This window comes from Sarcophilus harrisii, chromosome 1 (genome assembly GCF_902635505.1).
Source record: "Sarcophilus harrisii chromosome 1, mSarHar1.11, whole genome shotgun sequence".
NCBI classification, from domain to species: domain Eukaryota; kingdom Metazoa; phylum Chordata; class Mammalia; order Dasyuromorphia; family Dasyuridae; genus Sarcophilus; species Sarcophilus harrisii.
Window position 1 is genome coordinate 279,599,953 of NC_045426.1, and position 54,375 is coordinate 279,654,327.

At 35.0% G+C, this 54,375-nt stretch overlaps 2 protein-coding genes across 5 annotated transcripts; one reads left to right on the forward strand and one right to left on the reverse strand.

The window, feature by feature from the left end:
* Positions 1-22,294: 22,294 nt before the first annotated feature.
* Positions 22,295-42,684, reverse strand: LOC105749485 (zinc finger protein 501). 4 transcript variants are annotated; one of them, XM_023497368.2, is made up of 6 exons: positions 42,568-42,684; positions 32,344-32,845; positions 31,302-31,387; positions 26,602-26,728; positions 25,941-26,036; positions 22,295-24,531 (listed from the first exon to the last, which is right to left on the reverse strand). In XM_023497368.2, exon 6 carries the CDS (start codon positions 24,449-24,451, stop codon positions 22,919-22,921), a length of 1,533 nt encoding a protein of 510 aa, XP_023353136.2. In that variant the 5' UTR covers positions 24,452-24,531; positions 25,941-26,036; positions 26,602-26,728; positions 31,302-31,387; positions 32,344-32,845; positions 42,568-42,684; the 3' UTR covers positions 22,295-22,918. The 4 variants fall into 4 exon arrangements, with proteins under 4 accessions (XP_023353136.2, XP_031799014.1, XP_012398168.2 ...); XM_031943154.1 differs by lacking the exon at positions 42,568-42,684 and adding an exon at positions 38,274-38,399 and having other exon boundaries at positions 32,589-32,845; XM_012542714.3 differs by lacking the exon at positions 42,568-42,684 and adding an exon at positions 38,274-38,399.
* Positions 42,685-43,025: 341 nt separating this feature from the next.
* On the forward strand, positions 43,026-50,153 carry LOC116419026 (zinc finger protein 483-like). Its single transcript, XM_031943162.1, has 3 exons — positions 43,026-43,230; positions 46,893-47,397; positions 48,307-50,153. Exons 1-3 carry the CDS (start codon positions 43,168-43,170, stop codon positions 48,444-48,446), a joined length of 708 nt encoding a protein of 235 aa, XP_031799022.1. The 5' UTR covers positions 43,026-43,167; the 3' UTR covers positions 48,447-50,153.
* The last annotated feature ends 4,222 nt before the right edge of the window (positions 50,154-54,375 follow it).

A 54,375-nucleotide genomic window follows, 5' to 3' on the forward strand; every position in this document is an offset into this window, starting at 1 on the left:
TACCATGTCTGTGTTGTAAAAGGAGTTTGGTAGGACTCCTTCAATCCCTATTTTTTCAAATAGTTTATATAGTATTGGAGTTCATTGTTCTTTAAATGTTTGGTAGAATTCACATGTAAATCCATCTGGTCCTGGGGATTTTTTCTTAGGGAGTTGGTTAATAGCTTGTTCTATTTCTTTTTCTAAGATGGGACTGTTTAGGATATTTACTTCTTCCTCTGTTAAGCTGGGCAAGCTATATTTTTGAAGGTATTCTTCCATTTTATTTAAGTTGTCGAATTTATTGGCATAAAGTTGGGCAAAGTAATTCCTAATTATTGCTCTAATTTCCTCTTCGTTAGTGGTGAGTTCTCTCTTTTCATTTTTAAGACTAACAATTTGATTTTCCTTTTTCCTTTTTTTAATCATTTACTAAGGGTTTGTCTATTTTGTTGGTTCTTTTCATAGAACTAACTCTTAATTTTATTAATTAATTCAATAGTTTTTTTTACTTTCAATTTTATTGATCTCTCCTTTTATTTTTAGAATTTCAAGTTTAGTGTTTGACTGGGGTTTTTTAATTTCTTCCTTTTCTAGCATTTTTAGTTGCAAGCCCAATTCATTGACCTTCTCTTTCTCTATTTTATGCAAGTAGACCTAGAGATATGAAATTTCCCCTTATTACCACTTTGGCTGCATCCCACACATTTTGGTATGATGTCTCATTATTGTTGTTTTCTTGGGTGAAGTTATTAATTATGTCTATGATTTGCTGTTTCACCCAATCATTCTTTAGTATGAGATTATTTAGTTTCCAATTATTTTTTGGTCTAAACTTTCCCCTGGCTTTTTGTCGAATGTAATTTTTATCGCATTGTGGTCTGAAAAGGATGTATTTACTATTTCTGCCTTACTGCATTTGAGTTTGAGGTTTTTATGTCTTAATATATGGTCTATTTTTGTATAGGTTTCATGAACTGCTGAAAAGAAAGTGTATTCCTTTCGGTCTCCATTTTGTTTTCTCCAGAGATCTCATATCTAACTTTTCTAGTATTCTATTTACCTCTTTGACTTTTTTCTTATTTTGTGATTTGATTTATCTAATTCTGAGAGTGCAAGGTTGAGATCTCCCACTATTATAGTTTTGCTGTCTATTTCTTCTTGCAGCTCTCTTAATTTCTCTTTTAAGAATTTAGATGCTACACCACTTGGTGCATATTTGTTTAATATTGATATTGCTTCATTATCTATGCTACCCTTTAGCAAGATATAATGCCCTTCCTTATCTCTTTTAATTAGATCAATTTTTGCTTTTGCTTGATCTGAGATCAGGATGGCTACCCCTGCTTTTTTGACTTCACCCAAAGCATAGTAGATTTTGCTCCAACCTTTTACCTTTACTCTGCATGTATCTCCCTGCTTCAGGTGTGTTTCCTGTAAACAACATATTGTAGGATTCTGGCTTTTAATCCATTCTGCTAATCACTTCCTCTTTATGGGGGACTTTACCAGTTCACATTTATGGTTAAAATTATCAATTCTATATTCCTTGCCATCTTGTTAACCCCTATTTATGCTTTTCTCCCTTCTTTCCCCCTTTTCCCCCTTCCCAGTATTAAACTTGTGAGCACCACTTGCTTCTCACAGCCCTCCCTTTTTAGTATCCCTACCTCCCCCCCTCTCCCGCCTTAGAGTTCCTCCCTCTATTTTACTCCTTTCCCTCACAGTTTCTGTATTCCCTTCTGCTTAGCTTATTCCTTCCCTTTTCACCTTTCCCTTTTCACTTTTCAATGAGATGGGAGAAGTTTGTCTATTTTTCCCTCTCTAAAAATACTATTTATTATAGAAGATTGCTTCTGAGAAGGAATGGGGAAAGGAAGACATAAATGGAACTCAAAAAATGAAAAAAAAAGCAAATGTTAGCTAATACATGTGAAAGGATTTTTTGAGCTATGTCAAAAACATTGTGCTAAGTATTAGAGATACAAATAGAGAAGCAAAGCATGCCCTTTCAAAGAGGTCACATTCTAGTAGAAAAACATCATCATCATGTCATTTCTATAGTGCTTTTAAGATTTATAAAGTGCTTTATAAATACCTCATTTTATCCCCATAACTATCATAAAAGTTAATGCTATTATCATCTCCATTTTATAGTTAAAGAAAGTGAAGCAGAGATTAATTGACTTGCTCAGGGTAAAGAAACTGGTAAGTGTTTAAAGTCAAATTTGAAGTCACCAGGTCTAGCATCCTATCCACTGTACCACCTAGCTGCCACATGTGGAAGTTTCATATATGAATCAGGTAGAAAAACAACAACTATGTTCCTTCCTTAGAAAAGCAAAATAAATCGTTACCACCTTCCCCATCTCCATGTGGCCTTGATGTCACAATTTGTAAGACCTTCTGAGAAAGGAAGGCACTTAAAGTTTGGTTTGAACCATCTCTGCTATCTTTGAGATGCCAATATGAACTCAAGAAATTGTGATATTTCAATGGAGTTTAATGGAGGAGGAAGCTAGCAAGGAATAGGCAAGGAAAGAAAACAACAGAAGAGAAAAACAATAAAAAAAACAAACAGGAAAATTTTAGAGTAAACTGGTGCTACCTATGAGTTTAGCAATAACAAAGTTTTCATAATATGTCCCTCTTTTCCCCTTCCACCATTCCCATTTCATTGGTTCTGCCTAGGGTGAATTGTATGGATTGTATATAAAACCCAAACCTAAAAATGTTTATGCAAAACATTTTATTAATTGTCTGGAAGAGAAGAGAGAGTTGGAAAAGATATAGCCATCTCCCCTTCAGCATTTGTGAGTTTTGCTTTATATAGAACTCAAAGAAAAGTACAAGTTGAAGAGCCTGTATGCAGGTAGTTTCTAAAAGGGACAGTTTCCAGATAAGGCACATAAGTTACTTAAGATGTACATTAGCAGGTAAGTATAAACGTTAAATAAAATTTGGGAAAGTCAAAACTCACTCTCTTTGTGGTTGTTCAGTTGTTTCAGTCACATCCAACACTTCACAACCCCATTTAGGGTTTTCTTGACAAAGATAATGCAGTCATTTGTCATTTCTTTCTCTAACTCATTTGACAGGTGAAGAACTGAGGCAAACAGGGTAAAGTTAGATCTGAACTCCAGAAGATGAGTGTTCCTCACTCCAGACATTGTATTCATTCTATTTTAAACCCCAGACAAGACCTAAATGAAGTCCAAGCACTCTGGAAGCAAATTCTAACTCCTCTTAAAGGTATCTGGAGGATCAACGTAATTACATATAAGCTCTGAGTTAAACAACAGTTAGCTATATAAGGTTACATTAAAAAAAATAATAATTAATGAAGTTTTCTAAACAATATAAGAAAGCTTTCCCCCACATGTGGATGTTATAAAGGAGGGGAAATGATCACAGTGGGATAGATTGACTACAAAAATTGTATGAGGCAAACATGTAAAAGACAGAAAAGTAATCCCTCATCTTCCTCCTCCATATTTTTCTGCTACCAGTGCAGTGATGACAAGTCCAAACTATCCTTCTTCATTCTCTTCATCCTGGTTTCCAGTCTTTGTCTCTTTTTTGAAATGGGGATCTATAAGGATGGCAGTTCTTTACCCAGTGTTTTGTAATTCCTTGTGAGGATTGCAAAATGTTGTGGCTCTTTACTTACCCTCTCATTCTCAAAGGCTGAGAATGAAGTTTCCAGTAGATTTTAATGTTTTTAATTTCCTGTATTTCCTAAAGCTTGTAGGTGTCCAGGATTTCCCCTCTCTAACTCTGCCTTTCCTTGGCTTTTGCAGATCTGTCTGAGGTGATTCTAGTTAAACTTATTGGCTATAACATTGGGTCCATGGCTTGAATCCTGATCAAATATCCTTTTATGAAAAGTGAATTGAGGTGAACAATGTTGATTTTTCATGGAACTTAAGACATATTTAGGTTATAAGAGCCAGCATATCTTGGGACTTGGAGTAATATTAGGGAAGAGGCAATGGATAGAAGGGATCATAGACTTAGAGTTGGAAAAGATCTTAGAAGTTACTTGTTGCAATCTTCTTAATTTACATGAGGAAATTGAGGTTTGAGTGAAATGATTTGCCTAAGATCACAGGTAATAAAGAGACAAAGCTTGAATTTGAATTCTGACTATATCAAACACTCTTTCTGTTATAACACACAGTCTCTAGGAGGTGAGGAAATAGGTAGGGTGAAATGATAGTATGGAGGCCAATATAATTGTGACCATTTTGTAAATTAGAGTGTGCCATGATGTATTTTATCATTTTTCAAGTTGTTCTTGAGAAGTAGATATTGTATGTCTGATAGTATAGAGACCTATTTGGGTTTGGTCAGAGTTGTTTCTGGAAAAAGGAGCATGCTGTATAAGCTCCAGACTTCCCCACACTGAATTCTCTAATTACACTCTTCTTTTCTCCCAATGTGGCTTTCTGTTTGGAAGGACAGCAACAGGAAATTAGTGTTGTGAGGAATGTAGAAGACCCTTACCCAAAATGACTACTCAGAGATCACTCAGTAGAAAGCAGAAAAGTTATTTATTAATAAATTCTCATGAGAATGAGCAATTCCATTGTGAGGAGGGAAAGAGAGAAAGCTCTCAGTAGAAGGGCTAAAGATTTAGGAAAGAGATACAGTTTTTATAGGTTTGGTTACAAAGGATTACATCATAGGTTGGGGAGCATTAAGTAATAGGTACGCTCTCCCCTAATTGAATGTTAAACATTGGTACCAAAGGCAGATTAGAATGGAATGCTTTGTTTCCCTGATTCCGAGAGGAATCATCAGTGGGACCTTCAAACTTCAGATTTCTGAGCTGATGGCATTTAATAATCTAAATATTGATAACATTGAACAAGGATAAATGTCACAATTTCTGGTTAAGTAAATACATCTAAAGTTTTAAGTAAATATTGGCTTGCATACACCGTACTTATGTAGGTCACAGAGACATAGAAATAATAAAAAAATACAGAAAAAGAATTTAAACATTACTGTCAGTTCTTCACTATATCTCTCCATTCCACACAGTGTCATATCTCTTGCCTTGTGAATCATCCACAGTTAGGCCCTTCAACTTGAAGCTAGGGGTTCAGAGAACAAAATGCATGAATTATTTTCATTTGATAACTAAACGTGGCAAATTAAACAGATTTCAAAATTTGCCTTGGATCTAACTCATAAAGCCAAGATAGATTTTAATGCTTTTATTTTTAATCAGTCCAGTTTCAGTACAAGGAGAGCTGTATTTATTTTGTATTTAACAATTTTTGCATTTAATAATGAATTAAATTTAACATAATTTAATAATAATTTTGAATTTTGTATTTAATATGATATTATGGTGTTGATGAAGGAAAGGGAGATGAGAGTATCATATTGACATAGCAGAATAGGTTTAAAGGAGTATTTTTCTTTTCTTTTCCCTTGTATAATGGGAATAAGACCCTGGAAACAAAACCTCTGCAGAGAATGTAAACTAATTTAAATAAATGTAAACAACAAAAAAAGCTCCAACTCTCCCATGGGAGAATTTAAATGTGACCCTGGGACATCTTTGGCGTCATGTTTTCTTTGTCTTGTTTCTATATTCTGTTCTGTTTCTTTGTTCTGTTTTTTTTTTTTTTTGTTTGTTTTTTGTTTTTTGGTGGGGGGGAGGTTTGGACTGAATTGGGGTTGGTGTGTGAATCCATTTTATACTGTCTTGCTGCCTCTCACAATCAGTCTCTTGTGAGCAAGCTCCCCAAATTATCCAAATAGTAAATGGATTTCACTACTTACTACTTAGGTATCATGGCTCCCTCTTTCTTCTGTACCCCAATATTCTTTTGGAGGGTCTGCTGTCCTATAATTGACTTAATCAGTGCAGAACATATTTGCCCTTTCCTAATTGGCATAGTCTATAGAATAGTCTGTCCTTCCCCTACAAATCTGGTGTCCTTACAATTGGCAAAGTTAGCAGGATACCAAAGAAATGGGCTTGAGGGAAAGAGGTTTTTGCAGAACAAATTCCTGGGAGGGAGAAGTGGCACTCTACTGGGGGTAATTCCAATTTGGCCACCTACATCCAAGGGTGGTATGAGAGGCATAAGTGTGGAGACTCCTGGAAAATACACATTAGCTTATGCTTTGACAAGCTTCTGTGGAAAGGAAATCTTATATGCAATTGTTTGTATTGCTTCCTGAAAAATTTATAGCATAGGAAACATGAGAACATTCAGTGCTGTGGAAACTGAAATGTCAGTTTCCTTCTGTATCATAAGATAAAAAATAGAATAATCTCAAGGTAAAAGATTAGGCAGTAGGAATGTTTTGGGGAAGACAGAAGATGGCATAGAGAAAAAGGAGGAGAGTTTCCTTATAATTTCCCTAGTTTATGCCAGAGGATGTAGGAGAAGGATAATAATTTCTTAAGCTATATGTCTGTGGTTTTTGGTGCCCATGTATTTGTGTCTTTCAGAGCCTGTAGGAATGTTATTGTGTGCATAAAACTTGAGAGAAAAAGACTTTGCTGGCAAATCTTTATATATTGCTAACTAACCTTTTCCTGGGAAAAAGAATGTGAACCTCTATAATTTTCAGAAAGATTATCCCTTTCTCTTTACATTTTTGAATTGTGGCCAAGTTTGGGAATGTAGAAGGAAGGTTAGATATGGAGTAAGGGATTTTAGAGCATTTTCTACCCTTTTTCTCCAGAATGAGAGATTTGTTTTATAACTGGAGAAGGTCATATTACTGATTATAGAAAGATGGATTTGAGGGCTGTGACAATATAGTTTCAGAAAAAAAAATAGATCTGGCATTTAGAAACTGCCTGCCTATATTATCAACCCTTTCCTGGTTTATAATAAAGAGAAAAGGTTTGTGTGAATCAGCAAACAAATAAAAGGTAATTTGGTTTAATTGGAACATTTAGTTAGATACTTAGGGAGTCTTACAAACAAAAGTGAAATACTGATCAATTTAAAAATGACATTTTAAATTGGTGTGTGTGTGTGTGTGTCTTGAAATGAGAAACGTTGCTGTAAATTATGTGAAACTCCTACACCTTTCTATAATAGACTGTGTTCAATTTGAATTTTAAAAACTGTTTTGCTTCTTCCCTACAAAAAGAGAAACTTATTTAAGGAAGGAGGAGGAGTAAGTCCAAGCCTTCCTTAGAACTTGTAATGTTCTTGTTGGTTTTCTGGAGGTCTTGGAACAGCCTTCCTTTCAGCTAAGTAATCACCACAAGAATAGCCAAGTGTAGTCCAAGTCCAAATTCTTTATTATCTCCACAATCCAGTTTCATGCCTGGGGCCTGGATTAGCTTTCTTTAGGGCCTTCAGACGGGCCTTGGTCTCAGTGGGAGGAGCAGGAGGACAGGTCAGCCACCACAAGGCTGATGAAGATGGAATGAATCTCCTTGACTCTGAGAGCTTGAGCTCCTGCCTCCAGTCCTTTGTCTTCTCTGGATCTGAATGAATCTGGCTCTGAGTCTGAGTCCCAGCTTATATGCTCTACACTGAGTATAAACCAATCATTATATCACTAAGAAACCATTATTTGTTGTAAAATTAAATCAATCATACTGAACTTAGAGAACTATTAATCACCATGCTAAACTAGGTAACCATTGTCTTATTAATTCCACTGACTTAGCACCTTGTAAGAATCCTTGTTTCAAGTTCAGAGTTCTGGCTCATAACAGAACTCCCAGACAGATGAACTACAATAACTTCAGAATTATGGGGGAAAAGAAAAATTACTGTGTGGAAAAAGGTACAAGGAAAAGACCTTGCATACTCTCTTTGTTCTGTAAACTTGCTAGGTTTCTTGAAACCATTTTTTAAAAAGGCAGGGTTATACATCTTATCACTTGAGAAAAGATCTTGTTATAGGTTATGGAGTTATTGTTTAGACAATGGACTGGGTAATTGAGAATTTACAAGTTTATTTATAATACAGAAGTGATGTCTAATAATTGATCTTTATACCAGGGTGAGTTTAAATTCAAGAAGAAAAATAAACGATGTTAAGTGAAATCTTTTTTTTTGTTGTTGTTTGTTATAACACCATGAGAATAAAAACAACTCTATCTAGTCTAAACTGTGGTTAATGAAACTTTCTGTCTGAGATAAGATCTCTTGGGACTGTAATTGATAATATTTTGAGTTTTGAATTCAGGCATAATTGTTTGATGGGTTCATTAAGTCAGTAATCCATCATTCACAAGAAATACCACAAGATATTTAGAGAGAGTGGGATCTTGCAAGTGTGAAGATTTGTATGTGGAGGGTGGGAAGAGGAAGCTGAAAAGGTGACATTGGCTTAGCGGGTGATAGGATCACCTTAATGCATTTCTTCCATTGTGTTATTTCCTTTTGTAAAGGAATGTTTCCTACCTAATTATACTCAAGTCTGGCTATGAGATAGAATCGTTATTGCATGATTGGCTGTCAATTGTGACTCTTACCCAAAATAAAACAGGTAAAGTTGCTATATCTTGCTTTACATATGTCAAGTCATTCTGTGCCCTTAGGCTTAGGCCTGAAGGTGCAGTTTGATGCTGTTATGATCATGTACCTGATTTTTCCTTTTATAGCAAATTTCTATAATTAGGGAAGGTGAACAGTTGAAGTTCAGTATTGCACTATTAAGGCTGCAAGTGTGTAAGAGCAAGCATACTATTTTCAACCTGAATGTATAGTTCCTTCCATATTTCAAACAACTAAGTAAATTAGTGCTTGAGTTTATCAGCTTCCTGCTAATACTTATATAGTCATGTACAAAATTAAATGCCTGAAGTAGCTCATTTTTTCAGAATGACATGGGAACAATTGGACAAAGGTAAGAAAGCTTGTGAAACACAGATGTGAATCTATTAATTTGTGAGATTAAAGTTAGAAACCCCTTCTGTTTTGTTTAAGGAATAGAATTTCATTGCAATCAATCATCTGTGAACAGTAATCAACATTTGTGCAATATCTGTTTCATTGGAATATGGTTAATAATTGAACATGTTTTTCTATAGACAACCCTTTTGGTATACAATCCTTTTTATATACAATTGGGAATTACTTAATGTATTTACACATCTTATCCCAGGTTGTTGTTACCATTGGAGTAAAGTAAGTAAATCCATTTGTATAACTATGTGTAGAAAACATTTACTTGCAAAGAGTTCTGTTACTTCTTTTCATATATAGGATTAGAACTTTACCACAATTTGGGCACAAATGGTCCATGTATATTGTGACTGACCTGTGGTAGGGTCTTCCAAGTTCACATTGGTCTAATCAGCCACAATCAGATACACTTAGCCCCAACACAGTGAGGTTATTTTGGTCCTCTTCTGAGAATGATAGACAATAACCAAACAACCAACTAGATCATTAATAACGTCTAATCCTCCTAAGGAACTAGCATTAATTGAAATGAACAATTTTGAGAAAGCCGCAAGATCAGATGAAAAACCTAAATTCTCTAGTTTCAAGTGAATTGTGGGTTCCTAATTTAATGTTTTTCTTATGGCCTAACATCGCACTATACAATTTCAGCTAATTTTTACCACGTGAATTGGTTAGTGGAGAAGTAAAATTTGAGAGGCTGTATGCTTTGTAAAAGATTTTAGTAGGATCACCTAAGGATCCTCTACCAGCAAATATTACTACTAAAGAGAAATCTATGTTAGAGTGAAGGGGGAGGGGAACTGTTCCCTTTAAGATTATCACTCTAAGATTGTGTCTCCTTTGAAATTCTCATTCAGTTGAGGAATCCTGATCTGATCAGTCCCAGCCCCCACCTGGTCTGATCAGCTGGACTGTCCCAGTCCCACCTGGTCTGACCCTTGTCAACATGATCTGCTCGGGCTGTCCCAGCCCCCCACCAAGATACCCAATATGACAGCTTCCTTCAACTAAGGTCTTTGCAGATGGACTTAGGTAACTCACTCAGCTGCCAGGAAAGCATTCTCAGTGCAAAACTCCATTTTCCAACAGATCTGCCACTATAGAAGTCAGTCTCTTGATAAACTGATTTCTATCCAACAATAAACTTTCATTTTGCAACTAATAATTAGGAATGAGTGAATTCTTTCACTCCTAAAACCTATGGCTGATTTCAAGGGGATTCCTAACAACTCTCTTATTACCACTAACCTCTAGACCACCAGGAATTGAGACCACTCAAATAGCATCAAGAGCTGCTCTGAGAGATGTTTCCAGAGACCAGATGACTATATGGAACATTTGAGATCCAAGATGAAATGTGTTCAATAAACAGGCATTGGGAGTGGATTACTAAAACACAAAAGTATTTGATAGCTAATATTGATAGTCATTATATTACTTAGACTTTTTTGTTTCACTATATCTGTATAATGAATTCTCATAGTTATCTTGATATGAATTTCCTCTCTACAAAATTAGTTCATGGTTTTAGGTATTCTTACTATGTCTTGCACTGTGATTAGTCAATCTTGTTTTTTACAGTAACTAGCCAGAGAAGATTATGACAGCTGTCCCATTAACAAAAGAGGAACACTAAGAAAATCAAATGAGTCTAATTCCATTTTGTAACTGATTCTATTCTGTATCATCCTCAGTGTAATGTAAAATTGTCCAAGTTATGTTTCTTTTTCTCTGAACTTAGTTCAAAAATTCAGGTAGCCTGTAATAAATTAAGTTTACAAATCCAGTTATCCTATTAATCACCAGATGACATTAATTATTCCTCCCTGGGCATTTTCAACTTGTGCTTGAATTGCTGTTATGAATAGTTTCCCCAATATTACTCATTAGAAGGCTCCATTTTCCTCTCCATGTTAATGAAAGTGCTTGTATACCTTTCAGGGAACCATTCAGAAGACACTGTAGGAAAGATTTTATGAATAGATCTTAAGGGGTGGAGCCAGAGCCTGAGAATGTGCTCAATGACTACACAGAGAAAGCAAATTACCTTGAGTAAATGTAAATGGAAAAAAGATCTGGCTATCTCATGGGGGAACTTAAACATGATGCTGAGTCATTCCTGCCACAATGCTTTCTTTGTTCTGTTTCTATATAATATCTGGCCTAACCTGAGGTTGGTGTGGGGATCTATTTTACTTTGTCCTATTGCTACCCTTTTGGAAACTTCCCCAATTAATCCAAATAAAATATATTTTACTACAAAGTAGCATGGGTTGCTCTTTCTTCTATATCTCAGAGGGTCTGTATAATTAGCTATATATTGGCATAATCAGGGCAGAACAGACCTGCCTCATTACAACTAGCACAGCCAGAAGTCTGTCCCCCACAAATCTTGGATCCTAACGCCCCCATCTTATCTGCTGTTATAAAAACTGATGGTGATAACATGGCTCCATAGAGGAGCAACGAACTAACAGTTGGAGAAATTGTGAGATAAATGACTCATACAGAATTTGTTAGTGAATCTTCAGTAGACAAAGATAGACAAATCTTCTTGCCTATCTTTCTCTACCCATGAATGAATGAATGTACTTTTTGTGTGGTAAGCACTATGTTGAATGTTGGGGATATATATACATAAGCAAAGACAGTCCCTGCCCATAAGAGCTTCCATTCTATAGGTGCCCAAAGAGGAGTACTTTGGGCAATACATTGGCATATACGCTATTCAGGAACAATGGCAAAATCGATTTGTTCATGGTTCCAGACCTGAAGATGGAGGGGGAAAGAGTGCAGGTAGATGGGAATAACAGAAGCTAGTAAGGAGCACATCCATTTAGCTTGTAATCAAACTTCACATCAAAGAACTAAAAGACCACCACCCTGGCCAGAGGAAGGCAATTTAGAGAGCAAAATTCCTTGGGAATACTCATACCCATATAACTGGCTATAATTTTGTATGCCTATGTAATTTTAATTACCTTTTGCCTTCATTCCTAAAACCAAACAAGAAAGAACTCCCCTTTTCTCCAATTATTTTATAGAGAAATAGCCATCTCTGTCCAAATAGTACCATAGTGCTGAGATAATCAGATTCTGTATCATCTTTCAATTGATTCTATTTAGTTGATTTTGTTCTATAACTGTCCAACACATGGTTGTCTTTGAATTTAGTTTAGAAATTCAAGTGGCCTGTAATGAGTTATATTTAGAAATCCAGTTCTTCCAGTCACTGTTGTATTCTTCCCCAAGTCTGATTCACTATATTTAACCTTATAGGTAGGCTCAGAACAATGAATATTTATTAGTCACAGGTAGGAAAAAGAAGCTGTTGCTGGCTCTTCATTCCCAATTTCAGACTAATCATAACCATATTGATATCACCATTCATGATTTCAAACTCTTTTAACTAATAACTTGTTCCCCACCTATGAAGTTCTTTTCTTTGTTCTGTACTCTCTAAACTATAAGTTGTCTCCCTCATTTGGAGACTTAGCTTTGCAGACGAAGCTAAGATCTATTTATTGGAAAAGTTGTGCTTTACTGATAAGTTGATCATACTTGGAACTTTGTGTTTTAGTTCACCTTAATTTTAACTGTTACAACACATAGACAAGTACTTCCACTTTCTCCTTGCTAACTAATTTTGAATAAATTGGGAAACATTCCAATCCCATATTTTCATCCTTTTCAACTAATTAATGTATTTAAAGATCTCAGATCTGGAAGAGGGAAATAATACCATGCTCTCTATCCACCAATTTCCTGAACCCCTCCCAAAAAGGTAGGAGGAACTCTAACATATCAGAGATGAGGCTTCTCCTGAACAAAAAAAACAGTTGTAAAGCTATCTTTAAGCAGCTATAACATCATCCTAATCTGTATGTAGAGCTCTATAATTTATAGCATCCTGCTATTTTCCCCAAGGCTTTCACTGTTTGCATAGAACATCTTCAAATCTCTTTTTGATACATGTATTATGCCTGGGCTTCTTTCTTTTCCCTTTCCAATATGGATGATGGGTTGCCACATAATCATCCATTTGGAAAAGCTTTTGTTGCCAAATGTAGAAACTGAGATGCATGGGAAAAATAATCACGTTTCATTTCAAAACTCCAAAAACTCATACAAGAGGAGCTCAAATTTTTCCAGGGAGTAGACTAGACACTAGTTATGGTAAGACTTCTTTGTATCATAACTTGGAATGCTGAGTATAGCCCAATAGCTATCACAGGTCAAGGTGATCCAAATGTCCTTAAAATGGCAAGTCCTTTGTGAAGTCTTTGTATTGTCATGATTTTTTGTTATGTTTTTGGAAGCCACTTTGCATGAATTTTAACTGAATGTATTGGGAGAAAGCACTTAAAAGAGAAAAGAAGATCTGGAAATTAAAAATCTAAGATATATTAAGAAGAATTTGACTATGTAGTTCACAGCTATAAATATAAGAATGAAAATTCTTGGCAAAGATTATACATAGATTATTAGCTGGAAGGGACTTTAGAATATATGAAGTTCAACCTCATTTTATAAACAAGAAAACTGACACAGAGAGGCTAAAAAATTGTCTTAGAATTAGAGCCAATAAATCTGAGGCAACATTTGAACTCAGATCTTCCTATCTCCAAGTCCAGCAATCTATATACTAAATCACCATGCTACTAAAAAGGACCAGTAAAAACACATTTATGTGATTATCAAATACAAAAAGCTATATAAACTAAAAGGGAATGAAGAAAACTGCCTGTAGTTCTGAGAAACCTAACATCAAAGAAAGTAGCAAGTAATAAAAAAGGCAGAAATATTTAAGAGAGCCAGTGACAAAATCCATAGCCATACACATGCATGTGCACAATGCGTATGTGGACACGCACACAAATATATGGAGATAATTTTGCCTTAAAAAGTTCACAAAGACAGAGGGATGGGCTAGAATTTGGCTCTGAAAAGGCATGCCTTATGGGTCAAAAGAAACAAAAAAAGATAAAAAGCAAGTTTTTAAAGAAACCCAAAGATGCTGAGGGGAGAAAAATGGCAAAGAGCATTTGATTATAATTAATTAAGTCAAAAACATTTTTAAAGCATATCAGAGTGAACATGTCAGATTGTTCAGTGAAAAAATACCCAACTTCTCAAAATCAATATTGTTTTGGTGACATTTTATGACTATAAGTAATGGATCTTCAAAAACGTATTTATTTATTGGTGAGGCAACTGAAATTAAGTGATTTGTCCAGAGTCATACAGCTATGAAGTGGTGTCTGAGGCTGGATTTGAACTCAGGTCCTCCTGACTTCAAGGCCAGTGCTCTATCTACTGTACCATCTATCTGCCCCTAGTAATGGATTTTTAAAGAATTAAATATTAAAAATCACCCAAATAGCGAACACATGGTGAATACAAATAGGTACATTACAAAAGCAGAAGCAGTGTGAGGGTTATCATCAAAAGAATAGTTGATCTAAAAAAGATAGTCTGGGAGCACTTGAGTTGCACAGAGTATAGAGTACCAGCCCTGAAATCAGGAGGATCTGAGTTCAAATCTGGTCTCACACACGTACCACTTCCTAGCTGTGTGACCCTGGGCAAAATCATTTAACCCCAATTGCTTCAGCAAAAAAAAAAAAAAAGATAGTCTGGTTTTGTTTTTACAAAAGGCAATTGACATTTCTTGACTGGTGGAACCAAGATGGTGGAGTAAAGACAGGAAGCTGCTCGAGCTCTCCCAGTTTCCCTCACAAACTATATGCAACCAAGCCTCTGAACAGTCTGATGGAATGAAATCATTCTCCAGCTCAAGACAGACTGAAAAAACTTCAAGAAAGTCAGTATCACTGGGATGAAAAGGATATTTAGCCCAGCTCAGATAGACTCTGGAAAAGCCAGTGAGAGTATCTTAATCACATCAATCAGCAATTAAGACCCTCCTGCTTCAGTAGAGAAGCAAATCAGTGGGGCAGCTTCCAGTCCTAGCTCAAAAGGCAAACTCTGGGAAACTAGGCTGTTTCCTGAAAAGAACAGGAAAACTACCCCCTACAAACACAAGAGGCCTTTGTGCTCAAAGCCAAGGCTCAGAGCTGCACAGGAACTTGGGACAGCACCTCCTTTACCCCAGAAGCAGAGTTCTATCTTAAAAGTTAAAAAAAAAAGGAGGAAATGCCAAAAGAAAAGAAAATGAGCAAGAAAAAGAAAAGAACCTTGATAATAGAAAGCTACTTTGGTGATAGGGCAGAACAAAATCTGAACTCAGATGAGAACAGAATGACCACAGAAGAAATCTCAGAGTAAGATAAATTGGTCTCAAACCCAAAGAGGCTTCTTGGAAATGCTCACAAAAGACTTCAAAAGGCAAATAAGAGAGGTAGAAGAAAAAATGAGAAAAGAAATGAGAGGTCAACAGTTTGGAAAAGGAAGGGGAAAAAATTGTCTGAAGAAAACAACTACTTAAACAGTAGAATAAACCAAATAGAAAAAGGGATACAAATGATAACTGAAAAAAATCATACATTAAAAACTAGAACAGGAGAAATAGAAGCTTATGACTTTGTAAGACAACAAGAATCAGTCAAACAAACTAAAAAGAATGAAAAAATGGAAGAAAATGTGAAATACCCTCATTGGCAAAACAGTCGACTTGGAAAATAGGTATAGAAGAGACAATTTAAAAATGATTGGTCTACCAGAAGGCCATGACAAAAAAAGAGCCTGTGTAGCATTCCACAAGATATCATTAAGGAAAATTGCTCCAATATTCTAGAAACAGAGGGGGAGATACTTAATTGAAAGAATCCATTGGTCACTTCTGTAAAGAGATCCCACAAGAAAACCCCATGGAGGATGTGGGAAAACTGGGACATTGATTCATTGTTGGTGGAGTTGTGAACGAATCCAACCATTTTGGAGAGTAGTTTGGAACTATGCTCAAAAAGTTATCAAACTGTGCATACCCTTTGATCCAGCAGTGTTACTACTGGGATTATATCCCAAAGAGATTATAAAGAAGGGAAAGGGACCTGTATGTGCACGAATGTTTGTGGCAGCCCTTTTTGTAGTGGCTAGAAACTGGAAACTGAATGGATGTCCATCAGTTGGAGAATGGCTGAATAAATTGTGGTATATGAAAATTATGGAATATTACTGTTCTGTAAGAAATGACCAACAGGATGATTTCAGAAAGGCCTGAGAGACTTACACTAACTGATGCTGAGTGAAATGAGCAGGACCAGGAGATCATTATATACTTAACAACAATACTAGATGATGACCAGTTCTGATGGATCAGGCCATCCTCAGCAACAAGATCAACCAAATCATTTCTAATGGAGCAGTAATGAACTGAACCAGCTATACCCAGAAAAGAACTCTGGGGATGACTAAAACCATTACATTGAATTCCTAATCCCTATATTTATGCACACCTGCATTTTTGATTTCTTCACAAGCTAATTGTACAATAATTCAGAGTCTGATTCTTTTTGTACAGCAAAATAATGTTTTGGTCATGTATACTTATTATGTATCTAAGTTATATTTAATATATTTAACATCTACTGGTCATCCTGCCATTTAGGGAGGGGTGGGGGTAAGAGGTGAAAAATTGGAACAAGAGGTTTGGCAATTGTTAATGCTGTAAAGTTACCCATGTATATATCCTGTAAATAAAAGGCTATTAAATTAAAAAAAAAAAAAAAAAAAAAAAAAAAAAAATGACCAACAGGATGATTTCAGAAAGGCCTGGAGAGACTTACATGAACTCATGCTGAGTGAAATGAGCAGGACCAGGAGATCATTATATACTTCAACAACAATACTATATGATGACCAGTTCTGATGGATCAGGCCATCCTCAGCAAAGAGATCAACCAAATCATTTCTAATGGAGCAGTAATGAACTGAAATAGCTATGCCCAGAAAAAGAACTCTGGGAGATGACTAAAAACCATTACATTGAATTCCCAATCCCTATATTTATGCACACCTGCATTTTTGATTTCCTTCACAAGCTAATTGTACAATATTTCAGAGTTTGATTCTTTTTCTACAGCGAAATAACGTTTTGGTCAGGTATACTTATTGTGTATCTAATTTATATTTTAATATATTTAACATCTACTGGTCATCCTGCCATCTAGGGGAGGGGGTGGGGGGGTAAGAGGTGAAAAATTGGAACAAGAGGTTTGGCAATTGTTAATGCTGTAAAGTTACCCATGTATATATCCTGTAAATAAAAGGCTATTAAATAAAAAATAAATAAAAAAAAAAAAAAAAAAAAAAAAAAAGAAAACCCCATGGAACATTATTGTAAAACTCCAAAACTTCAAAACAAAATCTCAAGGAAAAAATATTGCAAGCTGCCAGACAAAAACAATTCAAATATCAAGGAGCAAATATCAAAGAAGTAATCTTGGTTAATCCTGACCCCAGGATTATTTCCACAATAAAGGATCAGAAGACCTGGAATATCATATTCCAGAAAGCAAAGGACCTGGAATTACAACTAAGAATTAACTATCCAGTGAAATTCAGCATCATCTTTCAGAGGAGGAGATGGAACTTCAATAAAGTAAGAGACTTTCAATCATTTCTATTGGGGAAAAAAAAAACCAAAACAGAATTAAACAGAAAATTTAATCTACAAATACAGGAATCAAAAGAACCATAGAAAACTAAATGGGGTGGGAGGGAGATATACTTAAAAGGCTAAACTATTTACATCCCTAGATGGAAAAACAATATCTGTAACTCTTGAGAACTGAATGTATCACTGAGATAGACAAAGGAGGTCATCACATGGACTGACAGTGTGGTTGTGAATGGACTATGATGTGATGACATCAAAGAAAAAGACATTAAGGGGTGGGAAAAGGTTTGTACTAGAAAGAGGAAAGGGGAGGTATAATGGGACAATTAGTTCACATCAGGAGACTCAAAAATCCTATTATAATCAAGATATTATTTATCAAGGAAAAAAAGGGAGGGGGATGAGAATTGTCTGAAAATTGATCTCATCAGTTTTGGCTATAAGAGAGAATAACTTAATCATTCAGTTGGGTATAGAAATTCATCTAATCCTATAAAGAAATAGGAGAAAGAAAAAAAGAAAAGGGAGGAACAGGATAGAAGAAAAAGCAGAAACACCAAGGGAAAAGATAACAGAAGGAGGGAAGGGTCGATAGAAGATAAGGTAGTAGGTGGAATGGGTTAAAAACAAGACTAAGGACAGAATGGAAAGAGAGAACAAAGTATATGCAGGGGAGAAAATAGGATGGAGAGAAATACAGAGCTGGTAATCATAACTGTGAATGGGAATGGGATGAACTCTCCCATTAAACAGAAGCAAATAGCAGAGTGGATTAAAGAACAGAATCCTACAATATGTTGTTTACAATAAAAAACAGACACACAGAGAGACATACAGAACAAAGGTAAAAGGCTGGAACAAAATTTATTATGCTTCAGTTGAAGTAAAAAAAAAAAAAGACAGGGATAGCAATTCTAGTCTCAATTAAAACAAAAGTAAAAATAGATCTTATTAAAATAGATAAGGAAGGAAAGTACATGTTGATAAAGGGTATAGTACATAAAGAAGTAATAACAATACTAAATGTGTATGCACAAAGGGTAGTGCAAGAAAATTCCTAGAGAAGATTTTAAGCCAGTTACAGGAAGAAATAGACAACAAGAACTATTCTAATGGGGGACTTCAATCTTCTTCTCTCAGAATCAGACAAATCTAACCACAAAATAAACAAGAAAGAAACTAGGAATGCTAATTTAATAGGATCTTAGAAAACCGAGATATGATAGACCTTTGGAGAAAACTGAATAGGGCCAGAAAGGAATACACCTTTTTTTTCTTTCTTTTTTTTTTAGGCAGTACATGGCACCTACACAAAAACTGAACATATATTAGAGCATAAAAACTTCATAATCTAATGAAAAAAGGCAGAAATAGTAAATGCTTCCTTTTTAGACCACAATGGAGTAAAAATTATATTCAATAAAGGGCTAGGAAAAGATAGACTAAAACCCAATTGGAAATTAAATAATCTAATTCTAAAGAATCAGTGGGTCAAATAACAAATCACAAAAACAATCCATAACTTCATCCAAGAAAATGACAATAATGAGACAATATATCAAAACCTATGGAATGAAGCCAAAGCACTTCTAAGGGGAAATTTTATATCTCTAAATAGCTATGTGAATAAAAGAGAAAGGGGAGATCAATGAATTAGGCATGCAACTGAAAAAAAAAAAACTAGAAAAAAACAAATTAAACCCTTCCAATTAAATACCAAATAAGAAATTTTGAAACTCAAAGGAGAGATTAATAAAACAGAGGCTAAAAATCTATTGAACTAATAAGCAAAACTAACAGTTGGTGTTATGAAAAAACTAACAAAATAGATAAACCTTTGGTTACTTTGATCAGAAAAAGGAAAGAAAAAAACCAAATCACAAGCATCAAAAATGAAAGGAGTAACTCACCACCAATGAAAAAGAAATGCAATAATTAGGAGCTATTTTACCCAACTCTATGGCAGTAAGTGACAATCTAACTGAAATGGATAAGTATTTAAAAAATATAAATTGCCCAGATTGACAGGAAAAGAACTAAAATACTAAAATAATCTCATTTTAGAAAAGGAAATTGAATAAGTCATTAACGAACTCCCTAAGAAAAAAATCTCCAGGGCCAGATGGATTTACAAGTGAATTCTACCAAACGTTTAAAGAACAATTAAGTCCAATACTATATAAACTATTTGAAAAAATAGGGAATGAAGGAGTCCTACCAAATTCCTTTTATGACACAGACATGGTACTGATACCTAAACCAGGTAGGACAAAAACAGAGAAAGAAAATTATAGACCAATCTCCCTAGTGAATATTGATGCAAAAATCTTAATAAAATCTTAGCAAAAAGATTACAGAAAATCATCTCCAGGATAATACACCATGAACAAGTAGGATTTATACCAGGAATGCAGGGCTGGTTCAATATTAGGAGAACTATTAGCATAATTGACTACATCAATAACCAAGTTAAAACCATATGATTATCTCAATAGATGCAGAAAAAGCATTTGATAAAATCCAATACCCATTCCTAATAAAAAACACTATAGAGTATAGGAATAAATGAACTCTTCCTTAAAATAGTCAGTAGCAGCTATTTAAAACCATTAGCAAACATCATATGTAATGGGGATAAATTTGAACCATTCCCAGTAAGATCAGAGGTGAAACAAGGTTGCCCACTATCACCATTACTAATCAATATTGTATTAGAAATGCTAGCTTTGGCAATAAGAGAAGAAAAAGAGATTAAAGGAAATAGAGTAGATAATGAGGAAAACAAATTATCACTCTTTGCAAATGATATGATGGTATACTTAAAGAATCCTAGAGAATCAACTAAAAACTATTAGAAGCAATCCACAACTTTAGCAAAGTTGCAGGATACAAAATAAATCCACCCTCTTCAACAATGAGATAAATCAAGTCAGTTTCAATAGAGCAGTAATGAACTGAACCAGCTACACCCAGCGAAAGAACTCTGGGAGATGACTATGAGTCACTACATAGAATTCCCAATCCCTTTATTTTTGTCTGCCTACATTTTTATTTTTGATTTCCTTCACAGGCTACTTGTACACTATTTCAAAGTCCAATAACTGTTTGGAAACATATACTTATATTGTATTTAACTTATACTTCAATATATTTAACTTGTATTGGTCAACCTGCCATTTGGGGGAAGGAGGGGAAAAGTTAGAACAAAAGGTCTTGAATTGTCAGTGTTGAAAAAATTACCCATGCATATATATTATAAATAAAAAGCTATAAAAAACCAAAATAAATCCACATAAATCATCAGCATTTTTATACATCACTAACAAAATCGAACAGCAAAAGATATAAAGGAAAATTCTATTTAAAATAACTACCAATAGTATAAAATATTTGGGAATCTATCTGACAAGGGAAAGTGAGGAACTATATAAGAAAAATACAAAACACTTTCCACACAAATAAAGTCAGATCTAAGCAGTTGAAAAAATATCAAGTCCTCATGGATAGGTCAAGCGAATATGTTTTGAAAAATAAAAGGCTTTAATAAAAAAAAAAAATTTAAGGAAACTGAATATGTCAATATATGCTATGTTCACCTCTTTTTTTGTTTTATCTCTCCCATGATTTTTCCCTTTTGCTCTTATTTTTCTCTCCTAACATGATTCATGAAGCAATGGGTTTAAAAAAAAACAAAAATACTTAACAACAACAACAACAAAAAAAAGACAGCCCACTAGTTTTACTATTATCCTTGAAATGTCAAGAGAGCTTAAGAAAGACCCCCAAAATGGTGAACTGTGGTAAATCAGTTGGAATGTGCGTATAAAAATCCCATAGGATGGGTAGGTCTGGACTAGTTATAATCAACATCACTCAAGTGAAATATTCACTGAGATAACAGGTCCTCTGGAGTAAGGAGTAAATCTAAAAAAATTAGGTAGAGTCTATAAAGGTTTATAATCTGTCATCAGAGCACAATGATATGAGGGAACTAAATATGTTAGTACTCTCTGACAAAAGCCAACAAAGTTATGCTTTACCTTCCTGTTCAATTCATCCTTCAAAGAGTAAAGAAAGCAACAATTTGTATTTTTGACACAATTTTGCCAAAAAGTAAAAAAGTAGTTGTAGAAATAGAAATGACAATAAACTTGCAAGTGACTATTCCATCCAGATGTAATGGAAATGAGAGCCAGACATAAGTCTGATGTTTATCTTTTTCTTTAGAAGAAAGGATTTGTGAAATTCAGAGAAGAATACATGGCACTTGATGTACAATTACATTGAAGAGAAAATCAATGCTCTTGAGAATGAGATTCTGATAAGGCTAAAGAGATTGAAATGTAAGAACAAGGAACACCTTAATGCAGCCTTTAATAAAGACACATATAGGACATTAAAGTCTCAAGTACTGGAGGTTGAATATAAAACTGTAGCATTATCTTTTAAGAACTACGTCAGGAATGATAATACAAAGAAGGAGCAAATACAAATAATACAAGATAATACAAAGAATTGGCAGCTGGACGCCAGCTGAGGCTAGAGTTGAGGAAAACAAAAGTATTATTTTTAGCTATGTTGGTAAAAGAAGAAAGGACAAGATGGTACCTCTATTTTAAGGACTGATTATAATATACATGGCTGAAGTACATGAGTTCTTACTTTGTATCTGTTCCCTCTTTCAAGAGGAATGATCTTTGGATTGGGAAGGATAGGGAAAGAAAACTGGTTAGATCAAAGTAAGCATCTTGTTATACTCAACAAGTTCAAGTTACCAGATACAGATGAATAACATGTTAGAATATGAAAAGAATTGATAGAGTGGACTGAGCCATATCAATGACATTTGAAAAAGTTTGAAAAATATGAGAGGAATCTTAGGATAGAGGAAGGGCAAACATTCTACTTTTTAGAAAAGTTAAAAAGAAGACCAAAAGAACAATATAAAAAAAATCAAAAAAAGAAATCTGAACCTTGAATAGGTGAAAGAGAACAATAAGATATCTGTTCACAGTAGAGAAGTGGAAAAGGCGGGGTTAATAGGGCAGAAGGTTGTACGTATTGTCAGAGGCAGTCACTGTACTGCATGTTTGTACTTAATTGTTTTTCTCAAGGGAATGTCGAATCTGAAGAATTTTTTCCCCTAGAAATGACAGTAATATAAAGTTAAAGGACATAAATAGATCATATTTTAAAAAGATAAAAGGCCAAACTAGTGAGTCTGACTTCTATCTTTTGCAGAAAGTGTTCTAGAATACTTTACTATGGCATGATTTGTGAACAGTTTCAAAAACAAGTGTTATTTAAAGTAAAAATATCTTTATCACAACAGGTCATGCCAGACTAAAATGGTCTTTTCTTTTCTTTCTTTTTTAACTGAACAACTGTACATCAGGGTGATGCTTTAGACAAGTTACTTAGATTTTAGCAAAATATTTTAATTTGAATGAACTCAACAAACATTAGTTACACATGTACCCTGTACAAGGCTTTTATCTCCAGCATGAATTCTTTGATGTTGAATAAGGTTTGGTTTCTGGGTAAAGCTTTTGCCACAGTCATTACATTTATAAGGTTTCTCTCCAGAATGAATTCTCTGATGTCGAGTAAGATTAGCTTGCTTGGTAAAAGCTTTACAACATTCATTACACTTATAGGGTTTTTCTCCAGAATGAATTTTCTGATGTTGAGTAAGGATCACTCGCTTGGTAAAGGCTTTTCCACATTCATTACATTTATAGGGTTTTTCTCCAGAATGAACTCTTTGATGAATATTAAGCTGTAAAATATAACTGTAGGCTTTCTCACATATATTGCATTTAAACGGTTTCTCTTCAATATGAGTATGCTGATGTTGAGTAAGATTTGACCGCTTAGTAAAGGCTTTTCCACATGCATTACATTTAAAAGGTTTCTCACCAGAATGAATTTTCTGATGTTGAGTAAGAATTGTCCTTTGGGTGAAGGCTTTACCACATTCATTGCATTTATAAGGTTTTTCTCCAGAATGAATAATTTGATGAAGATTAAGCTGTGAAACCTGGATGAAAGCTTTCTCACATTCATTACACTTGAATGGTTTTTCTCCAATGTGAATAAGTTGATGTTGAGTAAGGTGTGCTCTTTGTGAGAAGGCTTTCTCACAATCATTACATTTATAGGGTTTCTCTCCTGAATGAATTCTCTGATGTCGAGTAAGATTTGCCCATTTGGTAAAGGCTTTACCACATTCATTACATTTATAGGCTTTCTCTCCAGAATGAATTCTTTGATGAAGATTAAGTTGTGAAACAGAACTGTAGGCTTTCCCACATTCGTTACACTTAAAGGGTTTTTCTTCAATATGTGTATGCTGATGTTGAACAAGGTGTCCCCTCTGAAAAAAGGCTTTCCCACATTGATTACACTTAAATGGTTTCTCTCCAATATGAGTAAGCTGATGCTGTGTAAGATGTGTCCTTTGTGTGAAAGCTTTCCCACATTCATCACATTTATAAGGCTTCTCTCCAGAATGAATTCTTTGATGTCGAGTAAGATTCGCCCACTTAGTGAAAGCTTTCCCACATTCATTACATTTATAGGATTTCTCTGCAGAATGATGGGTAGAGCAAAGTTTCAAATGTGAAATAGGTTTAAAGGATTTCTCAAATTCATTATATGTAAAAGATTTCTGTGCTGTATAGATTCTTGGGCATTTAGTTAGTTGTGAATTATCTTTGAAACATTTTTCATGAATATTATATTTATAAACACCATTTACTATGGGAACTTTCTGTTGAGTAATTAGGATTGATCTCAGGTCAAAGTGTCTCTCAAACTCATTACTTTCAGAGATTTCTTCCTTACTTAGAGTTTTCTCATGTGTGATCATCACTTGTTTCAAATGATTCTCTTGTTGGCTCTGCTCCTTCACTAATGGGCCTTGAAATTTAAAGGTTTCTCCTAATTTGGAGTCCGAGGAACTATGTCTTGTAGATCTTTCCATTACTGTCCTCTGAGATAGTTTTTCTACAGAAGTTTCCCACTTTGAAAGTGGCTCCTTTGCTTCAAGCTCAGTGTCAAAATCTGAAATAAATGAAAAAAAAAATGTATCCTGTATTAGAAGAAAACTTTTGTGCAAATGAGAAATGAAAAATGTCTATTTTGACGTAACTCGTATTTCTATAGATGTATGATGCTTACAACTATGAGGGCAGTAGTATCAATTACAATTATCAGTATTTTTTTAGATGAGTAAACTGAGGCTCAAAGAGGTTAAATGATTTGTCTATAGTCACGTGGCCAATAAACAAGTGAGCTGGCACTTAATACAACTCTCCCAAACCTAAGAGCTCTCTCTCTCTCACTAATGTGAGTATAGGTTTTGTATTATATTCTTCAAAAGAAAGAGCTTTGGAAAACCAAAAATGCTGAGTTTTCCTCATTTGCAGTATTCAATACAAGCTTGGAATTTATGATGAGGTTCTGAAGAAGAAAAAATAAGGAGATAGGCTTAACAAAAGAAAATGTGACAAAATATCAAGAAGGATACACAGGTAGAGGCAGGATAGAATCTAAAATTTAAATCTTTATTTTACATCTGGCCCTTTTCTACTATATCTTATTATAGCAGTAATATATCATCAGGACATGAGCTCTTGATGCCCTTCATCCTTACCTATAAAGTAAATTGAAACTATGAGGCCAAAAAGTATAGAGGAACCGGAAAAGGTAGTGCCTTTCTCTTCACAAGAGATCTTTAAGCATATGCTGAATAGTTACATGTTGTTTATGTCATAGCAAGTTTTCTTATTCAATAAAAATAACATTTATATATAATCATTTACTTGCTAAGCAATGTGATAGGCACTTTACAATTGTCATCTTGTTTGTTTGTTAACAAAAATCCTGAGAAATTCGGTGTTATTATTATTGCCATTTTATAGATCTTGCCCACCATCACACTGCTAGAAAGTGTATGAGGCTGGATTTGAATTCAGATCTTCCTAACTCCAGGCCTAGTACTCTTATCACTTTGCCTTCTAGATGCCCTTCATATTCAAGAATGGGTTGGACTAGAGGGTTTCTGGGTTCCTTTCTACTCTGATATTCTGTGATTCTGCTCAACACCATCAAATAAGGAAGAGAGATTGAATATGAATATGAGGGATGAAATATGAGAGAATATGAATCTAGTAAAAGAAATAAAAAATAACTTATAAAAATCAGTTTCTACCAAGTAATGAGAGCTAAAGCTAGATTCAAGGAAATTAATTAAAGAATGGGAATTAAGCAAATGGAGACAATGGACACACAATATATTAAGACAATAAAATATATAAGGATCAAGCCAGTTAAAATCAACCCTTTCCATTGTCCTGAAACATTTAAAAAAGAGCTTTGTGAGTCAAAATTTCAAAGATGTTTTTTCTCCCTGATTAACTTTGTTACTGATTATTTGTAGTAAATAACCATGTTAGTTTTTCATAACTCACATGGACAGATGGCTCTTGAGGATTCATTCTCCAGTGTTCATGGCATTTCCCCACATTCTAACTGGGAGATCACATCTGGTTTGGGAATTGAAAGCCCTGCCAAGGAGAGAAAAGTGAAATGGATATTTATGCTGTGGGAAAAGTCATTTCAGAATACAATTCAAAGTTTATCATAATCAGGAAAGAAAGAATATGCTAAGACCAAGAAAAGTTCAAATGTCTTCTGAAAAGTATTTGGCACTATGTTTCTATATGTATAGAAGCCAGATTATGGAATTGATTTAGATTCAGAAAGGAACTTAGATTATCTGCCCTTTCTGCCAGAGGGCCACAAGGACCTCACCTCCAGAGGTATTTGTATTGGGCCCTGCTTTGGCAAAAAATCCTAGACACAGGCAAGCAAAAGATGGAAAAATGGCAGTAGTGGAGCAGCAAAAGGTAATGACACTGTCTCATTTTTGGTTTTACAAGGCAAAGACTTTCCACTCTATGGAAAAGAGAGATGAAAAACATCTAAAAGGTCCAAAAAGTATTAAGAATCCCCAATTTTGAAACTTAAGACAAAATTCAGATAAATACTTCTTATATTTCATATTCTTTAGAGAATTAGAACATAAAACAACCATAAATAAAGACTCTGAGTCATATGAAGAAGATTTACCAAGAAAAATCATATTCCTATAGTTCTCCAGAAGCACTTCCTTGTAGAGGTCTTGTTGAACAGGAGCCAGTTGAGTCCACTCTTCCCAAGTGAAGTCTGGATCCACATCTTTGAATGTCACCATTTCCTGAAACATCAAATACATTTGTGCTTTCCCACAATTACCTCTTTATTTTTAGGGGACACTGGCAATATTGGAAAAATGAAGTATACAGTGATGTTCTCATTATTAAGGACACAAAATAGCCCCAAATCATTTGTTAATTGAAGAACTATAATGCTAGGTATTATTTACCACCACATGTATCCCTTATTGTCAGATTTGGTGATAGAATTAAAAGAAGAATGAAATAAGATCGCTACTTTCATCTACAATACTTGATCTTACTTAGATCACCTGGTCCAAATCATACATAGAAGTTCTCCTCCATTCTAATATCCCCTTCCACTGAGCTTATGGAATTACCAGTCTAAAGAGATTAAAATGCCTTCAGCACTGAACCTTATCTTCAGCACTTCAAGAGAAAGCCTGGCTCTCCCTAATTCTACTATTTTAACCAATGCTTTTCTCCTGGAAGAAACCCAATTTCTCCCACTATCCCAGAGATAATGTGGAAGTCATTCTACCCTCAGTACCAGGTCTAAGCCTCTGACCTATTATTACCCTCTTTCCACTTGCTTTCCATCTCACATTATTTTCTCCAATTTGCTAATATCAAGCTATCACACTAAATATCAAATTTGAGTTTATTATTTAACCGTGGAGCTCTCCACCTTTCTACTCTATCCCTTTCCTTGTAAGACTTTTATCATATTCCTATTTTTAGTGTTACTCAATGAAATGAAGTTTATTTTACTTCAAATTCTGATGCACCTGTGTTTTCCTGATTTCACTTCTTAAGAACAGTGCAGACTGCAAAACATCTATATATCTTTTCTCAATCTGTGTAATTCTTGTCCAAATTCTTCCATAAATCCTCCTACAGTATCTATTCAGTATGTCAGAGGCTTTCCATTAGTTTTCCTGACATTTCATGGAAATGAATGAAAATACTGATGTGTCTATTTCACTCTCTTCTTTTTTTTTTTTGTTCATAGGTGTTCTAGTTACTAATGATGCTGAAGCTAATTACCTTCACTTTTTATCTTTCCTTTTTTTTTTTGAGTAACCGTAAATTTGATATTGCTGGATTTGGTACTTCAATAAAACCAATTACACAAACTACTAGAGAAAATTAGAGAAAATGAAAGAAGATAACTTTAACTATAATTATGAGAAGTAATTTGTGTGTACAAATGTCAGAAAAAATCATTAGATTGAAAAAGCCTATTTTAACAATTTAAAATTAAAAAGGTGAACTAAACTATAATAGCTGCAATTAATTCTTTAATGTCTGTTTTTTGAATCATCTGTTTGCTTTGAATCATCCCATAACATATGCAATAATATTTCCTACTTAATATTTTTGTAACTGCAAGTATTATTCCTTTCATTATGAAACAAAATGACATTCCAAGCTACAAAATACATAGATAATACCTATATTTATATATGCTGTATTGATAGTTGACAATTTGAGAATTGTCCAGAAAAGATCCGAACTCTAGGAGTGGAGGTTTAGCTAAATATTTCCAGGCCTACTCTGCAGAAATAACACACAATAGGATTGGGAGGCAGTCTTTCCCTTAGGAACTTTCACCTGACAGTGGAATAGAAGACTGAAGGACAAAGGTCCTTCAATTGTCAAGGGATGCCAAGTATAGTTGGGCTGAACAGGCATGTTTCTGGCTGTAGCTGCTATCAGGAGAAAGAGCTAGAACACACCTGAGGAGTACAGTAGCAGAGGAGTGGGGACCCTGCTGGCTAGGGGAATTTGTAGGAGAATAAAATCTTTAGTTTCTGCTCCAGAGAAGAGAGGACAGCTGTAGTTCAACTACCAGAGGCACAATAAATAGCTGGGGGGAGGGGAGAAGGGCCCCTAGCAATGCTTTAGGAGTAGAAAGGAGAGCCTAAGGCTGGGTCCTGAGATAGACCTTAGAAAATAATAGTAAGAAAGACTTAAGTCTTTCCCTTAAAAGCCAATTTGAAAAACTGATGCTCCTTTGATCAGGAAAGGTAGGGCAGATTTCATATGTGAAATACTACATAAATATCATCAGATACAGTTGCAGTATTGGTTTATTTTGCTTAATTGTTTTTCTTTGTTACAAAAGGGGGTAAGAGAGTATTCTCTTAAGGGAAGGCAATTAGTCTGAAAACAAAAAGCATTGCTTTTTTTTTTATGACCACTACTATTTAACATAGTCCCAGAAATGCTTGTTTTTAGCAAAAGGACAAAAATGAGAAATTAAAGGAACAAAGGCAAAAAAAAAAAAAAAAAAAAAAAATTAAACACTTTTTGCAAATTATATGATTTTTCTTAGAAGCTACAATCAGCCAATAAGTTGAAACAATGAATTAAGTAAAGTTGGGGGACTATAAAATAAATCAATATAAATCATCAGATTTTGGTATAATTATCAGCAAAAGCCAATCAGGAGAGAAATTCCATTTAAAATAACTAGAGAAGGTACGATAAATACACACATATATACACACACATAAATAAAATATATGAAAAAATTTTTATCTACTAAGATATAACCAGGAACTATATGAATCCAATTATAAAATGCAATTTGTAGGGGGGAAAAGATATAAATAACTAGAGAAATGCTATCAATATCAGAAAATGACAATAATAAATTAATTTACTTATTTAAATTTAAATTTAAATTTGAAAAGAATCAATTTATAAGTTAGCACAAATAATAATGCCATTCGTCTGGAGGTACAAAAGATCAAGAAGTTCAAGGGAAGTGATGAGAAAAATAGTAAGGAAGGAAGATCAGTACCAGATCTCAGACAATTTGGTACAGTTAAAACTAGCTAAAAACCTAGTTAAAACTAGATTGAACATGTATGTTGAATACAAATCAACATTTCATACCACATACGTTAAACATAAAACTACATCATAAGCAAATTTTAGAAAAGTAAAGAAAAAATCATCTTTCAGATCTACAGAGGAAGCATAACTAAACAAGTAATAAGAGAGTATCACAAAATAAAATGGGCAATTTTGATTATACAAATGTAAAAAATTTAGCACAAATATAATGTGGCTACAATTAGGGAAAAAAAAGTGAGGAAAAATCTGTGAAGTAATTTTCTCTGATAAAAGTCTTATATCCAAGATATATAAGGAATTGATTCAAATTTATAAATCAAAGAGGCAGTGGAAAATAAACTTTAGGAAGTTATTCTTAGATTTATAAATACATTATCAAAGTATATGAACAGGAAAGCCAAGCTATCAATAACCAGAAGAAAAAAAAATATTCCATGTCACTAATGGTTTGAAAAATGTAAATTAAAACAATCCTGAGGTTTCACTTCATATCTACAAAACTGGCAAATATGAGAAAAGAAAAAAATGATAAAAATTGGAAGGATTTGAAGAAAACAGACACATTGCTAGTAGAGTTATGAATTGGTTGGGTTATTATGGAAAGCAATTTGGAACTATGAGCCCAAAATTATCACACTATAGTTTAAGTTCATCAAAGTTATTAAATCATATCAAAATATATCAACTATACCACTATTACAACTATACTTTAAAGAAATTAAATAAAAACTATAAAAAGACCTATATGTAAAAAAGAGTGTTCATTATAGCTCTTTTCATAATAGTGAAAAGCTATAAATTGGGGGGGGGGGGGTACCTATCAGTAAGGATTTAATGGCCAAACAAATTTTGGTATATAAAGTAATACTATTTTGCCATAAAAAATGACAAAAAATGGATAGTTTTAGAAGAAACCAGGAAAATGACTATGATTTGATATAAAATGAAATGAAATCAGAGAACAATTTACAAAATGACACTTTGATTAATATAAAACGAGTACAGAGGAATGAAAATGAATTATGTACCAACCTACTGACAGAGGCAACAGACATAAAATCCAAAATCAGACATGCATATTTGGACATGGCTTATGCAAGAATTTGTTTTGTAGGATAATGCTTACTGAGAGTAAGAATTTTTTAAAAAAATTATTCTATTTGGAGTAAGGGGGCATGGGAAAGAGAGATTTTTTTAAAGGTGCTAATAATATTTAGAAAATATTAACATCTACTGGTCATCCTGCCATCTGGGAGAGGGGTTGGGGGGTAAGAGGTGAAAAATTGGAACAAGAGGTTTGGCAATTGTTAATGCTGTAAAGTTACCCATACATATAACCTGTAAATAAAAGGCTATTAAATAAAAATAAAAAAATAAAAAAAAATTTAGAAAATATAACCGTTATACTTTAATAAACACTGAATATGAAGAATCAAAGAAAAATGTCTATACTTAAGACACCTTGGTGTTACAGTTGATAAGAGTACTGATCTAGAGTCAGGAAGAACTGAGTTCAAATGTGGTCTCATATAATTTACTCAGGCAAGTCACTTAATCTCTATTTGTCTCAGTAAAATCAGAGATTATCATAGCACCTACTTTCCAGGGCTGTTGTGATTATCAAATGAGATAATATTTGTAAGTGCTTACCACAGTGTCTGGAACACAGGAGATGCTATATAATGCTAGTTATTATTACACTGGCAGCCCAAGATGGTATTTTAAGAAAAAGAAATAATTCCAATTCACCTGAAATCTGTCTACTGGGAGTACAGTAGGCTTTTCCTCTTCTATGCTTCCCTTTTGGAGAAGAGCAGGATCTTGAGAACTTACAGCTGGGAAGAAAAAAGGATGCAATATTACATGGAACCTGCCTTTGTATCTGTGATCATAGCATTTATTCTAGGGACAGAATTTTGCTTAGGAACTAACACATAGCTGATTTTACAGTTCTGCCTTCCATACAATTTTGCTAGTATGTAATCTTCTACATTTAAAGACAACTCTCAATTATACAGAATGTGGAACGAACAAATCTACCTGTTTCCTTACAAATAGATTCATATTAAAAGTTAGTATCTTGTATTGATCAGCCAGAAAATGTACTCTCTGTAGGACAGGATGAGAATTAGGAAGCAAGGATCAAAATCAAAGCTTACCTACTCTATAGCTATTTGACCCTGAACAAATGAACTGATCACACCATACATTAATTTTCTCATATGTAAAATTATCTATTCTTTAGCTGTATGACCCTGAATAAATCAACTGATCACATTATATACTAATTTTCTCACATGTAAAACTAAAAAGAATTACATCTCATAAAGACCTTACAGGATGAAAATATATTGTACAGGGAAAATGTTATTATTGAGCCCCTTGCTCAGTTATTGATTTATGCATGGGTTGCCATAGTTCCTTGGAAGGAAGCCTTGTGAGAGAATTTTATAGGAAGAAAGAGTATTTTGATTGTCTGTTATATGTATTCCTTTATAAGAACAGCCCACGAAGAATTATTAAGTGACCATATACTTTGCACAAATTAAATTACAAAGAATGGAGTGGGAAGGATGACAATAGACACAGTAACAATATTGCTATTTAAAAGGTTCTCATTAACTATCTCCAGAGAGTATATATAATCCAGAGACTATATATTCTCATCCTGACCAATCCACAAACTTTCTTTTACCTCTGATGTTTCCCTCTTTCTCTCTGAATTTTCTATTCTTTTCATATGTTGAAGAGGCCTTGTTCTTCCCTTCCCCCATCCTTTTGTAGCTCTCACCTTTCTCATCAAGTATTTGAGTCAAATCTTCCACTAAGGTGATCACCTCTTCAATGTTCTCTGGATGCTGGGACTTCACACAAATCCTAATCTCACTGGGCAAGATGGTCAGGAATTGCTCCAACACCAGTAGCTCTAAGATCTGCTCCTTTGTGTGAATCTCTGGCCTCAGCCACTGAAAGCAGAGTTCCCAGAGTTGGTTTACAACCTCCCGGGGTCCAGCCTTTTCTGAATATGGAAAATACCTGAAGTTCTGGCGAGAAGCCTCAGAGTTGAATTTCTCTCTTGTTAGAATGGTGATCTGTTCCTTAGAAGCACCTTTTATTAACCTGTCTCGTTCATGTACGTCCAGAATATTGGGGCATAGAGGGATTGACATCATCTTATTCAGAGCCAACATCTCTCCATCTGATACTGTAACACTGGGCTTCAGAGTTGCATTTTTGGAGGGAAGTTAATTTCCTTCAGATTCAGAGTGGAGATCTGCATACATTCATGAGTACTGTAGAAATAAATATATTATGGCTATTAGTAAAAGGCACCAATAATCAACATGCACTTATTAAGCTTCTTTTATATCTGTAGACAGAATATAATGAATAAAACAATCCTTATTTGCATGGAGTTTATATTCTAGTGGAGGAGATAAATACATTATCAAATTATATACAGAAAAATATAAAGAGAAAACAAAAATATGTTAAATACAAGGTAGTTTGTGTTCTAGAAGTTGAAGGGATCAGGAAGGGCTTTGTATAGAAGGTAGTGAGATACATCCTGAAAAGGATTCTTTTAAAAAAAATTTTTTTTTTTATCATAGCTTTTTATTTACAAGACATATGCATGGGTAATTTTTCAGCTTTGACCCTTGCAAAACTTTCTGTTCCAACTTTTCCCCTTCTTCCCCCCATCCCTTCCCTTAGATGGCAGGTAGATGAATACATGTTACATATGTTAAAGTATATGTTAAATATAATATATGTATACATGTCCATACAGTTATTTTGCTACACAAGAAGAATCGAACTTTGAAATAATGTAAAATTAACCTGAGAAGGAAATCAAAAATCCAAGTGGACAAAAACATAGGGAGTGGGAGTGCTATGTTGTGGCTCATACTCATTTCCCAGAGTTCTTTCACTGGGTGTATTGGTTCTCTTCATTATTGAACAAATAGAACTGATCTGGTTCATTTCATTATTGAAGAGAACCATGTCCATCAGAATTGATCATCATATAGTATTGTTGTTAAAGTATATAATGATTTCCTGGTCCTGCTCATTTCACTCAGCATCAGTTCCTGTAAGTCTCTCCAGGCCTTTCTGAAATCATCCTGCTGGTGAAAAAATAACAAAATTCATATGGAAGAAAAAAGGTTGAGAATTTCAAGGGAACTAATGAAAAAAAAAATCAAATGAAGGTGGCCTAGCTGTACCTGATCTAAAACTATATTATAAAGCAGTCACCAAAACCATTTGGTATTGGCTAAGAAATAGATTAGCTCATCAGTGGAATAGGTTAGGTTCACAAGACAAAATAGTCAATAACTATTGCAATCTAGTGTTTGACAAACCCAAAGATCTCAACTTTTGGGATAAGAATTCATTATTTGACAAAACTGCTGGGAAAACTGGAAATTAGCATGGCAGAAATTAGGCATGGACCCACGCTTAACACCATATACCAAGATAAGATCAGAATGGGTCCATGATTTAGGCATAAAGAACGAGATCATAAATAAATTAGAGGAACATAGGATAGTTTACCTCTCAGACTTGTGGAGGAGGAAGGAATCTGTGACCAAAGGTGAACTAGAGATCATTTTTGATCATAAAATAGAAAATTTTGATTAAACTAAGGCTCTTGTACTATCATCATATGTACAAGGGAAGACTGGGCCATCAGTGTCTCCCATTTTTCCCTCAGAGCACCCATTAGAATTGCTTCACCAGGTTACCTTAGCTGTCCTGTTTTGAGCTAATGATTGGCAGCTGATGGGCAGGGCTAGTAGCTGCCTTTCCAGATGATGGTCACAAGAGCTGGATGAGAAACAGGGATATTGGTCTAGGAAGTGCTTTCTTTTCTAGCACCCCTGTGCCCCCCACTAGTGGCAGCTGGACATAAGCTGTTCAGCTATTGCTTGTGGTAATGAGGAAAGTGGGCCCTGCTCTACAATTATTTCTCTCTTCAATGACAGTTGTGGGGGATGATTTGGAAGCAGGTCTGGTGGCTTGGAAGGCACTGCTATTCCCAAGGTTCTTATATTCAGGGACCTGAAATACCTCCCCTCTGTTTGAGGGGAGAAGAGTCAAAGTAGTGGTGCTTTGACTTGGCTGGCACATGTTGCCTTCTGTTTCTCATCTTACATCTTTTCTCAGTTCCCAAATTTTGCCATTTTTTCTGCTACATCTCTCAAAACTAATTATTTCCTTCTTCTCATACTGATAGCCTCTTAGCTCGACACCTCATCACGTCTCACATATATTACTATAATAATTGTTACTTCTGATGAGAGATATTTCATATGCGAAGAACAGAGAGAAAGGCAATTTGGTGGATTACTGAGTGAAGGGGGGAAAGTGATGTTTAGTGTTACTGGAAATATTGCTTGGGAACAAATGGTTTTGGTGACTGCTGCTTTATAATATAGTTTTAGATCAGGTACAGCTAGGCCACCTTCATTTGATTTTTTTTTTTTTTTTCATTAGTTCCCTTGAAATTCTCAACCTTTTTTCTTCCATATGAATTTTGTTGTTATTTTTTCTAGGTCATTAAAATAGTTTCTTGGGAGTCTGATTGGTATGACACTAAATAAATAGATTAATTTAGGGAGTACTGTCATCTTTATTATATTCACTCGGCCTATCCAAGAGCACTTAATATTTTTCCAGTTATTTAAATCTGACTTTATTTGTGTGGAAAGTGTTTTGTAATTTTGCTCATATAATTCCTGACTTTCCTTTAGTAGATAAGATCCCCAAATATTTTATGCTATCTACAGTTATTTTGAATGGAATCTCTCTTTGTATCTCTTGCTGTTGGATTTTGTTGGTGATGTATAAAAATGCTGAGGATTTATGTAGATTTATTTTGTATCCTGAAACTTTGCTAAAGTTGTAAATTGCTTATGAAGTTCTCTAAAAGCTCACAGAGGAGTTTACATTTTATACTAGATGCAACTGTCACTGGAATTTATGAAGTAGGAGAGTAATATAGTCAGATTCATACTTAAAAAATAAATCAAAGAAAAAGGAAAAAAATCCTACATGTATAAAAATATTTATAGTAGCTCTTTATATGGTACAAAAAACTGAAAATTGAAGGCATGTCCATTAACTGAGGAATGGCTGGAAAATTGTGGTATATGACTGTGATGTAATACTATTGTGATGAGCAGGATGGTTTCAGGAAAATTTGGAAACATGTATAATGAACTGAAGCAAAATGAAACAAGTAGACCCAGGAAATCTTTGAACATAAAAAATATTGTATGATGATCAATTTTGAATGACCTAGCTATCTGCACAATGATTTAGACAATTCTGAAAGAATTATATTGAAAATCATTACCTATCTCAAGAGAAAAATCTAATGTAGTCTATACATAAACCAAAGAGTATTTTCTGAAACTTTCCTTTTCCTTTTTTCATCTATGTTCTCTTTTGCCACATGGATAATATAGAAATATGATTCATATGATTGCACATGTACAACCTATATCAAAGTATTTGCCTTCTCAGAAGAATCAGGGAAAGAAGGAATCTGGAACTCAAAAATCATTTAAAAAAGTTAATTATTTTTATGTAATGGAGAAAAACAAAATAAAAACATTCTTAAAAATTAAAAAAGGTAAGGTGCTTAGATAGCAGTATTTAAAATGACATGGAATAGGGAGAGACTTGAAGAAGGGTCAGTTAGAATAAGGGTTCTTAGTCTTTTTTTTTGTGTCACAGATATTTTTGGAAGTTTGGTAAAGTCTATAAAGCTCAATTCAGAATAAGATTTTTAAGTGAATTAACACAAATAAAATTACAAAAGAAAGCAATTATATTGAAATTGTTATCATTTTTTTTATTTTTAAGTTCATGGATGCCAAATTAAAACTCCCTGGATTAGGGGATGCTGTGATAGTCTAAGATGCTGTCAGTGTGAAAGGAAGAAGCAATCAGCTGTAACAGATATGGCAGAAGAAATGGCAAGATCCTGAAACTGAGTGGATATATATATAGAATGAGTTAAATTGACAGAAAGAGACTAGTTTTGAACCTGAAAGACTTTATGAATAAGGGTGCTTTAAAAAGAAATAGGGAAGTTTGGAAGAGGTGGGAGTTTTTCTCCCAAGCTCATAAAGGTCCAGTGACTCCCTCTAACCTTCTTGATAAAGTGCAAACTCCTTAGCTTGGCATTTAAAACCCTTCACAATTTGGCCTCAATCTACTCCTTCATAATCATTATATATTACTCCTTTTCATCCATTTCATACTCCAAGACCAGCCAGACTATTTGATGTTTTTCACAAGTGACACTCCATTTCTCTCTACTTGCCTTTGCACAGGTTGTCCCCCATGCTTGGAATATATTCCCTCACTCTTAAGTATCCCTACCACCTGTGAAAACTCAGTTCAAATGCTATTTTTTACTTAGGACCTCCCAGGCTAGTGTCTCTCCTTTGAAACTGAAATTGGCTTGTATTTACTTTATATATATATATATACACTATATATATACACTATATATATATATACACACTATATATATATATATATGTATAGTGTACTTGTTGATGCTTATTTCCTCTAAAACAATGTAAACTCCCTAAGATTAGAGGTTTTTCATTTTCGAGTTTGTCCTTGGTTGGCCTTACAGAAATTTTACATTCCACATTACATTTTACATATTTCCACAACAACCTTTGGGGGGGGGGGGTAAACAATAGAAATCTTATTATAATTATATGCATTACACAGAAGTGAAAGAAGAAAGTAAAATGCACAGAGATTATCTGACTAAAAGTTATACAGTAACAAGTAAGAAGAATTAGGATCGTGACATAAATCTCATGATTCCTGGAGTCTCGTGTTTTTTAATCCCAGAGATGTCAAATTCAGTCAAGTGCTGGAACCAGATTAAAATGTAATCAGGGAATGTTTAAAACAGATATATAAGTATAATACAAAACAGATAATGCTAATTTCTGCTTTCTTGTTTTTAATCTAAATTTGACACTATATTTTATACTATGCTGCCTCTATTTAAAAATACACACATACAGATGAACACTAGTTCTGCATTCTAGCACACTACCTTAGCTCATGGATGAAAAAAAATGGATATATTTTAACGGGGCCAGAAGGGCAGAAAAAATGTTTTTCTTCTTTGAGAAATAGCATATAGCACAGTGCTTTGTGCACAGTAGGAACTCCAAAAATATCGTATGAATAAATGGGTTTGGCAATAGACATACCACGCAACAGATACACACACACAGACAAAAAAACAAAGATTCTTGAAGCAGCCTGCATACATCTATCAGACAATCAACTGAACATAAAATGGTTCTACTCCCAAATGAGGGTATGGCAAAGTCCCCCGTCATTTTCCTTTCTCTTCGTCCGACTAGGGGATGAAGTTACAGGTAGGAATCAGGAAGACCCTAGTTCAAATCTTGTCACTTAACCCGTTGTCTCATTTATGAAATGAAGATAAGGACGCCTACCACCCAGGGACTGGGGTGTATGTATGTGGAAATGGGATACGCTAAGGGCTCTACAAACTTGAAAGCACCATGTAAATGCTTATCATTGTCATTTTCTATCCTTCCTTTCATCTACCCCCGTCTCCAAACATAATCAATGAACTTCTCTCACGGCAGCAATTGCTGCGTCCGAAGACCGCAAAGGTCGGGGGAGAGACGCCCCGGTCCCCAGTACCTGTGGTTTGAGATCCCTCCGACTGTACAGGAAACAAACCCTGAGCCACTTCTAAGGGAATTGTCACGGTTATGGCGACTTGGATGCGCGCGCAACCGCGCACTGCGCGTCCGGGACCTCGGCCGGCGCTGAGTATCAAAACTTCGTTTCCCAAAGTTCCCCGGGACACGCACTTTTTCCGAACTGCGATTCCCAGAGTGCCTTTCGGACTCTCTTTTGAAGTACCGCGGAGCTCCAGAATGAGCCTGGGAATTCTTAGTTTTAATCCCGCTTCAGCTTCTCTTTCCCACCTATCCCTAGCAATACTACTTTGTTCCGCTGAGTCTCGAGTTCTTCATGACGAATTTGAATTAGATGAACTCTGAAGTCTCTTTCTGCTCTTACATGGTAATTAAAGTATTATAAGAGGAAAAATGATAAGGCTCAAGAAAAGTCTTGCAAAGCGAAGGGTGGTACAGCTATTAAGTGTGAAAAGAAAAATCCATTTCTCCCCTCCCCCCACTCATTCACTCATCTCGCTATATCTTTGTTTTTACATTAATTTAAAAATGTATTTTAAAATTTCTTAACTATTTCCCAATTACATGCCAATTTTTGATAATCATTAAAAAATTTTTTTTGAGTTCCAAATTCTCTCCTCCTTTCTTTGACAAGGCAAGCAATTTGATAGCGATTACATCTGTAAAATCATGCAAAACATTGCTATATTAACCATTTTACATTTTTTTTTAATTGAGGTACCAGTTTTCCTCCTCTCTCCTGCTCCTTCCTCATTCTTTGGGAAGGTAAGCAATATACCAATTATATATGTGAAATTATCCATTTTTTCTTATCACCATTTACTACTACAATGTGTTGCTCTCTGTGGTTTTCAAAAGGACTAAAATAAAATAAAATAAAAAGCTCTAAAGTGATTTATATAGAGAGCTTTGATTATTTCTAACAGGGAAAAATTTAAAAAAACACACACCCAGAATCCTAAGAGTTTGTTTGCTTTAGGAATACTGAACAAATTGTAGGTGATTCTTGAGGGAATATGACTACAGGTACAGGATTAAAAACGACAGGATGGATACTTTAAAATATGCAAACATATGAAAAAATCCAAATCAAAACTGAATCAGGAGAAACCTAAATGATTATGACAAATGACTATGTCAAACTCATACTTTTCCCCTACCAGATTATTCCCTTTTCTTAATTTTCCTATGATTGTGAAGGGTATCACTATCCTCCAAGTCTCTCAGATTCACAGTCTATGGATCATCCTAGATATCTCATTCTTTGCTCAAACTATTACAAAATATTGCCAATTCTTCTTTCACCACATCTCTTCTATTCACCCCCTTCTCTCCTTTGACACAATTAACACTGGTATTTGCCCTTAAATCATGTCAATAGGCTTCTGGTGGGTTTTCCAGCCTCTTTTGTTTGTTTGTTATTGATTTCATTCTGTATGTATTGCTGACAATTGCTTCCCAAGTCATTTTTCATTGTCTCAGAGTTAAGTTTGGAAATCCAATTTCCTGTAAATCACTGATTTTGAGTTAAGAAGTTCAGTTTTTCTACTAATTGTTCTAATCTTGTTTCAAGGAAATATGTTATCCTTAAAGGATGCAGGAAGACATCAGTCTATTATCTAAGGAAATTTGGTCCCTTATTGATAAACTGTCCTTGTGTTGAGATTTGGGGTACCTAAATGAAATTAGGGTTTAGTTGAGGTCTAGTGGCAGGTTTGGGATTCAGGGAGTCAAACAGAGCTCCTCTGCAACCCCCCTGGATTCGGCGCAAGGATATGGCGGTGAGGTCTAGTAGCAGCATGAGTCCCCAATAAAAGCATTTATTGGTCTGAGAGCTAGAATGATAAAAGAGGTTTATTATTGGGTTTGGAAGTAAGGAAATAGGTGAAGGTAGAGATAAGGAAGGCACTGGACAGAGGGTCCAGTGGACAGAGGGTCCTCACATGGCTAGCATGTTTGGAATCTCTGCAAAGAGGGGGTCCCAGCATCTCCCTTTTATAATGGGAGATTTACCTGGAGGGGCTTTTGGGTGTAGTCCCAAAATTGGCTCAGATGCGGATGGGGCTGAGACAGGTCCCGATCTTCTATTGGAATTCAAATGGACCAGGATTTGTGAGTCAAAGGGCAATTACATTCACTAGAGGGGTTTGGGAATCAAAGATAGGAATCTTTCCCACATCATTTGCAGGTAAACTCAAACAATAAACATTCTTAGTAATCTGATGGAAGTTGTTGCTAGCTCCTCATTTCAAATATCCAGCCAATCAAATTGTTCTTATGATGCAACAAACTCCATTAACCTATCACAATATTTTTCCTTGTCTGTGTGGGACACAGAGATCGTAACTCAAATTGACTGCTCAAAGGCCTGGTACATACAGATTTATTTAGATTCTCTGGAGAAGGGAGGGGCAGTCCCTTCACCAGAAAGTCTGAAGCAGGAAAAGCCAATTTTACAGAAGTAATGAGCCATTAAACAATTAGTCAGGTTTTTCTCTAAGCAGTTGTGTAAAGGTCAAGGGGTTATCTCTTAAATACTTTCTGCTGGAAGAGCAAGTCTTTGCTCTTCTACCAGAGCCTAATGATTAAACAGAGCCTTGGTGCTGAGTCTTGAATTACCCAAGGTAATTATTCTGAGAAGTCCTCAGTTTCCCATTTCACTCATTGTCTATTCTGCCTTCTATTCTGGATAGTCCTTCTGGATGCTATTCCCCCAGTTCATCGTCTTAGCATTTCTGAAGGTGTTGAGACCTTCTTTACTGGCAGATGTGTGCTTCAAGTTTACTTTTATTTTCGTTGTAACAATATGTAGAGACTTAAGATAGTAAGCTTCAACCTTTTGACCTGAAAGGTTTTGAGCAGATTCTTTATTTTGGATGGAGTTTCTCCCTGAGTGGTCTGCTGGTCTATTCCCTGTAATAATAAATTTCCATCTTCTAGTCCTTATTCAAATGGATAAGGTATTCTGGGGCTTTGACCGCCAAGATCAATGGCATTTTTTTTTTGTTCCAACTAGCATATAATTTAATTTAGAAATTTAAAGTCCTTTTTGTGGACTTCTGTTCTAACAGTAAGTCAGTAATACTAAATCTTCTGGCTTTGGAATCAGCCTCAGGGACTTTCCACACTCCCAATCTAAGAACAACAATCTGTCTGATTTTGAATAGTCCACACACTCCTCAATTCATTACTGTCAGATTAGCTTCTAGTCTCAGGATAGTCCCAGAGACCAAACTCCTGAGACAATAGTGATAATCTTGTCAGTTATAACCAAATTCCAGGGACCACTGGAGCCCTAGAATTAGCATGTCAATGATAGAAAACTGGATAAATGTGCCTCTGTTTCTCTGCAGGGTTCTTTTAGAATTCAGTCTGCTTGTAATAGCGTTACAATTACAATAAACTTTGCCCCTTGACTAAGGAGATGGGTTCACGCCTGCAAATTCTTTTGAGGCAATTTGAAAACCAACAATGATCTATAACCTCAAACTTTTGGCATCCCCTTCCCAACCTTAACACTCACAGTGATGGAGCTGGGAAGGAATTTTGAGCGATCACCAGGTGGCGCTGTGGATGGAAGGTTGGGCTTGGAGTCAGAAAGACTCAAATTCCTGAGTTCAAATCTCTCTCTGACCCTATATATATATATATATATATATATCCTTTAAAATCTGGCAATTCTTTAAATGCTTCTGGAAATTTTCTTTTCGCTTTTGTTATTGTCTGAAATTCTATCAGAACAATCTTTAAAAATAAATGATCATCTAGTACTGGTGGAGTGGTGGTTGAGTATTTTTCTTCCATATACTTCAGAATGAATTAGTTCAGACATCTTTCTTCCTCAACATTTATCTGAGTTAACTGGCAACTTAGAAAAATATTAAGTGTGGTGGGGGTTGAAAGCCGTATCTTTGGAGCAAGGATTATTTGGGGAAAGTAAAACAGGTCTGGGAAGGATGGATAGAGGGAAAAGCATGGCTAGTATATCCTAGATACCAGTTTCCTCATCTACAAAACGAGCTGCAAAACTATATGGCAAACCGGTCCATTATCTGCTAAGAAAACCCCACTAAGGGTCACTAAGATTCGTACACAACTAAAAATGATTAAACAGTCCAAATGCCTCATTTTGTAGAAAAGGAAACTGAGGCCCATAGAGAGATCAAATGCAATTACTAATTTAGAATGAGCGCTGGGGCTGGAAATTTAGATTTTTCACTCTTATCTCCGCGATTCCATACGCTATTTTCAAGGTTCAAAAACGATTCACTTACGGGAAAAGGCTTCCCCAGAGGATTCTGGGAATGGTAAATCTTAGAGAGTCTGCGTAGTCTGGACCGGACTACGGAAGCCGGCTTAAGGCTGTCGCCCTCAGTCGTGGCCGACCCCGTAAATGTCGGATCAGGAACGGCTTCGGCGCGGGGTCGGTCCCCCTGCTAAATTAGAAGTATCAGAATTACAGGCACTGGTGACGCAGGCGTCCGCACCTTTCTCTTCCTTCTTCGCTGGGCGTTCCCACTTGGCAGCGTCCCCGAGAAGGGCTCAGCCGTCCCACGCTCGTTTGGCCTGTTTCTGGGTCCTTACTGTGGGAGGGCACTTACCTCCTGTTTGTGTAGGGAACTGGGGTTAGCTCAGGAAGCGCGCTACAGCCCTACAGGAGAAATTTTGCCCTCGCCTGCGTCGCGTACGTTTTCTTCCTCGAGTCGCCCTCGCCCTGCTCCAGGTTCATCCCCCTGGCGCCCCCCCCCCCTCCCCCGCCCCACTCCCCGGGACTGTCAGTGACTTGGAGATTGCGGAGAAGAGGCGGGTGGGGAGGCAGCCCGTCCTGGAGCAGTTCTCCGTGATCGGTGGGGAGATTTATTGGAGCGGAGTGGATGTTTCCGCACCCGGATAGGGGGGAAAAAGCGACCTTCTCTTCTTGTCAGACTGGCAAAAAGGTCTGTGACACAAAAATGTCCGAACCTCTGCTCTAGCTGGAATTTACCGTTTTCTATCATTATGAATATTTGGGAAAAAACTTATGACATTCTGACATGTTCCATACGTTTGGCCCTTCCTTCCCCTCCCCCCCCCCCCCAAAAAAAAGGGGGAGACATGTCTCCCTTGCCATCCTCCCTACTCCCCAGTTGGGGACTTAAGCATAGTTATTTTTGCACTGCCTGGCACTCCATAAATGGCTTGCTTTATCATTTGAGGACCTCTCTAATATCTTGGGTTCCCAGTTTATCAGCTTTGGTTTTCAGAAATTCCGTGTTTACTGTACAAAAACCACGGGCAGATATGGTCTCACCTTGATCTTACCATCACTAATAATTTCCTCCTCCATGATCTAAATCTCTGAAAATTCTCTTAGATATTAATCTTTCGATCTCTATCTGTACCTCATTCTTTTAAACTTAGTGTTTTTGTCTTCATTCTGAAGTTCTTCATCTTCCGTCATTCCCTCCTCTCTGCTTATCTGATGCATTTCCCCCTGGGGGTGGCCTCTGTTTCCTTTCTTAAGAATCTCAAACCTCTAGTTAGCTAATTATACTTGTCTCCACAAACCTTAGTCCTAGGTTACCTTCTGTCATCTACTTATTCTTGTACAGCTGAAGTTATGAAGTTTTCTCTTCCCTTACTACCACCTGGTCTCCCTCCATAGAGTTCCCTACACATAGTACTCTTGACAAAGATCCACTTTCTACTTAAAAAAAAAAAAATTATTATTATAGCTTTTTATTTACAAAACATCTGCATGGGTAATTTTTCAACATTGACCCTTGCAAAACCTGTTCCCACTTTTCCCTTCCTTCCCTGCATCCCCTCCCCTAGATGGTAGGTAGTCCAATACATGTTAAATATGTTAAAATATATGTTAAACACAATATATGTAATTTCTCTTTTTTTTCTTTTTTTGATTGTTTTAGCTTCAACTTTGACATCATTGATTACTATCCCTGCTTTTTTTCCCCTAATAAATTCTTCTCCTGATCCTTATGTTTCCCATCCCTGCTGACCTCTACTTTTCTTCTGCATGCTGCCTTTCCTTGCTATCACTTAACCTATCCCTTCGTCCTTCTCTTATCCTCTTCCCCTGTTTCCCTCCCTCTTTATCTAGTCCCATTAATTTGCATACCTTTTTCTAACTACTCCTCCCTTACCCTATTCCCTCCCCTCTTATTTCTTTATAAATTTAGAAGACTTTTATATCTTTATATATATAGTTCCCTCTCTAACCCATTCCTGATATGAGGATTCCCAAACTTTTCCTCCTTTTGCATCTAATTCCTCTGTCATTTCTTGCTCGTGCACCTTATTTGTATAATATGGTTACTCTTTTTACCTTTTCCTTCATAGTTTTGTTATTTTAGAATCACATCATATTCAGGTCTAGCCCAGTCTTTCTTTTGAATTATCCAATTACTAATGACAACCTTAGATATATAGCTTATATTTTCACATATAAAACATAAATAATTTGCCTTTATTCAGTTCCTTGAAATTAGTCTTTGATGTTTAGCTCATTTTTCTCTTGGATCTTACATGTCAGATTTTTTTATTGAGTTCAGGGATTTTTTGGCAACAAAATCCTGAAAGTCTGGTAATTCATTGAATATCTTTTTTTTTTTTTTTTTTTTAAATTCTGATTCTAACACTTCAGGATAATTTTCTTTTATTGTATCCAGATTCTTTTTTTGATCATAACTTTTAGGTAGTCCATTTATTTTTGTTTTCTATTTTTGATTTGTTCTCCAGATGTATTGTTTTTCTTATGTCTCACATTCTCTTCTATTTTTTCATTCTTCATTATGTTTTATAATTTCTTGGTCTCATAACTTCATTGACTTCCCTTTGCCCAATTCTAGTTTTCAGGAGTCATTTTCTTTATTAAGATTCTAGATCTTCTTTTCTAATTGTTTGACTTTCTTATCATAGTTTATTTTTCTTGGATTGTTCTCATTCACTTATTTAACTATTTTCTGTTTTTTTCCTCAATCTTTCTCATTTGATTTTTAAAATCTTAATTGAGTTCTTCTCTGAATTCTTTTTGGTCAGATTGGGGTAGAAGAGACTTTTTTTTTTACTTCACTAAATTCATTTGAAGATGAACTCTGGTCTTCCTATTCCCGTAGTAAATTCCTATGGTTGAGTTCTTTTTTGCCTACTCATTAAAAAAAAAAAATTTTGCAGCAAATTGTTGGTGTAATCACCTCTTTTCTTGAGGTGCGTGGGGTGGTGCCTCTGGTCCAGCGTCCTTCTTCAGTTCTCCCTTCTGTCCTGGAACCAAAAACCAAGAACTCAACCCACTTCTACGTGCCCATAGCCAGCAGCTTCTCTGCCCCATTGTTTTTGCGTTTACCAGGCATATGCTGGTTCCTTTTTATCCAGGGCTGAATCTTCACAGCACAGCTGAGCCTGGCATTCCTTATCAATAGAGGTTCCCTCAGTCTTACTCAATTCAGATCCTTGACTTCCCTCACTGTCATGGAGGTGAAGATTCTTGGGATTGGGGCTATCTCCCAAACAAGCAAACCCCAGGGCTGGTTCCTTGTCATTTTAATGGAACTAGTCTGGAGGTGTTTATACTTCATAGTGACCAAACCTCAGACCTGATATCTTTCTGTGATTCTTTTCCAATTGTCCCAGTAGGAACATTAACTATCTAACCCAAACTTTGTTTTTAACCACTCTAGTTTGCCCTGAGGTACAATTTTGTCTTGTTTGTGGGAGTAATCTGGGGAACTTGGAATTTTTAACCTCCTCTACCATCCTCCCATAATTCTCTGACACCTTTTTTCCCCATAAGATTATTTACTTGGAAATGACTAGTAAATCTAGGTATTTTTGGTAAAGGAGAATTTATCTTTCCTTCACTATTAGGTTTTTTGATTGTTGATAAGGCCATTTTTAGACAGATGGCTGTACAATATGTATTATTATTATTATTAAACAAAGAATTTTTCTTTTTATAAAGAACTGTTTGTTTCATTGTTTCATTGTTTCATTGCAGCGTAATGAAATTTGTTACAACTTTGGATTCATTGTTATATTCAAATCCCTGTTCTTTTTCAACAGTTTTCATAAATTAAATCTTTATTGAGTACCTACAATATTCAAGGCATCATGTTTGGTACTGTGGCAAAGAAGATACATCTCTTATCTTTTAGAATTTTATAGCTCAGGCTACCAAAAAAATACTTTTTTTTATTTTTAGCTTCGAGTAACATGAATCGGTAGGAACAATATTGTTTGGTGGTGTTGGTGTTGAATAAATATAAATGTTTAAGTGTATAATGGTGAGAGTGTATGTATTTATTTCAGTATAAAGTTAAAGAGCATTGGTCTGGAGTCAGGAAGTATCCATGTTTGAATAAACTGAATGTTTTCTTTTTGTATTCAGATGATATTTGTTATGCCATGTACACATGCTTGGTAGAAGGAAACAATAGAGAACTCTTTAAAGTTCTGTAAATCATAATGCATTATATAACTGTGTCTACTCAGTTTATAGGTAATTTATATATTAAAATTCTCTTAATCTTTTTAGGAGATAGAAATTTGATAGTTTGACATTTCTTGATTGTGATAGTTAAGAGTGTTGTATTTTTGCTCACAGCATCCCTCACAAATGTATGCAGGTATCCAGCCTGGGTCTGAAGGGAATTGGATCCCTACTGAGGATATACATGCCAAGTCCACTGTGATGGTCCCAGTTGAAGAGCTATTTTCCCTGAATAAGATGACTAAATCTCTAAGCTCCCAAATTCTGGATGTACATAAACAAGATAAATTACTGAGAATAAATTTTCCGAGGGAACAGGTTAACATTCTAGAAAGAAAAAGGTTTAATGCAGAGGCTTCTCATCAGACCTTCAGATGTTTTCCATACCCAGAAAAGGCTGGACCCTGTGAAGCTGTGAATCAGCTTTGGGAACTCTGCCTTCAGTGGCTGAGGCCAGATATTCACACAAAAGAGCAGATCCTGGAGCTACTGGTGCTAGAACAATTCTTGACCATCTTGCCCAGTGAGATCAGGATTTGGGTGAAGTCACAGAATCCAGAGAACATTGAGGAAGTGGTCACCCTGGTGGAAGATTTGACTCAAATGCTTAAGGAGGATGGTGAGTTAATGAAGTCACTGTAAGAGAACAAAATCTCTTCAGAGTGTGAGAAATAAGGATAGACATCCTAAGAAGAGGGGTCCTCGAGAAACAATAGTGGAGAAAAAATAGGGAGAGTGAAGATCTCTGGATTGGGGGAATGAGCAAGTATGAACTATTCAGTTTCAGTTCTGGTCTTCTCTCATGTTATCTAGCCTAAGTTGTTTTTAATAACTTAATAACTTGACTTTATGCAGGCCATAAAATTGAAGAAGTTCATTGAGTTGTAGTGACAAGGGAAATAATGAAAGTAGTAAACCTCTTATAGACTTTCACAAAAACTTCCTCTCAAGGCTTATGGCATTTTCATCTATCAACCAATCTTGATATTGGATTTAATAATAATTTTTATTTTTTAAAATAATTATTTTTAAGAGCTCTTTGAGGTAAGAAAAATTGATATGATTATTCCAGTTTTGAAGATGAGAAAACTAAGGAATAGTATGCATAGTCAATTTGCTTGCTGTAATGGTTACATAAAAATTAAATTCTTAGATCCCAGGTCTTTTAACTCCCATTCTATACTCTTTTATCTAGGCCATATTTCCTCCCTGATGGAAGATATAAATTTTCTATGAAACCATTTTCTATAAGAAACTTAGCAAAATTCATTTGATCTCATATTCTATAAGGAAATAAAAATTTCCTTGTGAAACCATGACAGATACTTAGAATTACAAATTCCATATGATATATAATATTAGAAACAATTATGAAATCAGTATGTTCAAACCAGAATTCTGTCATTGGAAAATTGCTGTCATTAAAAAGACATTGTTAGAACTCTAGAGTCATATGTAGCACTGCCCTTCTCTCTGTATTGGTTAGGATCTGGGTGCTGATCCTATTTCCATCCTTTGTCCTCCCTAGCTTTGCATTCTCAGGATTCTGTCTTTCTCCGAGATAGGAACACAGAGAAAAGAGAAAAGTCTTATGTGTTTCAAGTAGCCAGATGCCAGGTAAGTAGAATGTATTCTTCATTTTCAAAAATGCCATATTTCTCAATATAGTCACTTTTCATTCCTTTTTACTAGTGCTTCTATGTCTAATCAAATCCTGTCCAGAGTTCTGAATATATTTTATTTTCTCCCAGGAAACTGGGCCTTTCCTAGTTGATGTTAGATTCAATAGGGAATACATTCCACAACCTGGTGCCTTCTCTACTTAAATTTCACTCATTTTTTTATGTTTTTGTATTCAGTACTATACTAGTCTGAGAAATACGAAAGAAATAGAAACTATTAAACTTAGTGTGAAAAGACTTTCCATCTTTCTTAGAATAACAAGGCCAGCATTTGAGAAAGTAAAGAGCAATTGAAGTCCATGCCATATATATGCCAAAATGTTTGTCATGGAAAACAAGACGTGTAACTAACTGTTAAAGGAAGAAACCTAGTTTACTAAATTGTAAAAGTAAGTAACAGATTTAAAAGCACTTACTGGGACTGGGACCAGACTTCTATTTGGATAACAAAGACTAGAGCAAAAATTACCTAAGTGCTTAGTCATACTTAAAATATGATTTTCAGGAATATAACTTCACGTTACTGATGATATTCTAACCACGGTATGTGAAGAAAAAAAGGGTTATACAGTTACTTGATAATGGTTATAAATACCAACAGATTTTAAAACATGTTTTCTGTATTACACAATTGAAAAAATTTTGTTTTAGCCTCTGGGACCACTTTCTCTCTTAAGATCTCTGTGCCATGCATAGACTATGGGGATTTTCTTTTTCTCCAAAGTATTCAATGGATCATTATAAAAGCAGGAAGTTGAATGTCAGACTAATTAAATAATAGTTTTTGAAGTGTGTTAGAGTTTGTAGTACAATTCTATCATTTTACAGACTAAAGAGAATGAGCCTCAAAGATTATTATGATTTCTTGGAAAGAAACATCATTATCTATCAGTCTACTGAATAGGAGTACAAATTGCCTAGGTTTTGGAAATACATCTTCAAAAAACCATCAAAATCTTCAAATGCATATAGTGTAGAGATTCATTTGGCTGCCAAAGTGATTTTCCTAAGGCACTAATTTGACCATGTCATCTCCCTATTTAATAAACTTCAGTGACTCCCTTCTGCCCTCAGGATCAATTATCAAATCCTTTGTTTATTATTTAAAACTCTTCACAACCTGGTCTCTTCTTACCTTTCCAATCTTTTTGCACTTCACTCCCCTCCAGTCATCTTTTGGTCTAGGAATAGGAAGCTATTACGTCTTTACACACTCTCATCTCTTGACTTTGTACCTTTATACTATTTATTTTTCATGTCTAGAATGTTCTCATTGCCACCTCCTATTTTCCTGGCTTTCTTTAAGACTCAGTTCAAATCCTACCTTCTAAAGGGGACTTTTCTTATTCCCTCAGGCCATCAGTATCTTCCTTCCAAGGTTGTTTTCCGTTTACTCTGTATATATCTTTAATGTACCTAGCCATTGGTATGTTTTCTCTTCCATTAGGATGTGAGCTCCTTGAGGGCAGGGATCATGTTTTCGCTTTTTTTGTATCCTTTTTGCTTAACACAATACTTAGCACATAGTGCTGAATAAATTCTTGCTGACTAGACTCATTGATTGACTGATTTTTATTATATTTGAGATTAAGAAATAACCAACTTTCATTTGTTACTGGTGATAAGGGAAACCAAATTCATAAATAATCACTAAATTTTATTTTTGTCATTGAACTTCTGTTGCTAGACCAACTTCCCCCCCCCCCCCATTTTTTAACTATTTTACTTTTTCCAATTACATGTAAGGATAATTTTTAACATTCATGTTTGTTTGTTTTTTTTTATTTAATAGCCTTTTATTTACAGGTTATATGCATGGGTAACTTTACAGTATTAACAATTGCCAAACCTCTTGTTCCAATTTTTCACCTCTTAACATTCATGTTTTATAGTTTTGAATCCTAAATTTTCTTCCTCTGTCCCTTCTTTCTAAGATGGTTAACACTTCGATATAGGTTATATATATATATATATATATATACAATCATGTAAAACCTATTTCCCCTTTAGTCATTTGTAAAAGTAACATTTTGCAAATGCTAGTACAACTTGCAAAAGGAAAAACTCATGAAAAAAAAAAGAAAGCAAAAATAGCATACTTTGGTTTGTATTTAGACTCCATCACTTCTTTCTTTGGATGTTCACCAACCTTTTTATTAGAATTGTTAGTAGGTTACAAAAATGGACTCTACCATAAATAGTAAAATGCTCAGAAAGAGGAGGAGGAGATCAAAAGCCATCTACAAATTGAATAGTAAATCTTTGAAACAGTCTAAAATCAGTTATATTAATAAAACACCTAGGTATCAACTGAGACAATTTTAACAAAACTTTTGCTCAAGTATCGCATTGTTCTTAAAGAGAAGATGAAGAGATGAATTTCATGTTAATGTAATTAGATGGATCCAGAACTAGTTTTATGGCCTAACAACATTAATAGTTAATAATGAACATTTTGTATTATACATTAATTGATTTCACTAATTATTGTCAATAATAAATTATAATGTTAAATAATGAAAAGTTAGTAAATAATAGTTAATAATAAGTAATAGTTCAATGTCAGTTTGGCAGGAGTGGAACACCCTGAGCCTCTATTCTGGGCCCTATGATGTTGAACATTTTTATTAGTGATTTATATAATGGCATAGACTCATTAAACCTTAATATAATACCAAGTTGAGAAGTCACTGGATCCAAATGGATTGCCAGGGTAGAGCACTAGGCTGAATTTAAGAAATGAAATTCAATATGAACAGATGTGAAATCTTATTCTTAGGTGTAAACAAATCAACTAAAGTATAAATGGGGAAGAAATGGTTCGTCTAAAAAAATATTTGATAATTTTAGTGGACTACAAGCTTAATGTGAGTCAGCAGTATGATGCAGGGGTCAAAAAAGGCTATAGACTGCACTGAGAGCCTCGCTTCTGGAAACAGGGAAGTAATGATCTCAGGGATTTCTCAGTTGATATCAGGTGCTAAAATCAAATGTTGGAAAAAGAGCAGCTCTAAATTGTGATTTGATTATCACAACAAAAGGATTTATTATCTCAGGTGTGTATAGTTTGTGTTAAATTTGATGTGCTACATTCCATGACTTCAACATATAGGTCATTCTTATTCCTTTTTCTTTTAATAAACTGCTACTATTTAAAAATTTTTTTCCAATTAAAAAGTAAGTTTATTAAATTTTATTTTTTGTTTGCAAAAAGAAAATTAATTAAAAAATAAAATAAGGGAAAAAATAAAACAAAACACTTACCCGTACACATAATATAACTAGATCATTGTGAAAGTTTTCCTGTTAGTACTAACTCTGGTTTTAACTCTTGGCATGGTCAGTAATTAATATAATCATAACTATTTGATGGTACTTTTGAATTCTTGTAGCTGTGATGGCTTTTTGAGTGATGTTTACATTTCTATACTGGCCCATTTCCAAAAAAGAAATGATATTAGAGAATTTTTGATGGGTTATTTTTTCCCTTCTCAGACCTCATCTGACATAAGCACTGCAGTTTAAGAAGGAAATGGATAAGCTGGAGAGTGTTGAGAAAACAGCAATTGGGATGGTGAAGATCCTTGATTCTTGGTCATGGGAATATTGGTTGGAGGAACTTGAAATATTTATGCTGGAGAGAAGAAAACACCTGGGGCTGCTTCAAGTACTTAAAAAGCTGTTAAGAAGAAGGAGGGAATTAAATTTGCTGTGTTTGGTCCCAGAAAGCAGAACCTAGAGCAATTGGGACAAATTGAAAAGAGGCAGATTTAGTCTTAAAAGTCCAGAAAAGCTCCCTAACAAGGAAAACCAACCAAGAATGGAATGAGCTGCCTTACAAGTGATAGTTGTTCTCTCCCTAAAAGGCTTCAAGCAGAGACTAGATGACCACTTGTCAGGTTATGATAGAGTGGGATTCCTTTCACATATAGATTGGAATAGATGGCTGCAGGGGTTCTTTCCAACTTTCAGATTCCATGAATAAATAGTAGCATAGGATCTGTAGCCGTGGGTGGGTAGGGAATCTTCAAATCTGGAGTTTGAAATTGTTGCAATTGCAGAACTATTTGAACAAAATATGGTGCTATATTTTGGCACACGCACACACACATGTGACATTTCTGTTGTTATCATAACTGTGACAACTTGCTGATTTCTCCTAACTTTAATTTGCTATATTAAAAGCCCAAGTTTTTGAATGAAAAACTATCTAGAGTTTGAGTCCTGGCTGTCATAACTTCCTATATGTCTGACCCTAGATAAATTTATATGTTCTCGTTTTGGAATTTCAGTTGGAATTTCTAAGTAGAGGTGTTTTGTAGATGGAAATAGGAAATTGGAAGACAAGTAAAAAATTGCTATTGGGGATACATTGTACAGTAGAAAGTGCCGGATTTTGAATTAGAAAACCTGAGCTATTCCAGCGCTGTTATTATCTGCGTAATATTGGTCAAGTCACTTAACTATTCTGAGCTTCAGTTTCTACAACAGTAAAACGAGATAATATAGTAGATGATTTCTAAGATTCCTTTTCTACATCTGTGATCCTATATGTTTAAAAAGCTCCACAGGGACTTGGTTGATTATTTTTTCAGATTTCAGGTAGATTAGGTAACTCACTTGCATGTAGATGATAATAAAAGGGTATGAACTACTCCAGCTAATGAGTAAAGCCAAAATTTTAAAGCATTTTATTTTTCTATCAGGGGTCATTGATATATGTTTTTAAAAATTTGATTCCTAAGCTTTTTGAATCATCTAGTGCAACACTTAAATTTTATGGATGAGGAAACAGATCCAGAGATCAGAGAAGTGAAGTGAGTAATGTCAAATCACTCAGATAATTAGTACTAGAACTGAAACCTAGAACCCACCTCAGTTGGTTACTAATTTAATGCTCTTTTCATTGTATTTTACTGTACAGGCCCTAAATAAATAATTTTGTACCACAAACTATATAGCACCTTTTTTCTTTAAAAAAGCAAATTTGGGGGCAGCTAGGTGGAAAAAGTACCAGCCCTGAAGTCAAAGGAGGACTTGAGTTCAAATCCAACCTCAGACACTTAACATTCCCTAGCTGTGTGATCCTGGGCAAGTCACTTAACCCCAATTGTGTCCACAATAAATAAATAAATAAGCAAATTTGTGAAGTTGAGGTACTATAAAGTCATGGTGTATATTGTCAACAAGGATTTCCTGAGTTTTTCTAGCTAGAAATGAGTAGATTGTTAGAAGTCAAGGTCAAACTAGGACCAGGATAAGAAGATACTACTTGGAGTTACAGGAACTTTCAATTGACTTATCTGAAGAAACTGAAAAATGAATAATAAAGTAAAAATATTGACTGTCATCATATCTTGGAGAAGTTTTAATTAATGTAATAATTCCCATTAATAGAGCCAAAAGGTCCCATTAAGTCTTTCAATTAGAAAATACTTTATCTCCTTGGCACACTTCTTGGTTGCCAAGGATGCCATTGTGTCTGAGGGGAATGGGAGAAATTGGGGCTCTTCCATAACAAAGACATTGGGGAATGTATTGTGATTTAGGGAAGAGCCAGACTCCCATTGAAGTGATGAGTAGCTGGCACATTTGTTGTTCATGTGACACCATTTTGAATGGTTTTCCATTTCCTTCTCTAGCTCATTTCACAGAAAAGGAACTGAAGCAAATAGGATTAAGTGACTTGACAGCTAGTATCTAAGGCCAGATTTTAATTCAGGAAAATTAGTCTTCCTGACTTCAGGTCCAGCACTTTGTCCACTATGTTACCTGGCTGCCCTCATCTTGGCATATAAGAAATACTTAATAAATATCTATTGATTTCAACATCAACAATAGTCTGATTAGCCACAATAGGACACATTGTAACATGACTAACAGTGATGTCATTTTGGTTCTCTTCAAAAAATGAA

Coding starts and splice junctions, on each gene's coding strand:
- LOC105749485 (XM_023497368.2), bottom strand. CDS start 24,451: ATGGAAAGATCTACAAGACATAGTTCCTCGGACTCCAAATTAGGAGAA.
- LOC116419026 (XM_031943162.1), top strand. CDS start 43,168: ATGTTTCCGCACCCGGATAGGGGGGAAAAAGCGACCTTCTCTTCTTGT. Junction 43,231..46,892: donor CTTGTCAGACTGGCAAAAAG/GTCTGTGACACA, acceptor TTTTGCTCACAG/CATCCCTCACAAATGTATGC. Junction 47,398..48,306: donor TCAAATGCTTAAGGAGGATG/GTGAGTTAATGA, acceptor TGTCCTCCCTAG/CTTTGCATTCTCAGGATTCT.